Genomic DNA, 72,089 nt, shown 5'->3' with positions numbered 1-72,089 from the left:
AGTGCTGCACCAAGACAGAATGTGGCAGTGGTGGAGGAGATGCCCCCCATAGAAACCAGGGACCCAGAATCCAGGACAAAGGGACACCAGAGACACAGGAGGGACATGATGTCACTCCCCACAGTGGGCACAGGTACGACAGGACACAACTGAGTGTGTTTAAACTGACAGCATATGACACACTTCAATCTACCGACTTCCAGGGGCGTAGGTTTCACTTGAGAAATGCTTTCAATATCCAGGTGAATGCATTCCCTATGCATATGGTGCCGGGCATACTTTATTGGAGGGGGGGGCAATTTAATGTTATCTCAACACTGGGGAGGACACGTATTCAAAGACTTATAATAGTAATAATAATAAAAGAAAATAACAGCAACAACAAGAATAACAATAGAAATGATAGGATCAGTAAAATAAAATAATCATGATATGATATATTTCACATCTCATTCTTCCAAACAGGTAACAAGAAACTTGTTCTACATGCAGCTCCCACTACAAAAGTCTCCACATTCGTCTTAGAAGGCTCAGGTATGCCACCAGACAAACTTGTTCTTCAAAGGTCAACTGAACAATTATAATTCCAATTATTTTTAAACACCATAATTGGTTTTGTCCAATTCTTTGAAGTGTCAAGAGGGAGGGACTGGCGTGTAAGCAGAGATTTCTGCAGCCAGACAGATTGCTGGGTACAGATAATTTGTTTATATTTGTCGAGGTGCAAAGTCTGTCCTCGATGTTGTCATGACCTTGGGTACAGGTATGGTGGATCCAAGTGCAGGCTCACTATAGATTAGAGTCAAGTGAGCAATGTGTAAAGGGGAAATCCAAAAGGCCAATTACAAAGACAGTCCAGATATCAGTCGATTGGGCAAACATGCTAGACAAGGAGATCCAAGAGAGGTAGTAGGGAACAAGAAGGTCAAACACAGAAGGTCACAATGGTTGGGGAAATGCTCAGAAATCACTCAGAGGATAAAACAAGACGTTTGAGGTGAGTGAGGAACAGAGGGGTATACAGTGAGGGAAAAAAGTATTTGATCCCCTGCTGATTTTGTACGTTTGCCCACTGACAAAGACATTATCAGTCTATAATTTTAATGGTAGATGTATTTTAGCAGTGAGAGACAGAATAACAACAACAAAAATCCAGAAAAATGCATTTCAAAAAAGTTATAAATTGATTTGCATGTTAATGAGGGAAATAAGTATTTGACCCCTTCGACTTAGTACTTAGTGGCAAAACCCTTGTTGGCAATCACAGAGGTCAGACATTTCTTGTAGTTGGCCACCAGGTTTGCACACATCTCAGGAGGGATTTTGTCCCACTCCTCTTTGCAGATCCTCTCCAAGTCATTAAGGTTTCGAGGCTGACGTTTGGCAACTCGAACCTTCAGCTCCCTCCACAGATTTTCTATTGGATTAAGGTCTGGAGACTGGCTAGGCCACTCCAGGACCTTAATGTGCTTCTTCTTGAGCCACTCCTTTGTTGCCTTGGCTGTGTGTTTTGGGTCAATGTCATGCTGGAATACCCATCCACGACCCATTTTCAATGCCCTGGCTGAGGGAAGGAGGTTCTCACCCAAGATTTGATGGTACATGGCCCTGTCCATCGTCCCTTTGATACGGTGCAGTTGTCTTGTCCCCTTAGCAGATGTTCATTGGCAAACTTCAGACGGGCCTGTACATGTGCTTTCTTGAGCAGGGGGGCCTTGCGGGCACTGCAGGATTTCAGTCCTTCACGGCATAGTGTGTTACCAATTGTTTTCTTGGTGACTATGGTGCCAGCTGCCTTGAGATCATTAACAAGATCCTCCCGTGTAGTTCTGGGCTGATTCCTCACCGTTCTCATGATCATTGAAACTCCACGAGGTGAGATCTTGCATGGAGCCCCAGACCGAGGGAGACTGACAGTTATTTTGTGTTTCTTCCATTTGCGAATAATCGCACCAACTGTTGTCACCTTCTCACCAAGCTGCTTGGCGATGGTCTTGTAGCCCATTCCAGCCTTGTGTAGGTCTACAATCTTGTCCCTGACATCCTTGGACAGCTCTTTGGTCTTGGCCATGGTGGAGAGTTTGGAATCTGATTGATTGATTGCTTCTGTGGACAGGTGTCTTTTATACAGGTAACGAGCTGAGATTAGGAGCACTCCCTTTAAGAGAGTGCTCCTAATCTCAGCTCGTTACCTGTATAAAAGACACCTGGGAGCCAGAAATCTTGCTGATTGATAGGGGATCAAATACTTATTTCCGTCATTAACATGCAAATCAATTTATAACTTTTTTGAAATGCGTTTTTCTGGATTTTTTTGCTGTTATTCTGTCTCTCACAGTTAAAATACACCTACCATTACAATTATAGACTGATCATTTCTTTGTCAGTGGACAAACGTACAAAATCAGCAGGGGATGAAATACTTTTTTCCCTCACTGTATATGCTGGGCAGAGGGAGCAGGTAATAGAGGCTGGGGGTGCTGGACCAATGCGAGAAGGAGGTAGATAGAACAAGTGCACATGGTGTTTAAGGAATGGACCATGTCAGTGACCGGGCTAAAATATGGGGGACGACAACCTCTGGTGTTGAACTGAGGAAGGGTGGAGTGAAGATGTGAGAGATGTGACTTTAGGTATTGATTCTCTCTCACAACTGTCCAGCTCTTAAAAGGGAAAATCATTTTTGTCCATTTTTGTATTCAGGATATCTTGAGGCTGACATCACTACAGATCCCACTACAACCATTCTGTTATTTGAAGGCTCAGGTAGGATGCTTTGTGAATTGTTTAACATGCAGATACTGAGCCAGCCATAACCATACCTTTGTTTAGTCTCTTTAAGACTTTTTTTCAATTGAAATAACCACTTTCTTTCTCTTTTCACTTGCCATGTTCCTCAAACAATACATTATATTAAAGGGGAAAATGCAATTGGAAAAATAAAACAATCACAGTACAGTACAAACATAAATCACTAGCACAGACCAACAACTGAAGCTACGTCCACAGCGGTATGTGATGCACTGACAGACAAAGTAGCCAAAGGTTGGATAATTGGGACGCTAATGTAAATGGAAAACCATAATTTACACATTACTAATCAAGTGTCATTTTAAGAAGATGCCAAAATTAAAATGTATTTAATATTTTTGGGGCACAAAAGAATAACAGATATGAACTAAGCAGTTTCACCCAATTCAAATAAGGGATTTCAAGCAGTCCTGCGTCTTCTGACCTGAGAGTCTACAGAACAAACACGCATCTTCAGTCTATGATAGAATTGTGCGATCCTCAGATTTCTCACATGCCTATTCACTGTATTTAAACCAATAGGATGTACCTGAATTACATTTTAGTCTGTGATATACAGTGCATCCGGAAAGCATTCACAGCGCTTCACTTTTCCCACATTTTGTTATGTTACAGCCTTATTCCAAAATTGATTAAATTAATTATTTTCTTCAAAATTCTACAAACAATACCCCATAATGACAACGTGAAAGAAGTTTGTTTGAAATCTTTGCAAATTTATTAAAAATAAAAAATTAAAAAAGCACATGTACATAAGTATTCACAGCCTTTACCATGACACTCAAAATTGAGCTCAGGTGCATCCTGTTTCCACTGATCATCCATGAGATGTTTCTACAACTTGATTGGAGTCCACCTGTGGTAAATTCAGTTGATTGGACATGATTTGGAAAGGCACACACCTGTATATTTAAGGTCCCACAGTTAACAGTGCATGTCAGAGCACAAACCAAGCCATGAAGTCCAAGGAATTGTCTGCAGACCGCCGAGACAGGATTATATCGAGGCAAAGATCTGGGGAAGGGTACAGAAAAATTTCTGCAGCATTGAAGGTCCAAATGAGCACAGTGGCCTCCATCATCCGTAAATGGAAGAAGTTTGGAACCATTTGGACTCTTCCTAGAGCTGGCCACCCGGCCAAACTGAGCGATCGGGGGAGAAGGGCCTTAGTCAGGGAGATGACCAAGAACCCAATGGTCACTCTGACAGAGCTCCAGTGTGTCTCTGTGGAGAGAGGAAAACCTTCCAGAAGAACAACCATCTCTGCAGCACTCCACCAATCAGGCCTGTATGATAGAGTGGCCAGACGGAAGCCACTCCTCAGTAAAAGGCACATGACAGCCCGTCTGGAGTTTGCCAAAAGGCACCTGAAGGACTCTCAGACCATGAGAAACAAAATTCTCTGGTCTGATGAAACAAAGATTGAACTCTTTGGCCTGAAAGGCAAGCGTCATGTCTGGAGGAAACCAGGCACCGCTCATCACCTGGCCAATGCCATCCCTACAGTGAAGCATGGTGGTGGCAGCATCATGCTGTGGGGATGTTTTTCAGCGGCAGGAACTGGGACACTAGTCAGGATCGAGGGAAAGATGAATGCAGCAATGTACAGAGACATCCTTGATGAAAACCTGCTCCAGAGCGCTCTGGACCTCAGACTGGGGCGAAGGTTAATCTTCCAACAGGACAATGACCCTAAGCACACAGCCAAGATAACAAAGGAGTGGCTACAGGACAACTCTGCGAATGTCCTTGAGTGGCCCAGCCAGAGCCCAGACTTGAACCTGATTGAACATCTCTGGGGAGATCTGAAAATGGCTGTGCACCAACGCTCCCCATCCAACCTGATGGAGCTTGAGAGGTCTTGCAAAGAAGAATGGGAGAAACTGCCCAAAAATAGGTGTGCCAAGCGTGTAGCATCATACTCAAAAAGACTTGAGGCTGTAATTGGTGCCAAAGGTGCTTCAACAAAGTATTGAGCAAAGGCTGTGAATACGTATGTACATGTGCTTTTTTTGTTTTCAAGATTTCAAACAAACTTCTTTCACGTTGTCATTATGGGGTATTGTTTGTAGAATTCTGAGGAAAATAATAAATTTAATCCATTTTGGAATAAGGCTGTAACATAACAAAATGTGGAAAAAGTGAAGCACTGTGAATACTTTACGGATGCACTGTATATATATTGTGGAAATGAACCTTGTGTATCTATCACTTATAAAATAAGGTAAAAAATAGACCAAAATATTGTCAGGTGAAAAATCAATGCATTGCATAGATTAAACATATTTGCTATTTTTCTGTATGGTTGGAACTCTCGGGTAGGAAAATCTAAGAACTCAGATTAAATGTCTGACACATTCACGTGGTATTCATATATTAATTATTGAGGAATCACACCATCTTATTTTAAAGTGTGACCCTTATGGGTGCTCAGAACTTTCCACAAGATCCGTGGAGATCCGTACAGATCTGTGCTGCAGAGCACGGGGGAGGTGGGGCGGTTATGCAGAGCTTGAACCCCCCATCCAGGCTCAGTTTGGCTGATGCACATTCCTGGGGAGGGAGAGGGAGCCTGGGATGCTGGCCTCAGACACACATGGGACAAACGCTTCATTACAGGGTGACACAGGCCAACTCACAGAGACTATTCACAACAATGTTTCCACTTCATTGTACTTGTCATTCTTGCCCCTGGGTGTCACAGAAGTAGGCCTCCCTCCACCTCTCTCTCTCCCATTGTCTCTATCTTGCTGGGGTGTGTTGCTCTAGAGCAGGGGTTCCCAATGTCTGATGATGGAGGGCCCATTTACGGAGGTTCCATGGGATTGGGGGGCAGCAGTAGAAAATTAACCACCAGTGAAAACTGAATATGTCCCAAACCAAATCTTTTTATTTCATATACATTTCTGTTAGGGAACATTTAAGAACTTTAGTTGTTGTTTTATTATTTTCCCACAAATTACATGTGCAATTTGTATCAGAACATGCTCAGAAAGTATACAAATAAAGTTTCAGAAAAGGGGTGGTTGAAGGTTGGCTTTGGGGGGCCGCACCAAAATTCCTCGAGGGCTGCATTTGGTCCCTGGGCCACACTTTGGGAACCCCTGCTCTAGAGAAACACTGCAAAACACAATTGTGATCAGATTATTGTCAGTGACTTTGATTACTGAACCATTCATTAATCATCTCAGTTGGTTCTGTGTAGTAGGTAATAGGAACTCAGCTCCCACTTCCACCAGATCTAGAAATCCCACTACCACTATAAACTACAGCTCCCACTACCCCATAAACTACAGCTCCCACTACCACTTGCATTAGAGCTCCTATTATTACCAAATTATTTTTTAGAAAGCTCAGGTATATGCATTTAACACTAAAACTATTTCTAGATTAGTAATATCCTGTCCACACAGCTCTTAAAAGCTTCATTTTGGATTTCATTAATTTAAATTATATTCATTTTATTCAGGCTATCCTGAGGTTGACACTACTACAGCTCCTACTACAACAACTTCATCTCCCAATACCACTACAGAATTGCAAGGGTCAGGTAGGTCAAAATATTAACTCTCTCTGTGTCTTTGTGTCTCTCTCTCTCTCTGTGTCTGTCTCTTTCTTCAAAAGCAAACATACACAACATCATCTAAATACAGATAAAGAAATGTGGTTCCAATTTGGTTATGTTTGAAATCTGCAGACACTAAGCCAACCACAACTGCAGATACTACTACAGCAACTACAGTATTGAAAGGGTCAGGTAGGCTACTCTCTCTCTGTCTGCCTGTCTCCATCTGTCTTTATATTTATCTATCTCACTCTGCATCCCAGGAACTCCATACATTTAAAAAATAAAACAAAAAACAAAATAAATACACAAAATGTGTAGCACTCATTACAAAGGCACAGAGCCGAACACAGGTGTAGATCCCAGGACAATAAGAGCAGCTTTCACAAACACAACACTGTTCAATGGGGCATGCCCCCAAATAAACATTTAAATTAATAAGTTAGGTAACCCAAACATTAAAAATGTCTTCACAGGTACTGAGTTAAAACCTCCAACAGATCACAATTCAACCATAGCTACAGCCACCACTACCATCTCAACTACATTGCCTATTACAAACACTACAGCTCCCACTACGACCTCAACTGCAACTCCTACCACCAACATAACTGCAGCTCCCACTACCACCATACCTACAGCTCCCACTACCACAATGTTATCTCATACTAAAACAACTGCATCTCCAACTACAACTACCATAGCTCCCACTACCATCACAACTACTGCTCGCAGTATGACAACAACCGAAGCTCCAACTACCACAAGTTCAGCCCCCACTATAAACACAACTATACCTCTCACAACCACCACAGCTGCTGCTCTGACTACCATAAATACATCTTCCACAACCACATCTACTGCTTCCAGTACAATAACTATAGCTCCCGCTAACACAACTTCATCTCCCACTGAAACCACAGCAGGTTCTACCCCTACCTCAAGAACCACATCTCTCACTGCCAAAACTGCATCTCCCACTATCACCACAACTACAGCTCACACTATATCCACAGTTACAGATATCTCGGAAACTACAGCACGGTCTCCCGCTGTCACGACAACTAGAGCTCCAATGGTCACATTAGCTCCCATTACCACCACAACCACAGCTCCCACTACCACCACTTCAACTCCCAGTACCACTACTGCACCTGTCAGTACAACAACTACATCTACACAGGGAAAGGCAAGGACATGCAATACAACAACCACTTTAGCTGTTACCACAACAGGCCCTGAATCAACACCACGGTACGTATATGTTCCCACATTAACTTGCTACCTACCTACCCACCCACTACTAACATAGCTAACCCAGTGAATGTATGTACTGTTTCTGTCCACTTTATTTGGAGTCAGAGATATCGGGATCCAGGCTCTGGATGTGGTGCAACATGAATCAAATCAAATGAAATTAAGAAATAAACAAGTAATGCTCCTACTAATAATACTTATTTCCTGTCCTTGCACATTCCTTTTACTTGATTAATATGTGGATATGTTTAAAATATGTATTTATTCCCACTGCTTCTCCCTGTAAACTCCCCTAGGTATTGAAATAATTAACTAATTACCTAGCACATTCACTTACTAAGTACCTACAGTACCTGCCTGCCCCTGCCAGTCTGTGCACTTTCCAGACTACACCTTCTCTATTTTCTCTCTTCTGTCTTTCACTGAACTGTAACTCCTGTTTCTCTGCTCATGTGGCTGTGGCAGGTTCATGTCTGTGGTGCTGGATCTCATGCTGGCATTCAGTAGCAAGACACCTGTCCCCGAGCACACCGACCTCAACAGCATCTTCAGTGGGCTCAGAATGCACATCAGCAGCCTCAGGAGCTACACTGCCACCATCATCAATGCCACCTACTTGAGTGAGTCTGTGAGAGAGTGTACTTGTGTGTGTGTGTGTGTGTGTGAGATAGAGAGAGATACAAAGAGTGTGTGTGTGTGTGTGTGAGAGAGAGATACAGAGTGTGGGAGCAAAGAGTGCCTGTGTGTGAAAGTGTGTGTGAGAGAGAGAGAGAGAGTGTGTGTCCGTGTAGGAGAGTGTGGGTGTATGTTTGCCAGGGAGACAGAGAGAGGGGACAGAGGGGAGAGGGAAATAGAAAGAGAGAATGGTACTGGTACTGGTACAGGCAACTCCACTGTAGAGCACAACACCAGCTGCCTGCCCGTCAGCACCTCAGGGACCTTTAACCTGGCAGTGAATGCACTGAAGGAGAAGCACATTATGCCATAAAGAGGAGGCTCGAGAATATTAATCCTCCAATATAATTCAACCAATTGCCTTATATGGCAGTGCTGCATGAGGACCTATCACCAACTAGGAGAGCACAAAATGGGACAAACCATGCATGTAAAAATATAATGAAATGATTGCATGCAGTGCTGAATTAGGCTTTATCCGCTAATTATTAACATTTTAAAAAGAACACAAATATCAGATTCACCTAAAAACAATAGTAACCCAAACTCACTCCATTATGAAGCCCTGAAATAGCAAGAGCTCAGCCCAGAGAAGAGTACCCTCAAACAGCAGCTCCTGCAGCTCACCGAGCAGAGCAACACTGTCATCAGTCAGTCAAGATGTTAGACCTAGAAGCCACAGTGCTGGTGAGTGACTATGATGTTGTAGGAGTGACAGAAACATGGCTTACAGAAAATTATGGGGATGAATACAAGTTGAAAGGATACACACAGTTTAGGAGAGACAGGCAAAATTGAAGAGGTGGTGGGGTAGCATTGTATGTCACAAATTACATTGAGGCAGAAGAACTCAAATTAGATCTTAGTAATGAAACAGAATCTTTGTGGATTAAACTTTTGATTAAAAGATCTGGAGGATTAGTGGTAGGAGTGTGTTACAGACCACCCAATTCAAATATTCAGATATTACTGTGCATTGTACAGTGTAATCAGGACTGCGTGTAGCAAGGATGTGGCTGTTATCATGGGGGATTTAAATTTCCCAAATATAGACTGGGAAAACCCAGACTACAGAAGCAGAAATAGAAATGGTTGAGATGGTAAATGACTGCTTTCAGGGATCCAACCACAGAGAGAGCATGCATTGACTTGATCTTTTCAAATGACCAAGATAGAGTCAGAGAGACACTAGTTAAAGAACCAATGGCAAACTGTGATCACAATATGGTTAGTTTTGTTACTTTAAAAAAACAAGGACCAAGTCTAAAACAATGGACTAGAATTTTAGAAAAGCAAACCTTGAAGGTACAGTGAGGGAAAAAAGTATTTGATCCCCTGCTGATTTTGTACAGTTGCCCACTGTCAAAGAAATGAACAGTCTATAATTTTAATGGTAGGTGTATTTTAACAGTGAGAGACAGAATAACAACAAAAAAATCCAGAAAAATGCATTTCAAAAAAGTTATAAATTGATTTGCATGTTAATGAGGGAAATAAGTATTTGATCCCCTATCAATCAGCAAGATTTCTGGCTCCCAGGTGTCTTTTATACAGGTAACGAGCTGAGAATCGGAGCACTCTCTTAAAGGGAGTGCTCCTAATCTCAGCTCGTTACCTGTATAAAAGACACCTGTCCACAGAAGCAATCAATCAATCAGATTCCAAACTCTCCACCATGGCCAAGACCAAAGAGCTGTCCAAGGATGTCAGGGACAAGATTGTAGACCTACACAAGGCTGGAATGGGCTACAAGACCATCGCCAAGCAGTGAGAAGGTGATAACAGTTGGTGCGATTATTCACAAATGGAAGAAACACAAAATAACTGTCAGTCTCACTCGGTCTGGGGCTCCATGCAAGATCTCACCTCGTGGAGTTTCAATGATCATGAGAATGGTGAGGAATCAGCCCAGAACTACACGGGAGGATCTTGTTAATGATCTCAAGGCAGCTGGCACCATAGTCACCAAGAAAACAATTGGTAACACACTATGCCGTGAAGGACTGAAATCCTGCAGCGCCCGCAAGGTCCCCCTGCTCAAGAAAGCACATGTACAGGCCTGTCTGAAGTTTGCCAATGAACATCTGAATGATTCAGAGGAGAACTGGGTGAAAGTGTTGTGGTCAGATGAGACCAAAATCTAGCTCTTTGGCATCAACTCAACTCGCCGTGTTAGGAGGAGGAGGAATGACCCCAAGAACACCTTCCCCACCGTCAAACATGGAGGTGGAAACATTATACTTTGGGGGTGTTTTTCTGCTAAGGGGACAGGACAACTGCACCGCATCAAAGGGACGATGGACGGGGCCATGTACCATCAAATCTTGGGTGAGAACCTCCTTCCCTCAGCCAGGGCATTGAAAATGGGTCGTGGATGGGTATTCCAGCATGACAATGACCCAAAACACACAGCCAAGGCAACAAAGGAGTGGCTTAAGAAGCCTAGCCAGTCTCCAGACCTTAATCCCATAGAAAATCTGTGGAGGGAGCTGAAGGTTCGAGTTGCCAAACGTCAGCCTCAAAACCTTAATGACTTGGAGAGGATCTGCAAAGAGGAGTGGGACAAAATCCCTCCTGAGATATTTTTGTTGTTTTTCTGTCTCTCACTGTTAAAATACACCTACCATTAAAATTATAGACTGATCATTTCTTTGTCAGTGGGAAAATGTACAAAATCAGCAGGGGATCAAATACTTTTTTCCCTCACTGTATGATGTGGCACTTAGAAGAGATAGACTGGAGCACACTGGATACAGATTCAGTTGAAAATGGATGGTTATATTTTAAGAATATACTTGTCAGGGTTCCCTAGCCATTACCCTCTATCCCCACTAGAGGCCGCCAATGTTACCCTGCCTTTTCTTTCTCCTTTCACTGCTTTCATCAGTCATTCTTCCAATTAACATTCCTCCACACCCATGTGCACTCTTGTTCCTTTCCTCTTCTTCCATTGGCCCTGAACCTGCCTTCCCAGTTTCTGCTTCACTTCTCTCTCTCTCTCGCTCTCCCTGTCCTGTCTCGCTCAGCCTTCGTGTTCTAGACCATCGCCCGTGACCTCGACCAGGTCCTCGTCCATCCCCTTTGTCCAGTCAGCTGCCTGTACGAGCGCCGCACCTGGGTCCTTAACTCCTGTTCCATGCGGTCCTCCCTGAGAGACCGTGACAATACTACTTGAGGCTCAGGAGAAATTTGTACCAAAACTTAGCAAATTGAGGACCGAAAAACATTGGCCAAAATTGTTTAATAGAGGTATGCAAAAAAAATAAAGCGAAAGAAAATGTTGTATAGCGCATATAAAAGTGATAGAGATTAAACAAAAGACAAAGAATATGTTGAACTGCAAAGAGATGTTAAGCAAGGGATCAGGAAAGCAAAGAGGGAAATAGAAAGAAACATAGCTATTGGAACTAAAACTAATGCAAAGAGCTTTTTTCAATATTACAACAGCAAAAGGTCAATAAAGGAGTAAGTGAAACAGATAAAGGGCGAAAATGGAAGTATCTTGGAAAATTAACAAGATGTGGCAAATGTTCTAAATTAGTATTTCACAGAGGTTTCGACAAAAAAAAACAGATAACATGCCACAGGTTAACAATCAGTCCGGTCAAACCCTAAGAGAGATCAGGATAAATGAGGAGGAGGTACTAAAGAGACTAGCAGAATTAAAAACAAACAAATCACCCGGGCCAGATGGGATATTTCCAATAGTACTTAAAGAAGTGAGGTAAATTATTTTAGGCTGCTAACTAAAATATTCCAAAAGACACTTAGAACAGGGGATGTGAGAACTGACTGGAAGACAGCAAATGTCATACCAATCCACAAGAAAGGGGACAAAACTGATCCAGGAAATTACAGACCAATCAGTCTAACCTGCATCACATAAAATGTTGGAAATAATTATTAAACAGAAAATAGAGGAGCATCTTAATGAAAACCATATTCTTGGAGATAGTTAACATGGGTTTCGATGAGGTAGATCATGTCTTACTAATTTACTGGAGTTTTTTGAACATGCAACTGCAGCTGTAGATCAGGTGAAAGCATATGATATGATATACTTAGATTTTCAGAAAGCTTTTGATAAGTTTCCACACCAAAGACTGATCCTCAAATTGGAAGCTGTAGGCATTCAGGGTAATGTAAGTAGATGGATTATGAACTGGTTGATGTCTAGGAAACAGAGGGTGTCGATTAGATGAGTTGCTTCTAACTGGAGTGAGGTTGTTAGTGGAGTTCCACAGGGATCAGTACTAGGGCCTTTGCTTTTTCTAATCTATATTAATGATCTGGACTCTGGGATAGTTAGCAAACTTGTCAAATATGCAGATGATACTAAAATAGGTGGCTCGGCATATACAATCTCAGCAGCACAGGTTATTCAAAGGGACTTACATAACACTCAGTTGTGGGCCGACACCTGGCAGATGAAATTCAATGTGGACAAGTGCAAGGTAATACACGCAGGTAACAAAAATGTCCACTATAATTACACTATGGGAGGAATAGAACTAGATGAAGTATCGCATGAGAAAGACCTAGGAGTCTATGTGGACTCCTCACTTTCTCTATCCAAACAATGTGGGGAAGGAATAAAAAAGGCAAACAGAATGCTAGGGTATATTGTCAGAAGTGTAGAATTGAGAACAAGGGCAGTGATGTTCAGACTGTACAATGCACTAGTTAGACCTCATCTGGATACTGTGTGCAGTTCTGGGCTCCACACTTCAAGAAAGATATCACTGCTCTAGAGGTAGTTCAGAGGAGAGCAACCAGACTTATTCCAGGTCTGAAGGGAATGTCCTACTCGGAGAGACTGAGGGAACTGAACCTTTTCACCCTGGAACAGAGAAGACTACATGGGGACTTGATTCAAGTCTTCATTATTATGAAAGGCATAGACCACATCAAACCAGAGGAACTTTTCCAGATCAACAGGGACACACGCACCTGGGGACACAAATGGAAATTGGGCTTCAAGGCATTCAAAACGGAAAACAGGAGACACTTCTTCACACAGAGAGTTGTCACAATCTGGAACAAACTCCCCAGCGATGTGGTAGTAGCTGAAAGTTTAGGAACATTTAAAAATAGACTGGATAGGATCCTTGGATCACTCAGGTATTAATGGACACCAAACGAGCACGATGGGTCGAATGGCCTCCTCTCGTTTGTAAACTTATGTTTCGTATGCCAATGTGACCAAACCAAATAATACAACACCTCAAAAACGATCTGGCCCATTGGGAAAACAACACAGAACAAACTGGGGTGCTATTGAACCCTCAGTAGAGACTACACCCTGGTGTATACCTGGTGATGGTCAGAAACACAAAGCAGATCCTGACCAAATACTGTCTCAGTGAGAGGAGTGGTCGAGACTTTCTTCTTAACTCTAAAAAATATTCAAAATCAAGTGACAATTTTATATTAAAAAAAAATGATTTCACTCCCAAAAACTATCCTAAATGAACTAAATTAATTGTCTGTTCTGCTAGAAGAGGGACACACAGCTTCACTTGCTTCCCAATAAATGTGCCCTTATTACAGCCTGAGGAACAGTGTGTGGACACCATGCCAGAGGGGGAGAGGGGTGGAGGACTGTCCTGTTTATGTTCATGCTGGGGGAGGGAGGAGGGTGCTATGGCTAAACTTTGATGTATTGCTTATTTAAGGGAAATAAGCCTCCCACCCCATCTCCTGCTGAAAAGCACCAAGACTTTTCTGTCATTTTCTCCTCTGTCCTCGTCTCTCTCAGAGCTGGACACGTACACCTTTGGGGTCATGCTACAGTTCCAAGTGGGGGACCTGACCATTCCAGAGGGATCCCAGCTGACCACAGAGATCAAGGCTGGGATACAGGAGACAGTGGACCAGCTGGTGAGAACTTTGGGGTTTAATGGAGAGTGGGGAGGGACTTGAAGTGATAAGCGGTCACTTGCAATGCCCAGCGCTCTGTGTAACAAGGTAAAGCCAGGTTATCTTTCAAGTCAGAAGCGCTGCCCAAGGGGGAATGGTTTCAGTGCACTTCCGTTGGAACCCTGATTGAAACATCTCTATCAAAGCTGCTATGGACCCCTGTGTCAGCCATTCAAACAGGTGCCTTCCTATTTCCTATTTGTAAAAAAGGTGATGTACACACAGGAACTTCCTCTTTTGCCTCTTCGCCTTGGACTCGAGACGTGAGAGCTCTCGTTTGTCACAAACTTGTGCTTTTTGGTTGGCTGGCTGGACAAATAGTACTGTTGACCTATTGATTCACCACATTTATCTGTCTATGTGTGAATTTTAAATTAGTTTATTATTAACTAACACCATTCTGTTCTGTCTGTGACCTGGAGGTCCGGCTGTGCCTCGTTTTCAGTTTTGGTTTTCAAAATATATCACACAAGGCTTATCTAGTTGTTTTAATATAATATACAGTGCATCCGAAAAGTATTCACAGCGCTTCACTTTTTCCACATTTTGTTATGTTACAGCCTTATTCCAAAATGGATTAAATTCATTATTTTCCTCAAAATTCTACAAACAATACCCCATAATGACAATGTGAAAGAAGTTTGTTTGAAATCTTTGCAAATGTATTAAAAACAAAAAACAAAAAAAGCACATGTACATAAGTATTCATAGCCTTTACCATGACACTCAAAATTGAGCTCAGGTGCATCCTGTTTCCACTGATCATCCATGAGATGTTTCTACAACTTGATTGGAGTCCACCTGTGGTAAATTCAGTTGATTGGATATGATTTGGAAAGGCACACACCTGTCTATATAAGTTCCCACAGTTAACAGTGCATGTCAGAGCACAAACCAAGCCATGAAGTCCAAGGAATTGTCTGTAGACCTCCAAGACAGGATTGTATCGAGGCACAGATCTGGGGAAGGGTACAGAAAAATTTCTGCAGCATTGAAGGTCTCAATGAGCACAGTGGCCTCCATCATCCGTAAATGGAAGAAGTTTGGAACCACCAGGACTCTTCCTAGAGCTAGCCTCCTGGCCAAACTGAGCGATCGGAGGAGAAGGGCCTTAGTCAGGGAGGTGACCAAGAACCTGATGGTCACTCTGACAGAGCTCCAGCCTGTCTCTATGGAGACAGGAGAACCTTCCAGAAGAACAACAATCTCTGCAGCACTCCACCAATCAGGCCTGTATGGTAGAGTGGCCAGACGGAAGCCACTCCTCAGTAAAAGGCACATGACAGCCCGTCTGGAGTTTGCCAAAAGGCACCTGAAGGACTCTCAGACCATGAGAAACAAAGATTTAACTCTTTGGGCTGAATGGCAAGCGTCATGTCTGGAGGAAACCAGGCACCGCTCATCACCTGGCCAATACCATCCCTACAGTGAAACATGGTGGTGGCAGCATCATGCTGTGGGGATGTTTGTCAGCAGCAGGAACTGGGACACTAGTCGGGATCGAGGGAAAGATGAATGCAGCAATGTACAGAGACATCCTTGATGAAAACCTGCTCCAGAGCGCTCTGGACCTCAGACTGGGGTGAAGGTTCATCTTTCAACAGGACAACGACCCTAAGCACACAGCCAAGATAACAAAGGAGTGGCTACAGGACAACTCTGTGAATGTCCTTGAGTGGCCCAGCCAGAGCCCAGACTTGAACCCGATTGAACATCTCTGGAGAGATCTGAAAATGGCTGTGCACTGACGCTCCCCTTGCAACCTGATGGAGCTTGAGAGGTCCTGCAAAGAAGAATGGCAGAAACTGCCCAAAAATAGCATCATACTCAAAAAGGCTGTAATTGGTGCCAAAGGTGCTTCAACAAAGTATTAAGCAAAGGCTGTGAATACTTATGTACATGTGCTTTTTTTGTTTTTTATTTTTAATACATTTGCAAAGATTTCAAACAAACTTCTTTCACGTTGTCATTGTGGGGTATTGTTTGTAGAATTTTGAGGAAAATAATTAATTTAATCAATTTTGGAATAAGGCTGTAACATAACAAAATGTGGAAAAAGTGAAGCGCTGTGAATACTTTCCGGATACACTGTATACAGACTAGTCTTGCCCTCGGGCCCTTCGGACTCCGAACAACACATCACCCGGTGTCCCCGGAAACATTGACACACATGAGGTTAAACAATGATGTACCATGGGCATGGTAACAGGGGAATCCAGTTGTGGTGCTGGTGGGATAGTATAGACAGGTCGGGGTCAGATATCGGCAGGACAGGGCAATCAGTAGTGATGCACTGACAAATCTTTGAGAAGCCTGGGTGTCAGTGAGGGGTTTATATAAAGAGGTGCAGGGCGAATGGGAGCAGTGATTGATAGCAAGTGTGCACAAGGGTTTTGGGAATGTTGAGTGAATTAAGGGAGCTGGGAGAAGTGTCCGGCAAGGAAGGGCAATGGTGACATACAGTGGTGATAAAGTGTAAGTGCTTAGACCATGGTCATGACAGTAACCCCCCCTCCACAATCGGCCGCAGCTGAACCAGACCGGACATGATGGGGACAGCCACAGGGCCGAGGAGCAGGTGCAGTGGGATGGGCCAGGTGAAAGTCTGGGATGAGTGAAAGGTCAAGCACACCTGAGGCAGGAACGCTCCTCCGGACCGTATCCCTCCCAGTCCACCAGGTACTGCAGACGCCCCATGATGGGAGCAGAGCAAGGAGTGGACCGCATAGGCAGGACTGTCTTTCAGATCCAGGGGAGGAGGAGGAGCAGCAGTGACAGACAGAGCAGGAGATAGAGATGGGGAAGGTGAGGGATATGAAACCACAGGCTTCAACAGGCACACATGGAAAGTGGGGGCAATTAGGTAGTGATGGGGATACTGCATGTGGTGGCCACCGGATTGACCTGGTGCAGAATCCAGAACGGGCCGATGTATCGTGGACTGAGCTTCTTAGTGGGAAGTTCCATCTTTATGTCCTGGGTAGATAGCCAAACCTCCTATCCCGGCAGAAATACTGTCTGCTGTGGTCCGCTGGTCACGCATTGCAGTGACCAGCCCCCACCCCAGATATCCCCCCCAGATCCAGGCCCCGACTCCTGCCTAGGTGAGCTGACAAGGCCTTCGCTAGGACACAGAGCGTGTGAGGTTTGTCAGACTTTCCCACCTTTGTGGTGTTAGTCCCGCCTCCACCGTCTGTGGAGACACAGGACCAGTCCTGTACCAACAGGCAGTGCTGGGTTAATGAGACGTTGTTCTGGAGGGCCTTAAGATGCTAGAGCTGAAGCAGGCCGCCTCCGTAACATGGTACTTGTTTATACATCTATTCAGGGCTTGCCTCACTAGGCCACCCTTGTGTAAACTTCAGTGTCATCTCAGCGGAGACCACCCAGGCTGTCCCTGAGTAGCCCGCTGAATGTACATATGTTGGAGGGTGTGTGTTATGCTACCCTGTTGTATACAGTTCACTGAGCCCCTGTATTAAGTGGAGGGCAAGGAGCTGGTCTCCCCTAGTCCCGCTTTGTGTATACTTTTTGGCTACACAGTAGAGTAGAACACAGTAAAGCTTGCTGTTGCCCACTCCTTGCTGTGCTGGCCAAGCCAGAGGGGGCTGCTACTGTCCTAAGCGAGGGCATATGAGCTGGTTTCCTGTTGCCCTGCTTACTTATTTAGCCTTGCTGACACAGCAGAGTTTGCTGTTGTGCCGCTCCTAGCTGTGCTAGTGACTGCTCCTGTGGTGGGTGACGTCACAAGAAGAGGAAGTTCCTTTGATCGGTTTCCAATGCAAGTGTGTGGAAACCCCTCCCACTTGGGTAGTGCTTCCTTTCTCAGATAATCGGGTGGCATTCACAATGCATTTGGTTGGATTTCTTGTTATCTTTTCTTTTTCACAGATATACAGTATCCTCTCCCAGAAGGATGGCAAGCAGTTTGATTTGCCTGCAGTAAACTTTAAGTAAGTTACATTCCATCGGTCCTGCCTGACCTCTGTCTCTTGAATGCCTTTTCTTTTTTCTTTTTTTGTGTGTAAATAAAGCCCCTTCCAAAAGTAATGTAACAGTAGCAGGACTATTAAGTGGAAAAAGTGGTCAATAAAAACAACGTGTGAAACATAATTTCTCTCCCTCCACCTTCCTGTTTCTCTCTCCCTCTATCTCCCCCTCCCTGTACCAATCCCCCCCTTCACCCCTCTCTCCCTCAGTATGATGGGCAATCAGATCATGGCTGAATTGGTGTACCAGTTTAAAGAAGGAGACATTGCACAGCCCAGCACCATCCTCAATGAGCTTCTAAATTTCAGGGGTAGGACGGTATTACTGTTATTAGTGGCTTGTAGTATTAAGGTAGTGTATCGGTGCTCATTGTGTAATGAGCTTGTTGCAATGATGTTAAATAGAGTGGATACATTCCCACCTCAGGAGACTGGTCTTTTGGTGTAGTGGGCTTGTCGCTCTGTTGGTAGGAGCTGTGTTGTGTGGAGTGCTTGGAGGCGCGTCTGCGGCGGCGTGGTTCGAACCTGAGTGGGGACTCTGACCCACACACGCTATAGTGGCAGTGGTCTGCAGTGCAGAGTTCTGCATTTTGCTCTTTACAGTCTGACCTTCTAACTGCCTGTAATCTGTATGAATTAATTTCCTTCTTCTAAATTTATAGAAAACCTGGCTTCCCCTACCACCACTGCGCTCCACACCCCTGTGCTACTGCCCATTGCCACTCCGGCCTCAAGCACAAGGGAACCCGGGCTCTGGGGCATCGCCATTGGGGTGCCTGTCGGGGTCATCCTGATCCTTATTCTGTGCTTGATCACTCTCTGTGTAAGTGTGTGCGTCTCTGCGTCCTTGTCGGTGTGTGTGCATCTCTGTGTCCCTGTCTGTCTCTGGGTAAATGTGTGCTTCTCTGCGACCCTCTCTGTCACTGTGTCCCTGTCTATCTCTGTGTAAGCATGTGCATCTGGATCTCTGAGTCTGTGTCCCTGTCAGTGAGCAGTGTCTCTCTCTCGCTCTGTGTTACAGTATATCAGAAGACGGAAAAGACGGTCTTATCATGTGCAAAATGCCATCAGAAACAGGCTATTCTAACCACAGCTGCAACTACCGCCACTAACACAGCTCCTAGTAAGAAGTATTTATGAAGAGAAAATAGCTGGTGTCTCTCTCTATACAGGGACTATGATGTCCCCAAACATGGGACATTTATCACTTCATTACAGGAGAGGCAGGACACAGGTTAAGATCCAAAATGATCACAGCTCTTAACACACACACTGGGGCATCATGGGAAGATATTCAACGTGGATCAAACATCTGTTACAATCAGAACGTTTTCATGGCAGAAGCATTGGGAATATTATACATATACAGCTCTAGAAAAAATTAAGAAACCACTCCAGGTTCAGAAATCAATGTTAAGTGGTCTCTTAATTTTTTTCCAGGGCTGTATATATACATATAGGTGAAGTATATATTCCAAACACTGAATTTACATGATTCAATTTCAAAAGTTGATGCAAACCAGATATAGCCCCCCCAATCTCTCAGTAAACCAGCCAACAGGGGCTGCTGTTCTCTGACCCTGTCGCCCTGCTGCTCTCTACGGGGGCACTCTTGTGGGTTCAGCATCATCTTCAGGAGGAATGTTATGATTTCAATGTTACTTGAGGGTTTGCTTTGCTGCAGCAGTCAATCAGGAATTCAAATGACTGGGAAATTGGATAGTAAAAATAACAACACTTATTAAAAAAAAAAAAAAAAAAAATCTTCCCAATAGTGAAGGACTAGCATCTGTAAAACCATAACCCAGCTCTTAACCTTAACACGTTCTGCCATTTCTCCCCCTTGGACATAGATTCATTAAACCCCATAATACATACCACAATATACCTACTGAAGTGTAACATCCTTCCCTGTTTATTTATTAATTCATTTTTACTTAAATGTTACTTAAATTTGTACTTAATCTGCTCACTAACTAATGCAGGAGATATAAACAAACGACATATGAGGCAAAACTACGGGTCATCAATAAATAAGAGCTGTCACTCTCTGCATGAGGGAGAGAACAGATACCAGCTGGGTTGCAAACAGAAAGGGGCTGGTTGGTTGAGCAATGGGGTTATTTAATATAAACAGAGTTCAGTATACACTCACCTAAAGGATTATTAGGAACACCTGTTCAATTTTTCATTAATGCAATTATCTAACCAACCAACCAATCACATGGCAGTTGCTTCAATGCATTTAGGGGTGTGGTCCTGGTCAAGACAATCTCCTGAACTCCAAACTGAATGTCTGAATGGGAAAGAAAGGTGATTTAAGCAATTTTGAGCGTGGCATGGTTGTTGGTGCCAGACGGGCCGGTCAGAGTATTTCACAATCTGCTCAGTTACTGGGATTTTCACGCACAACCATTTCTAGGGTTTACAAACTGAAATAACCACTCGTTACAACCGAGGTATGCAGCAAAGCATTTGTGAAGCCACAACACGTACAACCTTGAGGCGGATGGGCTACAACAGCAGAAGACCCCACCGGGTACCACTCATCTCCACTACAAATAGGAAAAAGAGGCTACAATTTGCACAAGCTCACCAAAATTGGACAGTTGAAGACTGGAAAAATGTTGCCTGGTCTGATGAGTCTCGATTTCTGTTGAGACATTCAGATGGTAGAGTCAGAATTTGGCGTAAACGGAATGAGAACATGGATTCATCATGCCTTGTTACCACTGTGCAGGCTGGTGGTGGTGGTGTAATGGTGTGGGGGATGTTTTCTTGGCACACTTTAGGCCCCTTAGTGCCAATTGGGCATCGTTTAAATGCCACGGCCTACCTGAGCATTGTTTCTGACCATGTCCATCCCTTTATGACCACCATGTACCCATCCTCTGACGGCTACTTCCAGCAGGATAATGCACCATGTCACAAAGGTCGAATCATTTCAAATTGGTTTCTTGAACATGACAATGAGTTCACTGTACTAAATTGGCCCCCACAGTCACCAGATCTCAACCCAATAGAGCATCTTTGGGATGTGGTGGAACGGGAGCTTCGTGCCCTGGATGTGCATCCCACAAATCTCCATCAACTGCAAGATGCTATCCTATCAATATGGGCCAACATTTCTAAAGAATGCTTTCAGCACCTTGTTGAATCAATGCCACGTAGAATTAAGGCAGTTCTGAAGGCGAAAGGGGGTCAAACACAGTATTAGTATGGTGTTCCTAATAATCCTTTAGGTGAGTGTATACATATGTGTGTGTCTTGTGTGGAGTTTCTGCTGACAGTTGACCCGTGAGTTTGAAGATACATTGAAGATGTGTGGCAATGTACACGAGTTACAATCTGTACATTTTACAATGCTTCTTGAGTGCCTATAAGAACTGTATATTTGGATGCATCATGTAAACTGAAGTGGATTGTAGCCAATCAGTCTGGTGGTCTATCTGTCTCTCTACCTATTGCACTACCTCACTTCAAAGCACACAGGACCCCAGACAGACCAGCCTGGATAAAAAAAAACAATATTGTTTAGCTACTTTTATGAATTAATTATTATTATTGTCATTATTATTATCATTATTGTCATCACCATCATCATTATTATTATTATGCTTTAGCCCATGACTCTGCGATGTTGTGCATTGCCATTATTTATAGACTTGTGGATTGTAATTCCCTCCCCACTATTTAGTGGGCCTGTGTTGCACTGTTGTATATCCATGCCCTACTGATGTCTCTGTGTTTATGTGTCATTGCATGGTATTGTGCTGCTTTACCTGCTGTGTGTGTAGAAATGTATATATGTTTGTGTGTGTGTGTGTGTTGACTGGCCCTGGACAAGCACTAAAGACAATACATCTATATTAATACAGACAGAGTGCATTGTTTCCGTGTGATTTCAATGAATAAATGATGTTGAAATGTCTATATCTCTGATACAGTGCATAGCATAACTAATAATACACAGTCTGCACACAACACAGCATACAGCTATGATACAATACACACAGCTCTGATACAGTACAGTGCATTAGTGATAAAACACAATATACACACAACACACAGCTCTGATATAGTATAGAGCATTACTGACAATACAGTCTGCACACAACACAACACACATCACTGATACAGTACACACAGCTCCAATACAGTACAGAATATTACCGATAAAAAGTCTGCTCAAAGCTAAACACACAGCTCTGATACAGTACACACAACACAACACACCGCACTGATACAGTGCACAATAAAAAGGTGTACTACTGTTATCTAAATCAACTGAAAGGGAAAAAGTCTAAACACAATTCAATTTAAAAACATAAGGCCTAGCAATGAGAAGCTACTTGGGTGTGTGTAATACCGCAAACAACACTTCACGCATGACGTCTGCACTGTTATTGCACTATGACATGATCAGTTCTGCTCTCAATTACTGATGTCTCTTTGGTCCTGTCTACTCTACACAATTCAACCCATATTATTTGTCTTTTTACTGAACTAAAACTGTTAAAAATGCTTGCATAAACACTTCAGAGAATTTAATGCTGCACTTCAGAAACTACTTCAGAAATAGAAATAAACACTTTGCAAATCAATGTAAGCCTAACCTCATGTCCTCAGCACATAGCAATGATGGTTTGTTATGTAGCTGGTGTGGGAACTAACTATACGCACCTGTAGGTAATGTAGCATGTGGGATTGAACACATGCACCTGTGACTAACTGGTTTTAAGTATCTATTTAGTTCAAACTAGATACTATTTTTTGTATCTCCCCCTTCAAGGAACTAGTGTGGTATCCTGTCCCACACCCTGGAGGGATGATGAGTCTTTGCCATCCAAGGGGCTGATGATGTTCCACTTCCCCTGAGGGCCAGTAAGGGGCCCCCACCCACCAGAGAGAAGACCATAGCCAGAAGCACCGCTTAAGAATTTTTTGATCTTCTTGCTGTCGTATCATAAAATTATAGTGCCTGGAGGGGATGCAACCATTAGGCCTATTGTCACTGGGACCACAGGTGGAGATGGCACTGGTGCACTATTGGGCCAACTACGCCACCCCCAGTAATTATAATGGGGGGGGGGACCTCAAATACCCTCGAAATGCACACCCTCCCCAGGCAGGTTAAACACTTTGCACACCCAGGACACAGACACAATAGGTTCTAAATGTATAATTCTATGTTAAAAAGCCAAAAGCCTTTAACTCACTGGACTGAACAAATATAAAAAAGATTGCTAAAAACTATAATAGTTAAAGCCACACAAACTAATTCTAAAAACTAAAAAAAGCTTCCCCCTAATGTAAATATAAATTCCCCCTCCCAATGTCTCGCAACAAGAATTTGCTTATCTCTGAATAGCTGAGTTTCGTGGTCTTCCTCCTCTTCACCACCAGGCACCAAGGATGCTGGGGTCGCTTGTTGCAGTCAGGAGCAGGTAAGGAATTGTCACTCTTCTTTCACACACCTTGTCTTGACCGACAATACTCTCCTCAGAGAAGCTGCAGAACCACTGGACCTACAGAGGTGAGCTACACCACCAGGTAGGAGAAGGCTGGAAGACAAACCACACCAGGTAGGTTTATGTTTGAATTATAAATACTAACATATTGTACTTTCTTTATAGTAAGAGAGATGGGGTTTCTAAGCTGGGGAGAAGACAGAGACCACAGCAACAGACCTCAGCAACAGACTGGCAATGTATAATAAAGAAAGTTTCACTACACTTCACATTATTGTCTCAGTTCTCTATTTCAACAGATCTGTGTAAACAAGAGTGATTGCCAAATAAGCTAGTATACTTAACTTTCCACAGTCTTCAGTTTACTTACCCAGTTTAAAGCTGTGCCAGGAATCCTTGTAATCCAATTATGCTGTTTCAGTCCTTCAAATAAATTTCTTACTCAGTTCCAATGCCGATTAGCAGAGCATGCCATGTCTTCAGTATCCTGGTCTTCTGCTGCAGTATCTCTCTGCATTCAGCTTCCCACTCACTCGCCCCACTCCATTGCTTGTGCTTGTGCTTGTGCTTAGAGGTCTAATATCCTTTGTTCTGCCTCAGCCCCGTAGAGTGTGGGGAGCGGGTGATACCCTGTTTGGTGCAGGTGTGTTCGCTTTGCAATTTGGCTCTACTAGTGGCTTTTTTATCTGTTTATTTGACTATTTGCCATCTATAAAGCCCTATGTGGCTACCCCACGAATGCCGCTATACTAAATAAAATCTGATTGATCACAGGGAACATATGCATGTGTTGCAATGAATTCAGTACTTCTCAGATTCAGGTATCCCCGATGCATCTGCGCATGCGCCTTGCAATCTGCAGGGATATCAGCAAATGGCAGTCGCTGTAGCTGCACAGTAGACCTGTGTATTTGCTTGTCATCTCATCAAATCTACATCCAGAGTATATTAAATAATTAATCGATACAAAAAGCTCAACGCAGTGGATTCAGAATCGGAGCAATTATGTGTACTGATAAATTGTAGGCCTACGTGTATTATCCACAGATTACAATAAATAAATCAGGATCCTCGTTTGTATTTCTTGTTATCACATTTTCAGAAAAGGCCCTCAGAGACTCAAGTACTGTTCTGGAACAGATGGTGTGTTGTAATTATACAAAACACACTGCTGTAGCAGGCTATGGCTTGCATATGCATTCTTACTTGCATCATGTAGGCTACAGCTTCTTCTGAAATAATAACACTTACAATTACAAAGAAAAGGGAAATGCCAAATCATAGCTGATCTAATCTCTAATTTAATTCCAGGGCCTTCTTATTGTTATATAAGCCAAACACAATTGGGCTATGAAAATATACAATACCCAATCAACAATCAATGCTTTGAATAACTTTAAATTGCCCACCAAATATTAATTCAATGAAATGCAGCATGTGGTTATTAATGAATGAAAAGTCCATAAATAAATAAATAAAAATATTTAGCATACAATACAGAAAATATCACTTTTGATTTAAAAAATAAAAGTTGTGTGAAAAACTTAGGAGTAACAGCTTCAGCGTATTCGTTTCCAACATGTCCAAAACCTACCCAAAGCTTCGGCAGTCTGAGTCCTATTCGGTCAACTGGGACCTTGCTCAGTTTTTCTCATTTGCTAAGTCAATGTGAATAAAACTATGGTCCACATGATCAACACCATAACCTAAACGAGCAGAACTGTACACATTTTTGTCAAACATTAATTCATTTAAAGTTGCTTTCACACAAAATGCAAATGCCAAGCACATTTGAGGAAAACAGTAAACACAGCTCCTTACACATTGGATAAGTCTTGTCGAACAACGTTAGAATATTTGTTCACAATCAATAACACATACTCCCACACATGTGCAAATCCTCATTACTCAATTGTTCAATCACCAACCAGTGTATAATCACATATAAAAGTGAGTTGGTATTGACTTGAAATGGAGCAAGTCAGAAGACAAAGACAAAAGAGAGAAAGCAGGGCACCACAGCCAGAAGCCCATAGGTTTGCATGTGCGCGGGGGTACAGCAGCTCAAAGGGGAAGACACAGAAAACATTTTTCCATATGAGATATGACCATGTGATCAACCATGGTCTTTGAATGCGAGAGGCTGGGCAGAGGATGCAGCCCAATCTAAACAGGTAAAATGTGGAATCCATAATTAGAGAATTCAGAAATGAGAATAGGTAAGTCACCATCTATGACTTCACTGTATTACAGTACTATATGATATACATGTAAGGAGTTTTTCCGTCATCTTCCTTGACTATTTAATTATATCCATTTATAGAAGTGAAAGACAACCCCACTCTTGTGGCCAAGGAGGAGCCTTCAACACTGACCATGAGGCTGCCATTGTAGATACAGTGGATTCAAACAACTCAGTATGTTTGAGGGAAATTAAGACTACAAACACGAACATCAAATATTTTAGAATGTACAGAGTCTCAGTCTGGCAGCTACTGACTAGTGGCCGGATTAAATCAAAATTTTGACCCACCCGCTAGTAGAAAACTACAGAACTGTACAGGCTTCATTTTAGTAAGATGCCACTTTCGTCTTAATCATAAATGTAACAGTTATGATATACAGGTTTGTATTTTGCTATTAGTGGGTGGGTCAAGTTTTGATTTAATCGCTACAGGTACAGGTCTGTACAGATTAGGGCTCATCATTAAGTTGCACTCAGTTACAATGGCTACCAATGTTCATTTTATGTTGCTCTTGAGGCAAACGTCTTGCCACATGTATTCACATACGTGATTGAAGCGTTTCAATTTGCCCAGAGTGAGCAGCCGTGGGAGGAGCCAGAGCCACAATCAGTGTTCAGGCCAGAGAGGTGGGAATATTGCCATGTGTGCAGCATCTCAAGAGAAGGTGTTCTTTACTGTTGGCCCATACAATACAGCACACCTAATCACACTCCTCGATCTCTCGTACAATATCATTGTACACCCTGAAGAGAGAGCTGGTGAGGTCTGATATGCCAAACTTAGTAACAATTACACAGAGTTTTTTGCTTTTGTTATGTAATCTTTTTGGTGTTGTTGTATCTACCAGCTTGGTCCTGAGTATCTTCAGAGGACTTGATTTATCTTTACTGTAAAGTATTTCCAGCTTCAATCAATGTATCAAGAACATTACTGTAACTGAATATAGTAAAATCTTTTGTCAAAGTATTTTTTGCTGTTGAGTGAAATTGTTTTGAAATCTGATTTGGTCTTCAGAGAACATGAGTACAGCTCATGCTGGGGTGAAATGTTTAATGATGATTTACGCTTTATTTTACAAACAAACAGAAGACAGAGAGCATGTACAGGGTTGACCATGTTATATTTATCTTCAAAGTTAGTGTGTATTGTGCCATTGTGAAGTGGCTGATGGAAATAACTTTTCATTAGATGACAGATTATATAGTTTTGATGGACTGATTTGATTTTGTGAATTGTATTTGCTGTTTTTACAATGCATTTTGCAAAGGCTTTGTGTAATTTTGGCCAAACGTGTTTCAGTTTTGGGTGTGTGTTAATGGTCTTGAAAAAGTTAATTCTGTTTTTTATAAATGTGCTCAAGCAATCGACAAAAACTGCAAATTAAAGTGAAAATACTGAGAGATAAAGAGTGAGAGGATTATTTTAAACTCTCTCCCCACAGTGACCCACGTACTTTGGAATACTCTGTCACAATCTCAAAACACTCAGGTGACGCAAGCATTACATGTCCACTACATGATTATTAAATGCAATGGTTTTAAAATGGCCCACAATATAGGAGTGCTGTATGTGTGGACTCTGCATTTATTGAATTTAAACTAATACAATAAATCAAACATTAACTAAACCAACAACAAAATAACCTGCCTTTTCCTACTATTGTTGTTATGTACTATATATTATTTGCATTTACTAACAGGTTTAATATTACAGTGTTCTCAGAGTCAATGTTGAGGTTAACTCTTAAACTCTAACGCAAGAAGACTGTCGAAACACAGCAAAATATGTTAATCTCACTTTAATCTTACATTTTGCACAACGCGGTGACGCAAATGTATGTACTCAGTAACAGTTTAAATTACATTATCATAGTGCTTCCATGTGTATTAGTGTTGTCACCTTATGCGGCCACATAGAACATTCATAAAACACAGATGAACACACACACACACAGATCCAAATAATTGATCCTGCACGGACCTTTGCCACTGATGTGGGACAGTGCCCTGTCTGAATGCCAAATATATTAGAACATAAGAACATAAGAAAGTTTACAAACGAGAGGAGGCCATTCGACCCATCGTGCTCGTTTGGTGTCCATTAATATCTAAGTGTAAGGATTTTTATATAACATATTCATATACTAACTGTTGGGGATAATTAAGTTTGGTGGGCATACTGATTATTTAACTTACTGTAACCATGTAACTCATTGTATTGTATTCTTATTGTAGGATTAGCCTTTAACAGAAGTTGCAGAGTTAACATTGTTAAAATATCTCACTGGAAATGTTGCCGTGGCAAGGGGGGCTGAAATTTGTCATTATTGCAGAAATATCATAAATAACATACTCGCACATAACTATTTCTGTGAAAGTCTAGACACTTGAACTCATGGCCTTCTTGACTCTATCTTGGAAATGTCAAAACGCAAACTCCCTATATTTATATTATATTTTGAGGAACAGCTCAGAGCTAATAACATATACAATATACATCTGTCTTTGGTGTGGAACCTTATCAAAAGCTTTTTGGAAATCTAAGTATATCATATCATATGCTTTCATATGATCTACAGCTGCAGTTGCATGTTCAAAAAATTCTAATAAATTAGTAAGACATGATCTGCCTCGTCTAAACCCATGTTGATTATCTCCAAGAATATGGTTTTCATTAAGATGCTCCTCTATTTTCTGTCTAATCATTTTTTCCAGCATTTTACAAGTGATGCAGGTGAGACTGATTGGTCTGTAATTTCCTGGCTCAGTTTTGTCCCCTTTCTTGTGGATTGGTATGACATTTGCTGTCTTCCAGTCAGTTGACACATCCCCTGTTCTAAGTGTCATTTGGAACAATTGAGTTAGTGGCTTATAAATAATTTCCCTCATTTCTTTAAGTACTGTTGGAAATATCCCATCTGGCCCAGGTGATTTGTTTGTTTTTAATTCAGCTAGTCCCTTTAGTACCTCCTCCTCATTCATTTATCCTGATCTCCCTTAGGGTTTGACTGCACTGATTGTCAAACCGTGGCATGTTATCTGTTTTTTTATTTGTCGAAACCTCTGTGAAATACTCATTTAGAACATTTGTCACATCTTGTTCGTTTTCCAATAGACCTCCATTTTTGCCCTTTATCTGTTTCACTTCCTCCTTTATTGTCCTCTTGCTGTTGTAATATTGAAAAAAGCTCTTTGCATTAGTTTTAGCTCCAAGAGCTATGTTTCTTTCTATTTCCCTCTTTGCTTTCCTTATCCCTTTCTTAAGATCTCTTTGCAGCTCAACATATTCTACGTATTTTGTTTCATCTCCATCCCTTTTGTATGTGCTATACAACATTTTCTTCCTCTTGATATTTTTTTTGCATACCTCTATTAAACCATTTTGGCCAGTGTTTTTTGGTCCTCAATTTGCTAAGTTGTGGTACAAATTGCTCCTGAGCCTGAAGTAGTATATTCTTAAAATATACCCATCCATTTTCGACGGACTCTGTATCCAGTGTGCTCCAGTCTACCTCTTCTAAGTGCCGTCTCATGCCTTCAAGGTTTGCTTTTCTAAAATTGTAGACCATTGTTTTAGACTTGGACCTTGTTTTTTGAAAGAATGCCTCAAAGCTAATCATATTGTGATCACAATTTGCCATTGGTTCTCTAACTACTGTCCCCTAGACTCTATCTTGGTCATTTGAAAAGATCAAGTCAATACATGCACTCTCTCTGGTTGGTTCCCTGACAAATTTAGTTAGAAAGCAATCATTTACCATCTCAACCATTTATATTTCTGCTTCTGTAGTCCCCACTGGGCTTTCCCAGTCTAAGTTTGGGAAATTGAAATCACCCATTAAAACAAGTCCTGATTACACTGTACAATACAATCTTTCTGAATATCTGAGTTTGGTGGCCTGTAACACACTCCTACCGCTAATCCTCCAGATCTCTTGTTCAAAAGTTTCACCCACAAAGATTTTGCCTGTCTCTCCTAAACTGTGTGTATCCTTCCAACTTGTATTCATCCCCATCATTTTCTGTAAGCCATGTTTCTGTCACTCCTACAACATCATTGTCACATGCTAGCACTGTGGCTTCCAAGTCTAACATTTTGTTCCTTATACTCCTGGCATTGAGGTACAAACATTTCAGGACTTTCCTACTAGCAGTTACCTTGGTTTTCTTTCCTTAGTGGAACATCTCTCATTGTCAGAGCTGCCTGCCCCCCTGGTTCCTAGATTAAATGATTCTCAATTTCACTGCACATACGCTCTCCCAATGCATTAGCCCCCCTTCTGTTTAGATTTAGACCGTCCGGTTTGTACAGGTCCCATCTATCCCAGAAGAAAGACCAATGCTCCATAGACCTAAACCCCTCTTCCCTACACCAAGCTTTCAACCACGTGTTAAACTTTCTAATCTCTGCCTGTCTCCCTGGCCTGGCACATGGTACTGGAAGTATTTCAGAGAAAACTACCGTGGAGGTTCTGCTCTTTAGTTTTGTTCCTAACTCTTTAAATTTGTCTTGCAGGACCTCTGTCCTACCTTTTCCTATGTCATTGGTTCCAATGTGGACCATGACCAGTGGATTCCCCCCGGCTTTGGCCAGTAGCCCGTCTACTAGTTTAGGGAGATCTGCAACCTGAGCACCAGGCAGGCAAGATACTATGCAGGTCTCCTTGTCACTAGAACACACTGTGTGATCTACACCTCTAAGAATTGAGTCTCCTACTATAACTACCTCCTTCTTCTGGGGGGGAGTGGGCACCATGGTGCTCTGGTGCTCACCTTCCCCCCCATCACCCTCTGAGCTGTCACTATCCAACTCGGTGTCCAGCAGTTGGAACCTTCTGGGCAATTCAAGCTCTTGGGGTGTCTCTAGGGGTTGTGCACGCCCTTTTCTGCGGTTACGACCTACTGTAACCCAGCAGTTCTCTACACTGTCCTGCTCTAAGGTCTCAACTCTCCTAGGTTTTAGCGTGCACACCATCTCTCTCATGGGCTGATTGACCAATTATTCTATATCCCTAATACAGCGCAGATCGACAAGCTGAGCCTCAAGATCACGAGCCTTGATCTCTAGGATTTCAACCTGCCGACAACGTTCACAAATGAAGCAACTGCCTAACTTTTGTCAGCGAGAAACAGCGCAGCTCTTTCTCAACAGCTGCTTTAAGTAGCTTTTGTCTACCTACCCCCAGTTCACACCTAACTGACCCCACCTGGCTCCTCCTGCAACAGAATTCCTGCTAGTCCTCGACAAAATCTCCTTTCTACAGCCTGTTTACTTTCACCAACTCAGCAGCTGAACTGAATTGACTTCAATTTAGGCAAACTACAGACAATGCTAATGTCAATTAAGGCAAACTTAAAACAAAATGAGCAATGCTAAGACTGGTCTGAAACTAGTCAAACAACAAGATGGCTACCTCTCACAAGTACTCTCCTGTCTCTCTCAGTGGCAACTTGTAAATACTTCTGTTTTTCGTAAATTCGTAAATATCATATTCACTCCATTGTTGCAGCAAGATGGTGTAACCCATGTATGAATTTAAGCTTTGTGTATTGCTCCGGAGAGGACAGGTGCAGTAGTTCTGTGTAGCTGATTTTTAGAAAAACATTTTCAACCAAGGCAATAGAAAAAACACTGCTCAAACAAAATTAAGGGATCCAAATCTTTACTGTACATTGTGTAATTTGTTGAGAACAAAATGACGTAACAACGGTCAATGGAAACCAAAATCACCAACCGACTGAGGGCTGGATTCAAACTCACACCGAAAATCAAAGTAAACATTTGAAATCACAGGCTGTTCCAACTTGTGCGAGATGCTTGAGACCACCGATACGGTACACAATTCCAGCCTGGGACTTGGAATTAGTGCTGAATGGACTGAGCTGTGCTCCCTTTGAGCTCCACTTCCTCTCACTCAAGGTAGCTTCCTTGTAGCGCTAGTCATGCCTAGTCTGTGGATAAAGCCTGTCTGATCTTCTGAGGAAGCAACGACAGAGTCACTCTCATGACGAACCCGGCCTTCCTGCCCAAGGTCGTGTCGGCATTCCACATAAACCAGCCTGTTGTCCTGGAGTCTTTCCATCCCCCTCCACACGAATCGGATGAGGACCACAGACTACATACACTCTACCCTGTCCGGGCTTTGACTATGGAGTGAATTCACTGTCAAAATTAGCGAGCACAGAAATACAACTTGTACGTTCAAAACTACACTTACGGTTTTTATTTTACGCTTACAATTAAATTCTGCGCTCGTTCAATATCGTTGACATATTTGCAGTTTCGTTTACACGTGCAGTTCTGTGCGCGCTCACGCGTCTCCACGCGCTCGCAGTTCTGTTTGACTGTTTTCACACCGATCAAAAACAACGCGGAGAGCAGGCATCCTAGATGATCATCGCACTATCGATCTCCATCACACATGCCTGACCATCGCAGACGCTAAAAAAGCTTAACATGGCTTAATGACAAGACTGACACTTTCCAAACTGTTACACAAAGGATTGGATGTTTAAAGTGTCGTGTTAAGCCCTAGCTAGACGTAGCTGCACTTAATGTTGAACTCGTGTTTTACTGTACTTTAAAATATAACCATTTATATTCAAACTTTATAATTAACAAGACTGGCACCACCCAGGCTGATAGACAAAATATGTAATGTTCAAATTGATATTAAAAGCAGAAGTATCTCGTTAAGCCTTGCTGTAGCCAAGTGTGAATTGTGCTTCATATTGAAAGCTTATATGTGGTTATTATACTTAAGTAAAGCACTTAGATCCAACTTTACTAACGACAAGACTCCCACCTACCAGGCCCATACAAATGAAGAGGCGTTTATCTTAAAACAGTCAATATCAACGTCATGTCAGTCTTGTCATTCATTAAATTTGGATATCAATGGTTAAGTTTTAAGTAAAGTAAACCACATTAAGCACAATGCAGCTTGGCTACAATACAACAGGGCTTAGAAAAGACAAGACAGTTATGCTTTTAATGTCATTTTAAACATCCAATCTATTGTGTAACAGTTTGGAAAGTGTCAGTCTTGTAATTTATAGATGGGATGTAAACGGCTATGTTTTAGTACAGTAAGTTACATTGAGCGTTTATATTCACCTAAGTGAATTATTATACACAGAGTAAGGTCATAATCATATTGTCTATGTTAGTAAAAACATATCCATCCTTTATTCATAATAGAAACGTACAAACTCTGCAAAGTAATGGTTATGCTTAAAGCACATTAAACCACGTTAAGCTTTTTCAGACTGTCCCTCTGCTGCCGTGTGGTCAGCCATGTGTGATCAGAATGGAGATCGATAGTGCGATGATCATCTAGGATGCCTGCTCTCCGCGTTGTTTTTGATCGGTGTGAAAACAGTCAAACAGAACTGCGAGCGCGTGGAGACGCGTGAGCGCGCACAGAACTGCACGTGTAAACGAAACTGCAAATATGTCAACGATATTGAACGAGCGCAGAATTTAATTGTAAGCGTAAAATAAAAACCGTAAGTTGTATTTCTGTGCTCGCTAATTTTGACAGTGAATTCACTCCATATTTGAGGTGCTGTATGTGGAGGACTGCGCAGAGCCGCAAATCCAACCAGCTGTTTGTCTGCTACGGTTCCACCACCGGAGGGCGGGTGGTTTCAAAACAGCGACTGGTGCACTGGGTGACGGACGCGATCCGGCTCACCTTTGAGACTGCTCATGTTCCCATGCCTGAACACATCTCAACGCACTCAACGAGGGGACAAGCCACGTCGTGGGCTCTCTTTCACGGTGCCACACTGCAAGAGCTGTGCAATGCTGCGACCTGGTCCGGTCCACAGACCTTCAGAAGGTCTGGGCACCCAGGTACTTCAAACATCTGGCCCTCAGGCGCCATGAGGCTCTGCTATCCTTGTCATTGTGGGTTTAGGCTTAGTCAGGTGTCAGGACTCGCAACAGCTCTGGTATAGTCTTCCCATTCGGTACTGGCTGTCTTTCGATTTGAAAGGGAACGATAGGTTATTATCATAACCCCAGTTCCCTGAAAAAGAAAGACAGACATTACTCTTCAGGTGTCGCTCGACCAGACGACCTTCCTGATGATGAAATGGCAGGGAGCTGCAGGCAGGAGGAGACTTTTACAGACACCGGGGCCGGATCCTCCTGCTGCCAGCAGGGCCCCTATTTGGCAGCTTTGCTACATGTTTTCACTGATTGACAGGTCAGAAGGCTCTTCCCATTAGGTAATGGCTGTCTTTCATTTTCAAGGAACCGTAGTTATGATAATAATCTATCATTTTACACCATGTGTCATAATTATTTAATAAATCGCTAATACTTTAACCAAAACGGTTGTTGCCCGGCAAATGGTCCAATAATAAACTGCCAATTAAGCCAATCAGAACTCGAGGTTTCAAGTGAACGTAGCCATGGCTACTGTAAGCTCGTGACAGTCGAACTAGTCACAGAAGCAAAGAAGAAAAAGGTCAGTAAACACGTGATCAATTACGTACAAAATATAACACTGGAATATTAAAATTAGTGACAGGAATTTTATTCTTGACATTTAGGTTGTATCGTTTGTTATTAACATTAAAAGTGTGTCGTTAGGGGGGGATTATCACAAAAAATAACTAGTAAGACGGGCAACATATACATAGTAAATATAGAAGCAATGTAGACTTCACAAAGGTGACATTTAATAATGTTGAATATTCAAAGTCAGTGATTTTAGATTGTACTGCCTTTTTGTGTTACATACTGTGTGAACTTGACTTAGTATGGTTGTGTGAGTGAGGGTTACTGGTTTATCTGGTGCTCCTCCCCCACGTCTCGCACACAGCGCAGGCGCAGAGTTCAGTTCAATAATACAGGCAGCTCTGCAGCCTCAACTCTCAAGCCAACCCCAAATACAAATACAAGTCAGAAAATGTCCCCATATACCTTCTGAGCATTACTTTTACCCCATCTTTTCACAATAACAACAGCATCCCGCTATTGGTCACAATGCTCAGTCCAAAATTAAAGATGGTCTGGCTCATCACAATACCAATACTCAAGGCATGTATAGGCTAATTATTTGTAATCCTGACCGAGATACAATTGTAGCATATTGGATTTATTGTCGTGTTGAAAACCTCCAGTTTCACATTGTCCGGTGCACACTTTTTCCCTCCAAAACTGAAGAATATAATACAATTGTCCGTTTAAGAAAATAATCATAATAACAATAAAGATTTTTTTTTCAATGCATTTTTGTATCCCTTTTATAAACAGGATAACCAACTAGGAGCCGGTTGCATACTTAACTCCAAAGCAGGATTTGAACTCACTTCAAAAATACATTCTTGTTAAAGCAGGATAGGAAATGTAATTTTGAAGTAAGTGGATTTTAAGTCCTGCTTGGGAGTTAATTCTAGATTATGGCTTTAATGCAGCTGGCTCCTGGTCTGTAGGTTATGTTGTGTTATATTAAAAAAATGCGATTTTGTTTATCGGGATGCAATCAAAAATTAACATGACCAGATTTTCCAGTGACAAAAAAAACAGCCTTATATTTGCAGTGTCCCCCATCTGAAACTGAAAAATGGCAAATATTAAACGAGGAAGAAGGTCATGCTGAAGTCAGAGCGCTTGCTGAAGTCAGTAGCAGTAATGTGGAACAAGAAGACACAGTTGTCCTCAGAACAGAAGTGATGTTCATGAACTAGCAGACACAGTGATGTGGAGAAAGTATCAGGACATGACAGTAATAATGATAATGATTTTGGGTATATTGTTTCTTCAGAATCATTTAACTGAACACTTTCATTGGAGTAATAATTTACATAAATTTGACTTTTAAAATTGCATAGGCATATACACTCTCCTAAAGGATTATTAGGAACACCTGTTAAATTTCTCATTAATGCAATTATCTAACCAACCAATCACATGGCAGTTGCTTCAATGCATTTAGGGGTGTGGTCCTGGTCAAGACAATCTCCTGAACTCCAAACTGAATGTCTGAATGGGAAAGAAAGGTGATTTAAGCAATTTTGAGCGTGGCATGGTTGTTGGTGCCAGACGGGCCGGTCTGAGTATTTCACAATCTGCTCAGTTACTGGGATTTTCACGCACAACCATTTCTAGGGTTTACAAAGAATGGTGTGAAAAGGGAAAAACATCCAGTATGCGGCAGTCCTGTGGGCGAAAATGCCTTGTTGATGCTAGAGGTCAGAGGAGAATGGGCCGACTGATTCAAGCTGATAGAAGAGCAACTTTGACTGAAATAACCACTCGTTACAACCGAGGTATGCAGCAAAGCATTTGTGAAGCCACAACACGTACAACCTTGAGGCAGATGGGCTACAACAGCAGAAGACCCCACCGGGTACCACTCATCTCCACTACAAATAGGAAAAAGAGGCTACAATTTGCACAAGCTCACCAAAATTGGACAGTTGAAGACTGGAAAAATGTTGCCTGGTCTGATGAGTCTCGATTTTTGTTGGGACATTCAGATGGTAGAGTCAGAATTTGGCGTAAACAGAATGAGAACATGGATCCATCATGCCTTGTTACCACTGTGCAGGCTGGTGGTGGTGGTGTAATGGTGTGGGGGATGTTTTCTTGGCACACTTTAGGCCCCTTAGTGCCAATTGGGCATCGTTTAAATGCCACGGCCTACCTGAGCATTGTTTCTGACCATGTCCATCCCTTTATGACCACCATGTACCCATCCTCTGATGGCTACTTCCAGCAGGATAATGCACCATGTCACAAAGGTCGAATCATTTCAAATTGTTTTCTTGAACATGACAATGAGTTCACTGTACTAAACTGGCCCCCACAGTCACCAGATCTCAACCCAATAGAGCATCTTTGGGATGTGGTGGAACGGGAGCTTCGTGCCCTGGATGTGCATCCCACAAATCTCCATCAACTGCAAGATGCTATCCTATCAATATGGGCCAACATTTCTAAAGAATGCTTTCAGCACCTTGTTGAATCAATGCCACGTAGAATTAAGGCAGTTCTGAAGGCGAAAGGGGGTCAAACACAGTATTAGTATGGTGTTCCTAATAATCCTTTAGGTGAGTGTATAACAATATAGAAGCGATAGATATTAATTATTGTTTGTAAGCATATATATATACATATATATATACAGCTCTGGAAAAAAATAAGATACCACTTAACATTGATTTCTGAACTTGGAGTTGTCTCTTAATTTTTTCCAGAGCTGTATATATTATCAGACATCATAATATATTGCAATCTGATAATTACATTTTTTCTTTTTTCATGTTGCCACCTCTACATTTTTCCACCACTGAGTTTTGCTGCCCTAGGCATTTGCCTACTTCGCCTACCCGCTAAGGCCGGGCCTGGTTGGTTGATGGCACTGTGGATCTGCTGCAAAGAGAAAAATGGAGACACTGTCAATTGTGGTCTACTGTTTTAAGATCAGGATATTTGGTTTTATAAATGTATCTGAGCGCTTTCTTTATTTTCTTGTGTATATTTGGGTAGGGTTTGCATGGTTTTATTGCCCCATTTATTAAAGGCAGTTTTATTATAGGTTTTATCCTCCTTCCCAATTTCCCAGTGTGCTATATTCCCCCGCTAAAGTACAGTCTTTGTGACCTGTCTTAGCATTTGTATTAATAAATATAATTGTTGAAACTTACCCATCTGTGTGGTGCTGTCTTGGGGCCTGTCTAACCTGGCCGGAGACAGTGCGTGGTTACAACGAGGTCCTCACGAGGTCCTCTCTCCTCTCATTTTAAAAAGAGGTGGGTGGTGTGGTCGAATAGCATAACGCCCTTGTTACCCCCTAGTGGTGACAGACACCTCTCACAAAAGCCCTTGTAGAGTGGGTTCTGTTTGTCCCACAATTTGGTACAGTTGTTGTCGACACCCTGTATTGTAAATTGAATGTCTATAAGCTTATGTTGCTAAAGGGTTTAGTATTTATAATGTAAATGGAAATGTAACAGTATTTTTTCTCCATTTTGTTTATTCCAAGTAGTTGGACTTCAAATGTTTATAACTTCTGAATTACTTAACAATTAATACCTCTTGTGAGACTGCAATTCTCATCTGTCAAATAGAGGATATATACATAGTTGATTTAATAGACCACTGTTCGTTTATGATTTTGTATTTTTATTTTAAATTGTGTGTGTGGTAACACTAAATTGTTAATGACAGGCAGAGGAGAATGGGTTTTGATTGGGGCCACAATCAAAAGGGGCTTTTGATTTTGAAAACTTGAGTTTTGATTGGGGCCACAAAAGTGACAAACCCTCCCCTGGATAGACAGTCAAACAAAACAGACATATAGACAGACAGACACACAGACGGACAAGATAAACAAATAGTAAGTAAGCAAAGACTATTAGAAATTAAAAACTATTACATATCTTTAATTTAATTTTCAATCGATTTGGCACATTTTCTGAAACAAACGTAACATTCTCAAAACTAAGTACAATCATCTTATCATCAGTGGCAATTCCAGATAATGTGAAACAGGGTGGCCAAGGGGGTCCAGTCCTTATGCTTAGTGTGGCACATCGTTGGAGGGGTGGGGGGGGATTGATAACGAAGTGCAACCCGGGATGGGAATGGGGGTGGGGCTGGGGGTGGTGACGAAGTGCCGGCTGAGCGCATCTGCTATCCATTTTTAATGGCAAAGGGGGTCGTCCCCTCAGTTGGAATATTGTACTCGCTCACTTTTTTCTATCCTGTTATTAATTTTCCATGTTGAAATGTGTTACAGTAGCCCCCATTTCTGATTCCAACTGCAGAGTTCATCCTGCTGCCAGGACTGGTCTTAATAATCTGATTGACTGTGAAGCGAGTCCGGTGTGTATTTTTTTTTTTTTTAAGTTTCATCCACATCCATTGTTTATAAGATTAAAAAAAAGTAAATTTGTTAGACTGTTTAAAACAAAAACGTGTATTCCTCACATCAGTACATTCACTATTGTAAGCCACTGGCGTTCAATTACATATTAATAATTGTGCATAATTATCATGCACGATAAACAATGGTATAATTAGATTAATAATAATGAATACAATATATTACTTTTCATGTATTTCATTATTATTAATCATAATAATACTGACTTTGTTAATATGCAGACATTAAATTATTTTGTTTGTTAATACTATATTAAATTGCCATAACGTGCAATTTCTCTCCCAATCAGTATTGCTCAGCGGTTCGGGGAAGATGTTGAACTGATCATCAGAAATGCTTGTTTGTTGCACAGTCAGTCATTCAGCAAACAAATTAATTTTAGCAAAGGTGTAGGGATAATTAACATGTTAATCCGTTTCAATTTAGCAGCTATTTTTAAATTCCGTTCTATCTCACAATGTCCCGGGATTGCGGGTCAGGTCACATCACAGAGAGAGGTGCGTCTCCAAACTCGGAAATCCTGTACAAAATAGCGAGTCTCTTGCTTTTTCAGTGTAAGTGTAAGTTTTTTAAGGCCTGGTTTCATACCTGGATGCAAACATATCTGATGCACCAGTTTACCAGGGTATCTCTCCTCTGGGTGCGTTATTATTCTTGTTTGGTGATGGTTTTCATTAGCGCTAATGCAGCAAAACAGCCGGAAAGAGCAAGCTTGTCCTGGTGTGACGTCACGCATAAATTAGCCGCATCTTCGAGTGACGTGGACTTGTCAGAGAGGTGTCACTTTTTATACACTTAGCGTTAAAACCTACACATACAAACTACACACATTACACATTTAAAGTGTGGTAATTCCGCTGTAAAACTTGTAAAACTTTCCCCCCTGCCCGCCGCAGACTCGGCCCTGTGCATCATGTGGTAAATTGAGCACACAATACTATTTCACCTACAAAAAGCGATCACTCAATCAGATAAATTTGGTCATGTTTAAAATGTAAATAAATTCATCAATGAATAAATCTGTCACCAAAACAAAATTTCCTTCATCATTGCCTAAACCAAGACAGTCAAAATGCTAAGATATATCATTAAATGACAGTGTACTCTGAAAGTGTGATAGCTGTCAAATTAATAACATTGTCTTTGTAACCAACTGAATAGTATTGCTGTGAAAAAATCATGGCGCACACTGTAATTTCAACAAAACATAACATGTATTAAATGACTGTATGTAGCTACCTTTACAGCAAACAGAACATAAAAAGCTTGTACATAACAGAAATATACCACACACATATGTAAATTAGGAACTGCAGTATGTAAAAGAAAAAAGAAAAGATGCTGCAAGTTCATCAACCTCATGTGTCATCCAATCTCTCCTCTCTCTATGACCACAACCTTTAATCTACATCACACCTGATATCCTCCCTTGCAATCCAATGATAGAAAAATGTTTTGGCATGATGCAGCCACCCCTTGCAACAATCTGCTGTGATATCCTCACAACCAGCATCCAGTAAGGACAACTGGTCATTAGGATGGTGATGATATACTTTCAATTTCCATGCAGAGAAAAACACCTCAATGGGATTGAGAAATGGGGAGTATGGTGGGAGGAACTCCATCAAAAAACATTGGTGGGCAACAAACCATTCCCTAATTGTATTGGTACAATGAAAACTTACATTGTCCCAAACTATAACATAAGTTGGCAAGTGATTTCTTACCAGCCCCCTCTCATTCAGAGGAATGAGATACCTGTAAAGAGTGTACAGGAAATTAAGGAGACATTTTGTGTTACAGGGTTCAACGATGGGAATGTAAGTGATTACACCATTCTCACATATGGCAGCACACATTGTAACGTGCCCTCCAAGTTGGCCTGGCACAGCAACAGTGGCTCGGTGACCAATAATATTACGGCCACATCTCCTGACTTTGGTCAAGTTGAATCCTGCCTCATACACATACATGTGGGGATTCATTAGCCTCCAGCTCCATCACTCTCTATAAGAGATACAAAATCTATTTAGGAAATAATTTACAGTAGACATTGTAAATCATACAATTACAGAAACACATATCCCACATTGTGTAATATATTCTGCATATACAGGTTGTACTTGTCAGTACTGAAAGGAAGAGATCACAGCACTGTGTAGTGTACAGTGATGAATTCTTACCTGTACATACTGGTACCTCAGCTCCTTCACACTCTCACCATTCCTCTCCAAAGGCACCTTGTAGAGTTGCTTCATTCTCATGTGATTTCTCTTTAGCACCCTATCAATTGTGGAGAGGCTGACGGTGTTGACATTTTGAAAAATGCCATCATCTTTTATGACTGCACTTTGAATGATAGCATTGCTTGCTATGACCATATTTCAGATTTCAATTTCTTCTAGCAGTGAAAACTACTCTTCTGCCACCACCATGGGGTAGACGCTCAATCCCAGACCGTAAATACAGTAAAGTCACTGTATTCTTCATGAATTCTGAAACATGCATTGGCTAAGTTTACTGGAATACCAATGTGAATACATTTTGCAGTACAATATATGATTACACACCTGTTGTCTCTCCTGAATGTCTGGATTATTGATGACACTGTGGACATGCACACATTAGGCTGCACTCTCCGATCAGCCTCTCTCATACTTAGGCCATGGTTGATTACATGGTCTATAATTGTTGCCTGTATATATGATGTGAGATTGCTCTGTGCCATTGCCTTCCGCTGGCTCTTCCTCTCCCCCTCACCACACCACCACGCACTCTATTGCCCCTTCCTCTAACACAAGCAGGCTCTTGCCCCCCTCTGTCTCCTGCCTGTTCCATATTCCACAATTGTACAAATAAGTCTTGCCCTTGCAGTATAAATTTGTTTGAGAACTGATAAGTTATGAGTTGCACCTGTAAGCTAAATTTTACAGCATATGCAATTGGTTGCTCTAGTCCAGGGGTTTTCAAACCAGTCTTGGACTACCCCCTGCCCTGCTGGTTTTTGTTCCAACCTAGGTCTTAATTACTTAATTGAATGGTATATTGCTTTGTTATGTCAATTAATTAGTGAATTAAGCAATTAAGACCTTGGTTGGAACAAAAAACAGCAGGGCAGGGGGTACTCCAGGACCGGTTTGAAAACCACTGCTCTAGTCAATCCATATGAAAACTATTACAACAATACCACATAACTGCTATTTATATAATATATGTTTGACAGGTTTTTGTGACTGTTGGTTGTTCTATTTTGCATGTAAGGATTTATACAATGAACATATGTATAATTGCATTATATTATTCAACAGAAAATGAATGCAAACTATTTTGATCAGCAAGGCTTACTCACTGCATTTTGTGTGAAAGCAATGAGAAATGACTACAGTCATGTGAGCAAATGACCTACTGGTGTTGAGTATTTCATACACTGTTTGACAAAGTTTGATAGTCATTCGACGATTGTGCCAAAGCGATTGAGAGAAAATGTAAATGCATCAATTGATAAAAGCAAAAGTCATGTCCTTCTTGGTGAAAATGAGGAAATTTCAAAACTACACAGTTTGACACCCTCAGAGCTGCAGATATGTGGGGGAGGGGGGACAGTAGGGGAGGGTTAGAGGGTCAGATCTGTCTAAAATTTGTCCCTAAAAGGCAGCTGTGAGAAGAGGAGCATCGTCACCCTGTCTATATAAACCAGAGCCTCCGTCCCACCCAACACTGAGGCATTAACTTTGACTGAGAAACCAAGAGACACAGAAAGACACCAGACACCAGAAAGGTAGGACAACGAGCCAGAAGTATGTGCGTTCACTGCTGTGAAGAGCAGGAGTCACCAGCTCTACAGTACACTAGAGAAACTGATACAATACTGACCTGACATAATGGTACACTGATTGATACACTGACTAACTGACTGACTGATAAACTGACTGACTGATACACTGACAGGCTGATAGACTGACAAACACACAGGTACACAGTACAGTATAGTATTGTATATTATATATAGTCTATTATAGTATACTATGGTAAAGTATGTTAGAGCACAGTAGTATAATACAGTATAGTATCCACTGTATCTACTTTTTTCTAGTTTTCTCCTACAGGATGAAGTCACTGTATCTGCTGTGTCTGGTGGGTGCTGTTGCCATAGCATCGACTGCAGGTAAAGAGATACACACTCTGACTGACTGACATAAAGATATACCGACACACAGATACATTGACTTAATGACACACTGACTGACTGAGCGAGACATTGAACAACATATTTACTGACAGACTCACTCTCTCCCTTTCAACTTCTCTCTCTCTGTTATCAGATCTCTCTGACTGTGCAGCTGGAAGCTGTCCTAGGCGCTGTCCAAGGAGGTGGACAAGAATTGGAAGTAGCTGCTTCCGCTTCTTTGGAGCTTCAAAGAGCTTCATACAGGCTGAGGTACTGACATCACTCTCATTGTCATTAGCATCACACCTAATTACTACCCAGCCACAAAGCTCATGGACTGAAGAACAGCAAACAGAGTATAACATAGTACATAATACAATATAATACAGTAAAGAATACACTAGAATATAGTATTGTAAGAATCATCAACTATATTAAAATTATCAAAATTGTGGCTCTTAGAGGGCCTGTGTGTATCTGCCTTTCGTTCTGTGTCTTGAGAAGTCTGTAGCAGACAGAGACACTCAGTTCTCAAAACATCTGATTTCCCTGACATGATACTTTCAGAGGATGAGGTAAACATGGCTATATTGATAAAAACCTTCCTGTTGTCTCTGAGAGTCATCCACAAGGTTACAGAAGTGGTGCAGTGGAAATGTATCGGAGGGTTTGACATATCTACTCATTAGCTATATTGTTGATTATTCAGTAGACAAGAAAATGTTAGACGTGCATATCAATCCATATACACATTTTTATTACCGCTATCAAGGTCTCAACCTATAAATAACCACACCTAGTTTTGCACGGGGCTCAAAGCCTTTGCTGAGTCCGGAAATCTTCTGTATCTCCGTCACCTGTTTCTCCATATGATTGTATTACCATTGTACAATAAACATCTGATTGATTCACTGTGGTCCTTACGCATCATATTTCTTACAGTATAGTGCAGTATTGTATAGTACAGCACAATACACTACAGAAAATAATATAGTACGGTGTGAGTGTGTGTACATATAGATAAATAGATACATTTGATACTATTGCAAATACCTTGTCTCAGACAAACTCTCTCCTCATTCAGTGTTAATGTACTGCAGTGTGCAGTTAGTCAATGTGTCTGAACAGTACTTTATTAACTCCCCCCATCTCTCCCTCTGTCTCAGAACAGTGTCCAGTCAATCAGTACTCGGTCCCTCTCAAATTCAAATTCAAAGCCAACTTTATTGGCATGGCGAGTTCACACAGGTTTTGGCAAAAAATGAACAATGTATATAACTTTAAAAATATTAAAATAAAATAATAGAATTATTGCAGAATTAGATATGCAGACTTTACAGTTTTTGCAGAGATTTTTTTTCAATGTACAGATACTGACCTCATAATCTCTGTCTGTCTCTCTCAGCTGACCTGCAGGGCTCAGAGGAGGTCAGCTCACCTGGCTTCGGTCCACTCACGCTATGAGAACAGGCAGATCTTCCGACTTATCAAACGGAACAACTGTGCGAACCCTCGCACCTGGCTGGGAGGCTTCCGCTTTCCTCAGGTAGCAACCCAGTGTAGAACTGGACTGTGTCTCTTCAGGACCAGGGCTGGAGACCCTACTGGATTTAACTGTCTCTTCTCTGTTGCTGTACATTCACTCTCCTATTTTCCTATTCCTCCAGTCTAATACATTTTTGTGGATTGATGGGAGCAACTGGAGATATGAGAATTGGACTCCTGGGAACCCCAGTAATTACAGGGGACAAGAGCATTGCACCGAGATGAACTGGTGGTGTAAGTGTGTGTTAGTGACTGTGTGTGTGTATGTATGAGTCACTGTGAGTGTGTGTATCTGCTGTGTGTGTGAGAGTTAGTGTATGTGTGTTTGTGTCTTCATGAATACCTGTATCTGAAAAGATGTGATCTTCTTTGTTTCAGTGACTGCGAAGTGGAATGACCATGGCTGCAATGAACTCAAACCCTTTGTCTGCAGGTTCCCCCTTCGTTGAGCTGAGGAGAGCAAAGACTGAGCCAGCACTGATACTGCAAATATAGACACACTGCACATTGATACTGCTCACACAGACCCACAGAAACTGTACACACAGACACACTGGACACAGATAATGTCCTCTAACACAGCGATTCCCATACCAGTCCTGGAGAACCCCCTGTCATGATGTTCTTTGTTCCAACTTAATTGAATCCTTAATTGACTTAATTGAAATTACAATGCAATTGAAAGCTGATTTATGTAACTAAGAGCTTGGTTGGAACAGGGGGTCCTCCAGGACCAGTTTGCTCTAACACACTGCACACACTCAATGAGGTTGAATTGTGTGAAATATCATCCCTTGGTATTTGTGTTGTATCACCACAGCTTATGCTAATAAAGCGCTTTGAAGCATTCAGACTTGGTCCTGGCTGTCACTCTCTCTCTGTCTCTCTGTGTGTCTGTGTGTCTGTGTGTGTGTGTGTGTGTGTGTGTGCATGTGTGTGTTTCTGTCTGTCCAAGTATCTGTCTGTGTGCCTGTCTCATATATATGAACTGGATTTGTTTTTGTCTTTAACTGGACAACAACAATCACACACTCATGAACAGTAAAAAGTTAAGACCAATATAATTCCAATAATAATAACACCAATAATAATAATACATTATATTTTCTAGTACAATGATAATTTAAAATATTTGCATATTAGGCCTGAAGCATATATTTAGCCTACTTAAAAATATCTACTGCTTTTACATTTTGTAAAAATAACTAAGACTGGTTTTAGATAAAATAGTGGCATTGATTTTTTTTTTTAAGAAGAAAACTAATGTTGTGGTATCAAACGACTGTAAAATGCATCATACACAGGTCTGAAGCCATTGCTGTAGGATGAAGTTGCCCGTAGCCATATGGAGGAGCTGGGCATGAATGGTACCTACTGTCTGATGTAGCTAGAATTCTAGAACGTGGTTAAGCACAGATAATCAACAAAAATGTGACTTACATTACTTTCACTTTCAAATAAAGAGTTTAATGTTGAAGCATGCACTCTGCTTTTTTGTCTTTATGGCGAGGTGCAACCTGCTTGTTATTATGCTTACTTTGTTTTGTTTGTACTGTACTGTTGCCTATACTTTTACTGTTTTAACTTGTTTGACTTGTAGTGTGTGGGTATAATAACAGTGCGTTATAAACCAAATGTACTATATTATTATTATTATTATTATTATTATTATTATTATTATTAATAATAATAATATAGTTGAGGAAGTAAAGATGTAGCTGTAGGTGTAGCTTGCGAGACACACACCAGTGCATGAAATGGAATAGTTGTGTACTCAGTGTGTTTTTTTATTGCAAGCCGTTTAATCCTTAACCGGATATTAATTAGTATGTTTTGTTGAAATAAAAAATACAATTGCTGATATTAACAAATACTAACTTTGCATACTAATTAACTTTTGATATAAAAAATGAATAGTTAGCTAAATATTGAATCAAATGATAAATACGTATTTTTCAAAACACAGATTTAGCATTTATTAAGTATTTATTTTAAAACATAAAATATTTATTAATGTGGGAAAAATAGCTTGTTTACGACATCTGGGGGAAAAAACACAAGATTTAAGTTAAAAGACACTCGGAAAAAAATGCTCTTTTACATTTTTCCACCATATCTACACATGTATTGTTACAGTCATGCCAGTAAAGCACAATTTGAATTAGAATCTGAATTAGAATTTGATAGAGAGGGAAGCATAGGGGAAATCCACAAGTACAAGGAGAATCACAGCCAAGACAGACAAAAGACAGGTATTTTAAAATGGAATGAAAATAAAGATAAAATCATGGCAGAATGTGGTCTGACGGGACCTCCTACGTCATCAAATCAAAGGAATTTCATCCGAAACCACAAGGTAGTTTTTACAATAAGAGAATACACAAATAAATACAGACATTACAGAATTACTTCCTGTTTTGTTTTTGTTTTTGTAATAGCTCAGTCATAAAAATAGGCTATTGTTAGGAGATATGTGAATGTACCAAGGTGGTGTGTGTGTGCTTTAACACAAGCCAAAACACCTCATTAACACAATATACAGTGAGGGAAAAAAGTATTTGATCCCCTGCTGATTTTGTACGTTTGCCCACTGACAAATAAATGATCAGTCTATAATTTTAATGGTAGGTGTATTTTAACAGTGAGAGACAGAATAACAACAAAAAAATCCAGAAAAATGCATTTAAAAGAAATTATAAATTGATTTGCATGTTAATGAGGAATAATTGGCAGGAAAACACCCCCAAAGCATAATGTTTCCACCTCCATGTTTGACGGTGGGGATGATGTGGCTTGTGGATGTGGCTTGTGCTAATAATGTTAATACTATTAATTCGAAAAAAAACTAAAGCCCCCACAACAACATAACTACATATCTTATTAGGCCATATTTTCTGTGGGCGAGTTCAGTTATCTGAAGCAGTGAGTGACACTGAACGTGAAACATGATCAATTAGCATCAGTAGCCACTTCAAACCAAGTCAAAAAGATCAAAGTCCTCTGGTGTGCAGGGAAGAAATAGAAGAAGAGAAGAGGAGGACAAACAGGATAAGGACAGAGGTGATGTGATGTGATGAATGAGTAGTGTATCTAATTGCTTAGTTAGCGTTGGAGCAGCGTCACTACTAGCCAGCTTACTTTGGACGATACTGGTAACGTTCGCTCATTTAAATAGCTAGCTAGAGTCAATGTCAGTTACTTGACAATGTTGGAAAGACTATTCAGCTGTTTGGGGAATAACCTAACCTAACCTATGACATAATTTTGAGAAATACGCTTGCACATAAGTGTGCTGCACAAACCATCCACTTATTTATAATTCGTTTTATGTCACTTGTTTACTGCAAGAAAGGCAAGGCGAGTGTACAGCAGGTGTAGTCAATAGGCAGTCCGCGGGCCATATCTGGACCGCCAGGTGCTTTTGACTGGACAGCAAGAATAATTTTAATGATGAATGACAAATTAAAGGAAAAAACAACATAAAGCCGCCAGAACAGCTTCAATGCTCTCGGCACAGATTCTATGAGTCTCTGGACTCTACTGGAGGGATGGAACACTATTCTTCCTAAAGATATTCCCTCATTTGGTGTTTTGATGATGGATGATGGTGGTGGAGAACGCTATAATTCCAAAATGTCCCAAAAGAATTGCGTTGAGATCTGGGACTTCGAAGGCCATAGCATATGATTCACATAATTTTCATACTCATCAAACCATTCAGTGATCCCTCGTGCCCTGTGAATGGGGGCATTGTCATCCTGGAACAGACCACTCCCACCAGGATCCAGATCACCTGGATTACAGTACTGTTCCTTACATTATATTATTTGTCATTTAGCAGACACTTATATGTGTTATATGGCTATACAATAAGTGAATACACTCATGGTTACAAATGGAGATCATATAATGATGGGGGTGAATTGACATGGGGATGAATTGTTATAGGGGCGAATTGACGCAGGGACCAATTATCACAGGGACGAATTGTCGATAGGGTGGGACAGGGACGAATCGACAAGCTCCCATCAGTCAGTAAGTGAGTACTGTATAAACCAAAATTATCATTTGACACTGAGAGAGAGGGAGGGGGTGAGAGAGAGACATTTAATACCAACCTGTTTTGTAGTTGAAACACACAACTGCATAGGAAGAGATTGAGACTGGGTGAACACTAGCGTCCAGGTGCTAGCTGGCCAGTCAGAGATGAGTAGAGTAAATCTTTTTTTTAACATTGCCAAACACTTGCAGAAGACACTGGACCCTACTGGGCTGCTGTTTGCACGGCCTGTGCAGACAGGAGGGTGCAGAGATGGTCCATCCTGCTATTCAGGGCAAGGATGGCCATGTTTTGCTGCCTGTCTGCGGAGCTGGACCTCCGGGGCCACTCCATCGGTCTCCCTTGTCGCTGGTGCAGCTGCTGCAGCATGTGCAGTTGTAGCAGCAGGTGCAGCCATAGCAGCGGGTGCAGCTGGAGCTGCAGGTGCGGGGTGCACAGCTGTTTCCAAAACTGCAGGCCGTGAGGAGGAGCCAGAGGGGCTCCGGGGCTCCCAACTGTCACTTGCTGGGGTGGGGGATCGCTGGACGCGGTGGTGATTGCGGCGGAGATTGCAGCGGCGTTCTGCACGGGACTGGGCCTGGGGTCCACAGTCAGATTGTACCCATTGTCGGTGCCCAGGCACATGGGGGAAGGGACTTCCCCAATCCAGGAGGGCAAAGTTTGGTGAACGCAAGCAGCACAGCGGTGGGGGTGAGTGGAGGAGGAGCGGGGTCTCTCCATGCTCTGAGTGAGTGCCATACACATGCGTTGCCAGTAAGCGTGCAGCGGGGGTGCCGGTCAGTGCAAGCACCCAGGGGTACACAGCAACTGGGACACCACCACGGCATGTGAAGCGCCTAGCGGGACTAGCAGCTGTAAGCCCGTCTCCAATCGGCAAAACTGTGCTTGGTTAAACAATGGGGCACCTCATGCGGGCAAAATCTCTAATGACAGACCGAGGCTTAGGCCGGGCAGCTGGGCCTTGGATTTACTGCTGCTGCTGATGCTCTTGCTGTGGAGGAGAAAGCCCTGTGGACAAAAACCCAACACAGCAAGCACTCGGATAATATATAGCAAGATATTAACATTACTATTTATTTTTAAACTGTCTTTTGTGAAATCGAAACGCAGACGGACCTCCGGTGCGCAGACATTACAGAAATCGGGATTAGCTATAATACGACAAATGCACATACACAAGACAGACAGGTTGTAACAAAATGGTGGTGAACAACACTATAAGTGAAGCTATCCAGCCAAAACCGCAAGGTTTGTGATAGCAATTGCTACACAGACCACAGAGAGCTCACGTTCTTGTGTCCGCGAAGAGGCAAAAGAGGAAGAACCTGTGCAGACGTTACCTTTTATACAAACAGGAAGTGGGAAGGGACCTGTTTGAGTGACGGGCACAGGGGCCAATGGCAGCTTTAATAGAGTGATGTTTTGATCAGGTTCCTACAGAAGTGCGCAGAAAATCCCTCCCCCTTGGGCAGTGCTTCTGACTTGAAAGATAGCTTGTGTGGCAGTAAGATAATATCGTCCAGCTGGATTTATTCACTAATTTTATACATAATACTGATTTGACAGTTTATTTGTTTGGCCCACACATTACCAGACTATGGAGATTAATCACATTGTTTTGCAGGGCAAAAGGAAGGAATGTAGCGGGTAATATAATAAGTAATATAACATGCTACATTTTAAATGAACTAATATATAATTCTAAAATTACCTTTTTCTCAAGAAACGAATAACGACTAAAATATTAAGTTTTGTCAGTAACAACCCCAATACTGCTTCCCAGCCCCTGGGAGTCATCCACCCACTTGGGACTGGACAATGGTAATGTCTGACCTAAAATTTGATCTTGTTTCCTACTAGGGGGGCATCTCTTGGTGTATGCCAAGATAGATTGTTCTGTTTGACCAACCCTGGGGGAGAAGGCATAAGGCTGCCTCTACCCTGTGGGAGTGCTTAAGTCTTAATCTCTTACACTACATCCTTTAAACTTGTAAGAATTTCCATCACTTGTTGCAGGGCTTGGGATGTATCCTGACTATCTTTGACTGTCCTAATCTGAGCACCTGAGATTTGGGAACTTGTGTTCCAATTCCCTAATCAGCTCCAATTCAAATACCAAATGAATATCTTCATCTAAATGAGTAATAAAAAGGTCCCTTGCAAAGCTATCTTGCATTCCTGCTCCCAGACTGGGATCATCCTTTCCTGCCAATCTACCAGTCTGACAGAAATACAGAAATCCATCACCAACTCTTTCTCTTGTCGTTTTCGGTTTTGAAAATGTGTCCTTTCCCAGACTTCACTGAAAGAAGTGCCCAAATTATTAAATAGGAATGTTTTAAATTCACTATAATTATCATTGGCCCAAAAACATTTCTCTAGCCCATCCTGACAACAATAACTTAATGAACTGCATGTGTGAAATTGTGAGCTTAATTGAGCTTAAAGGTGAGCTTCAGGTCTGACTTAATTGACTGATTGGCCAGCATGAGAATGCATCTCATTGCTGCCAAATGTATAACCCAACCACTCGATTATATAGTGGGTGGCACCACACACTTTTAAGGAGCCTCTGCTTACAACATAGTGTAGAGAACCGAGACTGGAAGAGCCATCTGAATTTAAATTGAGGTATTAATATTTGGTATTAACTAAAATACAAATATTTGTATTTACATCAATACTGTTTCTGCCTGCTGGTTGCTCACTATCAATATCTATATTTGGATGCACCCTATTGTTATATCTATCTAGACAGGGTGCATATACACATATCTCCCTCTGTCTCTATCCACCTCTCCACTTTGTCACCTTGCCCCTCCCTCTCCTTGTATCTCCCTTCCCTGATATATTTAAGACTAAGGTTGCTAAAACTATTCACGCTTTCTTTCTCTGACACACACACATATTCCAAACTCCTCAAGCTGCAATCACTGTCTGAACACAGTTGTCTCTTAAAGCATCCCCACCCCCCCCTTCATGTTTTGTTATGGACTGTGTGTTTGTGCGTCTCAGTGTGACAGTAAAAACAGACCACACACAACCTGTTACATTCTTGCATGGGAATGTAGATAGACAGAGAGAGGGTGTGGTGGAGGGTAATATGAAATCTGATATACACACATTCACACACTATCACTTCACACACACTCTGTCACCTAGACAGGCATGCAGACATCTTTTTCACTCCAAATGAAAAGGTTAAGTCTTCATTAGGCAGACTGCAATGGAATTTCTCTATGTACCTGCCTCTTGCTCTTTTGCTCTCTGTCTTACACACACACACACATATTGTCATGTCTCAACCCTGACCTCACCACTAGATGTCGCCCTTGCCGTAGCTTTCTGCCTCATTCCCTCACTGATAATTCAATAATCATCCCGGTCTCTTACCTTGATTATGGCACCTGTCTCTCATTCCCTTGCGCTACACCTCCAAGTCTATATATACCCCTTTGTTCTGGACAGCCAGTGCTCGTCTTATCTTGGTTTACAATACATTTCCAAGCCCTGATCTCTTGCTAGCCGCCTTCTTGTACCTAACCCGGGACAACTTCGGGACAAAGTTATTGAAAGACACAGATCAGGGGATGGTATAAAAAGGCCGTAAAAATGTTCCTTGGCGCACGTTCAAGATGATTATTAAGAAATGGAAGGTGTATGACACCACCAAGACCCTGCCTAGCTCAGGTCATCCTTCCAAACTGGAAAGCAAGAAGGAGACTCATCACAGAGGCTAATGGCAACTTTGCAGGAACTACAGGATTTTATGGCCAAGACTGATCAAAGTGTGCATGTGACAACATTGTACCAAGCACTCTACATTGGAACTATGAAAAAAAAAAAAATACTCAGGAGATTCTGTACCCATGGCATTGGCTGGGACTGGGGTGTTTATCAGGATGAAAGGGAAAATGAATGAAGCAAAGTATAGAAAAAGACCTTGAGGCAAACCTGCTGTCTTCTGCAAGAAAGTGGAAACCGGGATGGAAATTCAACTTTCAGCATGACAATTACCTGAATCACACAGCCAAAGCTACACTGGACTGGCTAAAGAGCAAAAGGTTAAATGTCTTTGAGTAGCCAATACCTAAATTGAATCGAAAATGTATGGCATGGCTTGAATGTTGCTTCCAATGCTCCCCAAAGAACTTGACAGCTTGAACATTTTTGAAAAGAAGAATGGTCTGGTAAATTGGTAGAAACCTATCAAATAGACTAATTACAGACTAATAGCTTTTTTGATTTGACTTTGTGTTTTTATCCTCAATGTTTTTTTTTATAGAAGTTAAAATATAATTTTTCTGTGAGGATATATATTTTATATTGTTTTGTAAAAACAATTTCAAATACATTAATTAATTAATTTAATATACTGCATTCTCCTGCTGGCCAATCAGTCAATTAAGTCTCCCAGACCAGCACAGCAAGTGGCAGGGGGAAGCTCACCTGTCGCATATATATTTATATATTAAACAAACATATAAACACAACATGTAAAGTGTTGGTTCCATGTTTCATGGGCTGAAATGAAAAATACCAGAAATTGTCCATATGCAAAAAAGCTTCTCCAATTTTGTGCACAGATGTGTTTACATCCCTGTTAGTGAGTATTAACTCCTTTGCCAAGATCATAAATCCACCTGACAGGTGTGGTAGATCATAACACAAGTGCACCTTGTGCAGTTGACAATAAAAGGCCTATCTAATGTGTGTAGTTTAGTCACACAACACAATGCCACAGATTTTTTAAGTTTTGAGGGAGTGTGCAATTGGTATGCTGATTGTAAGAATGTAGCCCTGAGCTGTTGGCAGATAATTGAGTGTTCATGTCATTTTAGAGAATTTGGTCCAATTTTAGTCCAACTGGCCTTACAACCGCAGACCAATGTAAACATGCCAGCCCAGGATTTCCACATCCGGGTTCTTCACCTATGGGAACATCTTAGACCAGCCACCCAGACAGCTGATGAAACTGTGGGGGTGCACAACTGAAGAATTTCTGCACAAACTGTCAGAAAGTGTCTCAGGGAAGCTCATCTGTGGCTCATCATCCTCACCAGGATCTTGACCTGACTGCAGCTCTGGTGGACATTCCTGCAGTCAGCATGCCAATTGCAAGCTCCCTCAAAACTTGAGACTTGAAATCCATAGATTATGGCCTAATTAATTGATTTCAGTATTTGACAGATTTCCTTACATGAACTGTAACTTGGTGTTGCATTTTGAATTGATATTTTTGTTCAGTATAGATTTGTGTGTGTGTACGTCTGCCTGTGCTACTTTGTAAGTTGTGTAGTTCTTGTATTTGTGTCCCGGAGAGCTAACATGCAGTACAAATCACCCAGACTCAAAAACCCAGAAGAAGGTTTATGAAGCAGGAATGACAGAACATAATTAAAGACAGAACAATGACATGGAACTTAAGGATGAGTGAAGTGGAGGATGACACACCCATGATAAAAATAATATTGTACATAACAGTTCCTACTATACAATATGTATTATATAATAAATAAATAAATACATACATACATGCGTACATATAATAATAAAACGGCATTTCCTCATAATTACATCTTTGCTCTCCCTCAGTCAAAATGCGTGTGCCTGCGGATGGTAGTTGGGGGAGTAGGAATTTGGTTTTCCACTTCAGAGCATTTTACATAATTCTCGTTAACTTGAAGAATGGGGCGGGGTGTAGGTATTGTTGTAGGTATAAATAAAAAGAACCTGAGCCCCAGACCTCACTTCAATATCCCTAACTTCCATCAGCCTCCGAGACAGAGAGAGAAATTAAAATCGACTTCCCTCATTGGATTTCTTATCTTGGGTTTCTTTCATAGTCCGTCATTCTCCGAGTTCGTTTGATTCAGAAGGTGAGTACAAATACATGTTGTTATTCGTTGGCACATAGTATTGTTGTTATTCGTGTCGTTTATTTTCTTTCTTTCTATATATAATATAATTCTGCTGTAATATGATTGTACTGTTTAATAATTATGATCATTCTCAGTGTTAATAATACATAATAATGAATATTATTATCATGTATTATTATTAATTATTTTGTACTAGTATGACTATTATTATTTCTGTTGATATTATGGTTGGTCGATAAGGGAAACTGTATATCGCGCTTTTCTTATCTCTATTTCCTTATCGAAGGCGCCGTTGCTTTGTGCTGCCGAGGCCGTTACGGGGCCGCACCGACGTCACGGGCTGCAGGGGAGATGTCGGTAGAGCGCGCAGCACAATTGCCACCGTCCTCGGAATATGAACGGGCTCGGGTCAAATACGGACATTGCAAGGACGTTACCACAGTAGAGAGAGAGAGAGAAGGGGAGCACACAGCCTAGATGAGTAGGTAGACCGAGATAGATATATAATATGTACCACTATTACTACTACTGCTACTGCTACTACTACTACTAGAAGGAAAAGAGGAAGAAGAAATGTAATTGGAAAAACTGCGGTCATGTATAGCCATAGCTAGAGTTGCTAGTAGGTAGCTGTATTCATTACAGACAGTAACACGGGAGACCCTGTTCATTTGACAGTACAAACATATTTACTATAATTATTCCAGTACTACTGTAATATCTGGAAGAGTAACTGAGTTAGACACCCACTGGACCACTCTACCACAACGAGGACCACCCTGGGGACCACCCTGCCTCTCACGGGCTCCCTGGCGGGATGTTTTGTCCCTCCTCTGAGTTTTCCTTCGTGTTGACGGTGCTGCTGTGTTTGATATTTTAATGGCGATACAGCTGGTAGGTATCCAAAGAAATAACAGATAATAACAGATAATCTGTCAGACAGTATAAATGTAGTACCTGTAGGCGACGTATACTTGTATTATTATTATTATTAGTAGTAGTATTATTATTATTACTACTACGAGTCACTGAGTGCCGAGAGAGAGAGACAGAGACACATTCCTCCGTCTCGGTGCAGTAGAACAGGTCTGACACGGAGCGCAGTCTGGAATCGGGATCGCGTCTCTATTCCGCGTAGAAAGAAAAAAATGTCCACAACGCGGACGAAACGAAGACCTCGGACAACCAGTACAGTAGAGTCAGGACAGAGAGACGGAGTTTTCATCGCCCTGTCTGTTAATGATTTGATGTCAATTACTTCTTGTTTTTTTTTACATTCAAATACATTGAATTCAATTGAGAGAGAGAGAGAGTGGGGAGGGAGGGTTCAATTCTGGAGAACTAATTAGTCCCTCTCTGTCCATCTGTCTCTCTGATGACAGCTGTGCCCTCTGTAGTGAATGTCTTTCTCTGTCCTCACATTGCAGGATCCCTGATCGAAGACTAATCCACAGACACAAACAGACACAGCATGAAGGGAAGAATGCAGTGCGTCTTATTCCTAGTTTCTGGTAAGAAAATCTCCCAATCTTCCTATTCTTCTTGTTCTTCTTCTTGTTCTTCTAAATAATACAAATATTTACTAAATTCACAAAAATAAAGTAGACTAAAATAATCATAGATAGTAATAGGAAATATTGCTATCATCACAATCTGCACAGAATACATCACTCAGAGAGAGGCAATTGACCCCCATTTTTACCTGATTTTACTGTTGTCATATTTTTACTTAACTCTGTAACTACAAGGGCTAGAGGCAAGTGTCATATATGGAAACACTCAACAAAAACTGGAGATTCAGAAAATAAAATCAATAGTTGTGTTTGCCCCACCAAAGTTAATACAGAAATCAAGAAAGAAGAAAAACAAAAGTGCTTATAAGAAAAAAATGAGTTTTTAAAGCAGTTAAAAGAATTAAAAGCACAACATAGCTGCAGTTTGGCATGACTGAAACACCAAGTCACTCATCCTGTAGATTCCCTGACAGCTTTAACATTGTTATCAGAGTGGAAGGAAACACAAAGTGAGACAAACTGTCACCTGCCCTTGAAGTGTCTCTCATTAACCTGCTCTCCTTTCTCCCCACAGCACTGACAGCAGTTCAGGTGAAGACTGAAGCAACAACTATAGCCCCAGTTGCAACTTTAATGAACTTTGAAGGCTCAGGTAGGTCACCAAATCAACATCCTCTCTCTCTCTCTCTCTCCCCACTCAAATTCAACGTGTTTTATTGGCATGACGAATACTCTCTCTGTGATGTTGCAGAAACCCTAATCAACACAATTCTGCTCTCTGTGTCTCAGACATTTAATAGAAGCATATTCTCTTTGACACATATATCTGAAAGGATCATTCTTGCTTCTGTTTTTATGTAGGTTCTGAGCAGCCCACAGTTACAGCTACAACTCCCAGACCCACCAACACTGCAGCTCCCACTACTGTAGCTCTCACATACACCACGATTGCAACTCCCACCACCTTCTCAACTACAACTGCCTCCACTCTCTCATTACCTGGTTCCTCAAGTGACACCACTTTCCCCCCCCTTACCCCCACGCAAACCAGCGTCCCCGAGGGAATAGTGAGCATGAAGATTACAATTAAGCGTACTTTCACCTCAAGTCTCAAAGACCCCACATCTCCCAGCTACAAGGCACTGGAAGCCAATGTGTCTGGCGAGGTAATTGTCTGGCGTGATAACTGCAGTTCACCTGTGTCTCTCTTCAGCAGGTGTCTGGCTGTAGGTCTGTGTCAGTGTGTCTCTACAGCAGGTGTTCTCATATTTATTTTGTTAGGTATTTATGTATTTGTCTTTTATCAGTTTGTTTTGTATTTGTTCTAATCTGTGTATCTATCTATAATTATAACTCTCTCTCTCACCTTAAATATATCTGTTTTCTTCCACTCCATCTTTATTTTACTGCAGGACACTTCCTCAGTCAAAGTACCTTTTCACCCCCACCCTTTTCTCTCCTCTTATCAATTCAGTTCAAATCAATTTGCTTTATTGGCATGACAAAAGTGAGCTGGAATAGCTGTCTGGCACGTTGTCCCTTAGTCTATGACAGGTGGACACATATTGGGCAGTCAAAGGGGCTGTGTGTCCCTCTCACAGCAGGACTGACTGGTTCTGTCTTTGGAAGACTTGTGGAAGGGAAATTATATTATTTTTGATAAAGTTGTCCCTTGTTTGGCAATAATTTTCACAGTTGAGGAGAAAGTACATCTCTCATTCTCTCTTTCTCTCATTCTGTCTCTCTAAGTGCAGTGTTATTGTACCAAAGTGTCCAGTCAAAACAATATGTATTAAGCCTCTCTCTCCCTCTCTCTCTGTGCAGCTCAATCCGTTCTATGCCAAGATATACCCTGCCTTCAGGCACATACAAATTCTGAATTTCACGTAAGATACATTTTATTTTTCAGATTTGTATTGATTGATGCATGTAAATTAATTTGAATGTGTTTATGTATTAATCCATTTGAATTTGCTGTGTATTCTGAGAGGGCACTAGCATTCTGAAAGGCTGACAAAGACTCTCAAGGGTCATTGAATTCTGATTGGTTTCTTTCTGACTCCACCTCTCTCTCTATCTATCTCACTCTGCATTCCTGCAGCAATGGCTCAATCGACGTGGACTTCAACCTTGTCTTTGACAACGTGTCATCTGTCCCCATCATCAACAGCACTTCCAATAACCTCCAATCCGGTCTGAGGGACTCCCAAGTCTTCCTGGATGTGGATCCAGCCACCGTCATTGACACAAGTGAGTAGCACAAGGTTTTGGCTTGCATTGTTCAGTCTATGTGTGTCGAGTGGTGATTGTCATCAGTCAAGCTTTCCCAGAAAGGGATGGAATTACATAAACTGAGCCCTGAGACTGAGAAACAGAAACAAGCTCAGCCTCAATTGTGTTCCAAAATACATCAGCCAATGAAACTCATTAATGGCCTCAAATGGGGGAAAAAATACATATAGACAATTTAAATAATGAATGAGTTTGACAGACAATGTAGACATATTTGTCAACAGTGGTAGACAAAACGCACTACTCGATCATTCATTTCGGCAAAGAATATAATTAATTACACTTTCACTCTGCAGCCTGGGGTAATATGTCCAGCCTGCTTTTTGCTCTGAACCCTTTACACTCAGAACTGCGTTGTTATGGGCAATGGCGTCAGCTGCACATACGCTTCAATAACTCCAAAGAGCATCCAACATTGACCAGTTCGGTCTGGCTTGATCAAGGAGGTTGATTTGGGATGCTATGCTGTGGGTTAATATAAAGGACTATATAGGATTGTTTTACAGTAGGATTGTTCTACCAATAATTAAAGTGTCAGTAATGAAGTAGATTCAGGGCAGGGCTCACACAGTGAATACACACACTGTACCATCACCTTGTGTGATGACCTTCATTGTATTCTTTCTCTCTGTTTCTATCTGTGTCCACAACAGGGGCAGAACCCACCACTGCAGCTCCCACTACCACCACCACTGCAGCTCCCACTACCACCACCACTGCTGCTCCCACTACCACTAAAACAACATCGGGAGGAGGCTCCACACACTCAGCTCCCGTCTCCTTCACCCTGACTGCTCTGCTTCTGTGCCTGAGTGCACTGTACAGCACAGGGGCCCAGTGCCTGCTATAGACCCAGCTACGTGTGTGCTGGAAACTCTGCTAAAGATGTACAGACTATTCTGGCACGGGTTACAGATACAGCCTGCTAGGCCATCACAATACTATAATAGTTTTACTGTTGCTTTACATTGTAATAGATTTTATATATTGATGTATGTAAAATATATACTGAAAGAGAGAGAGCACACAGTTGATATAAGCACAGAAGATATCAATCTAGCACAAATGCTTGCCCAGACATCGCTGGACCGATTCCGGGTGCTGTTAATGCACAGTGATGGGCTCCTGCACGCACACAGCACTCACCAGATGCCTGTCAAAGAGTCCATTGCTATGATGATGTTGAGCAACAGGAGGAATGACTCTGTCGACTGTTTCTGGTTGAATCCCTCAGGTTTATTTCTAAGCTGTAGTTTCGTCCTGCAGTATTTTTAAATAGTTTATTTTGTTTGTGGCTGTTCTGTGGTGTACAGGTATTTATTTTAAACTGTATTATTATTATTATTATTATTATTATTATTATTATTATTATTATTATTATTATTGTTATACCAAAATTGACACTGGACTGGCACTTTAAGATGTTTGCTAATGAGGAGTGGTTAGTAGGTGAGACTTATTTAATAAAATATAATAATTGTTATCATTCAAACTCTTTTTGTTATTAATGATGCATTTACTGGTGGATATATAATACTGTACTGTACGGTGTGTATCTCCAGGACCAGGGCTGGAGACCCTGCTCTACTGTACTGTACTATATCTCTCCAGGATCCAAGGTTGCAGAAATGTTTCCCTAAGTTAACACATAACACAAGCCTCAATTGTGGTGCTAACTCCCTGTCTCTGTGAGCCATGTCTGTGTATCTGAGTCTCACTGTATCTCTGTGTCCACAGTGTCCCTGTGTGTCTCTGTCTGTATGTGTTTTGGTGCATCTCTGAAGAGTTGCAGAAAACAGCATGAGACTCTCACTCTGTCTCACTTTGTGCTGATTCTCTCTATCTCTCTCTCATTTTGTTTCAGTGTCCCTGTGTCTCAGTGTCTCTTTCTGTCCATGTTGTCCTATCTCTCTCTTCAATGTGGACTGGCCTTCCTCCTGCCTGTGTCCACAATGCTGGTAAGACTGGCTGCCACTGTTTTGCTATGTTGTGGACTGCTGAGACTCTCCTCAGGAGCAGCAGTAACAGTAATGCAGATGATTTGCACTCTTACGGCGCACACCCCAGAAGCCCTACCTGCCTATGGCAAGCCAAATTGTCATTTAGAGATAAATAGAACTGCAGATATTTCAAACTAACTCCATTTCAAGATATCTCAACTTCAATTCGAAATTCAATTTATCTCAAATAGACTTCCTGTCCTATTTCAGATAGAAGTATGCTATAGTAAGCGACGCACACTATGTAACAAATATTTTTTTTGCCTTTCAATAATTGAAGGAATACACATCAGTGTACGCCACCTTAGACATCAACTTGCCAGACTTAGACTTTACAGACACAAACATAGAAGTGATCCTGAAACTGTTTACAATACAACTTATTGGTTAATGTATGGTTAATACACTCTTAGAACAAATGTGTTAATACATTACTGAGGAATATTAGCACAAAATGTGTTATTTCATGAACACTGTAATATGTTAGTTTTACTCATCACGTTGGCTTAGATATATTATTAATTTAACAAAGGAATCTATGTGGAAGTTGTTTAATGTAAACAGATAAACCTTAATATAAATTATTACTATTGCAAACATGTAGCAGATGTCTTTTTCTTATTAAGTAAATTATTCAGTACAAAACAAAATTACAATCAAACAATTTATGCAATACATAGTACAGTATATACAATGCAATCATTTGACTTAATTTTACTTATTTACCCTAAAGATGCTGTTCTGAAAATTAGTTGTATCATGTCAAATAATGCATAATACAATAATTGTTATATACAGCGTATTATGCATTAAACATCTGTGGGATAATCCACATTTTTAAATGAAGTTAACATCTGTTAAACGTCTAAATATGGATATTTTAAATATGTAAATAACATGAATAAATATGTTATACATTCAATGTTGGCAAGTGTAACAGCCGCACATAGAGACTCCGAGCACTGATATCTTGGCGCTGCTCAGATGAGGCTCAATGCGCTTCCGTGTGGAGGAGACACGTCTAGTACACAGCAGGCCTATGGACAGGTCGAAAGTGAATTAATGACAATGCATCACTTTCTTTTTGATTAAACGATTATTTAAACCTCACTATATAAATTGCAGTCCCCCCGAAACACAACCCAGAAACACATTGTAACGCACTGGGGGTGACGGCCGCGGCGGGGCGGGACTCGAACCCGGGTCTCCCGCGTCACTGAGGACTGGCTTATCAATGGACACAATATTAATTCTCGTTTTAATAGCGGATATAAAACTATTACTAAACTACCACTAAGCTGTCCTTATATCGCCCCCGTAACACTAAACCCTTCAAAACAATCTGTAACACGTTATATCTGTACGGAAGGGCCCTGGGGCCATGGCAAGAAAACACAACAAGAATGTCTCCTGTTAAACCCGTTTAAATGTCGAGTTTTACAAAATGTCGAAATGCGGAGTGTTTTTGTTTCACATGGTACCGGGCTCTTCCGCGACGTAAGAAAGTTTACAAACGACCCATCCTGCTCGTTTGGTGTCCATTAATGACTACGTGAAAAAATAATTGTGTTACCATTGTAAAATTAACTCCGAGGATTAACACAAATTGAGGATTAAAATAAATGAATGTTACTCACCTCTGTAATCCCGTGGCCACAGAACAGGTTTTCGTAATTTCAAACACTCAGCGCTGTCCTCGGTGAAGGGTAGGGGGGAGGTTGATATACATTTCGCCGAGGATTATGGTTAAAAATAAATAACACACTTCGATTGTACTCTGCACGTATGGTGTAGAAAACAACACAAAATGTGTCATACAACTGTTAACATTTTTTTGTGTAGAATTTCAACACATTGTGTGTAGGCTTCCTACTGGACTGAAATGTGTGTAATGCATTTAAACTTCTGTGAAGTTTATTTATTCTCTCTGCATCTCGCTTGTCTTTTCTAAGTGTATTCTGCTTTCATTCCATTTCCACAAAGTCCAAAAGTTCAGGTTAATTGGTCACTCAAAACTGTCCGTTGTCTGAGGTCTGGACCGCCGCGCACTGGTCTTACAGCAAACTGAATGCGCTGGCATTTGTTTTAGTTTTCTTGACACAACGCATAAAAACTATCCAAACTACAATAAGAATAATCATACAAATGTTCATATTAGCATATACTACGTGAGCCTATTTGTAAATAGGCTCATTCTGCAAAATTAGTGGGGAGTTCTGAATGTATCAGTCGCACATGTATTTATTGTTATTACTATAATAATCATGTTTTTACTGTTATTATTATTCCGGACAATACAGGGGGTGGAATAAGTCTGTTAACCATTGAGTATAGTTATGCCTGCTTGAAATTATATATTTTAAGCCTTCATGTGTGTACAGGCTGGACCACATTGACCGAGTGGTCTGAATCACCGCACAGTGGTCCCTTTTGATAAGCATGCCATTGTGCAAGATTTAATACAGTTTTACAGTTACATATGTAGCGGTCTCAGTCCACTGCACATTTTTCACTTTGATTACTTTGATTAAATACACCTGTATCACATTTGCACATTTTAATTTGTGTTCTCCCCCTGCAGTCCCCGTGCAGTTTGATGTTTCATTGAATAACTGAATAGAGTATTTAAAGTCGCCAGTTAAGGGGTGGCCACTCCTTTGATTTGTAGTCCTTCAATTATTGAAAGGCATAACACAATTTCGGTCTGCATTAGCCTTGCTGAAATTAAAACCGAATGTGTTGACACAGCATTGTTTCTTGAAAATGACATCACCACCGTTTTCTCTGATAGCGAGGGATAACGTCATCTCGTGATCACTACATCATGGCGCGTTATGTCGTGATCACTATAGGCTAGGTTTTATTTTTTCATTTCCTCAACAAGCCACCTGGTAATGCTCTACTACTAATACTACTGTTATTTTATTTTATTATTATTTTATTAAGTTCATCCTGAAATATGTGGTGACTGAGACTTAGACTGTGGCACTGATTACTTTGGAAGATTAGGTCCACGTAAGAGTGAGAAACAAATACTATTTTGAGAAAAAAGTTAAAGGTTTTGACATTTAAGTCAAAATAAACTTTTGAGAAATAAGTCGATATGAATATGATGTTATCGGCTGCACAACCTGCCATGGGTTTGAAGAGAACAAGAACCCACTGTTTGAAGGAGCTGCTGTTTGTATGTGTGCTGTACAGCCCAGTGAGAATGAGTAATTAGTATCTTAATTATGGATATATTAATCTATGTGCATTATTAATCATCACTGAAAGAGACCGGCCAGAGGGGCCATTGTATGACATACCCTAGCATTCGTCTAAGTATAAAACATGGTTTCTTAATCTCAGAATTCATAATTTCACAAACTAGAATAGTTTTAGCTAATGTTAATTTATTGATATAGATTCTCTAACTGCTACACTATCTTAATAAGATCATCCACCTCAGTCATTGCCATGAAAGCAGATATTGCACACTATATACATTTCCACAATTCATCTTAAAACTCTAAACATTTTTACTTTTTTTCTCAAAAGTTTATTTTGGCTTTTTTTTCACAAAAAGGTTATTTTGACTTAGCTCTCAAAACATTTGACTTGTCTAAAAATAATGTTTTTCTCTCTGAGTGGCCCAGCGGCCAGTTGTATTAAACAACTTAAGTACTTAAGAACATAAGAACATAAGAAAGTTTACATCATGCTCGTTTGGTGTCCATTAGTAACTCCAAGGATCACATCCAGTCTATTTTTAAATGTTCCCAAATTTTCAGCTTCTACCAAATCACTGGGCAGTTTGTTCCACATGTTGACTTCTCTCTGTTTGAAGAAGTGTGTCCTGTTTTCCATTTTGAATGCCTTGAAGCCCAATTTCCAATTGTGTCCCTGGGTGCGTGTGTCCCTGCTGATCTGGAAAAGCTCCTCTGGTTTGATGTGGTCGATGCCTTTCATGATTTTGAAGACTTGGATCAAGTCCCCACGTAGTCTCCTCTGTTCCAGGGTGAAAAGGTTCAGTTCCTCAGTCTCTCAGTAGGACATTCCCTTCAGACCTGGAATAAGTCTGGTTGCTCTCCTCTGAACTGCCTCTAGAGCAGCGATATCTTTCTTGAAGTGTGGAGCCCAGAACTGTACACAGTATCCAGATGAGCTCTAACTAGCACATTGTACAGTCTGAACATCACTGCCCTTATTTTAAATTCTACACTTTTGACAATATACCCTAACATTCTGCTTGCCTTTTTTATTGCTTCCCCACATTGACTCCTAGGTCTTTCTCATATGATACTTCATCTAGTTCTATTCCTCCCATAGTGTAATTATAGTGGACATTTCTGTTACCTGCATGTATTACCTTGCACTTGTCCACATTGAATTTCATCTGCCAGTTGTCGGCCCACAACTGAATATTATCTAAGTCCCTTTGAATAGCCTGTGCTGCCGAGATTGTACAGTGAGGGAAAAAAGTATTTGATCCCCTGCTGATTTTGTACATTTGCCCACTGACAAAGAAATGATCAGTCTATAATTTTAATGGTAAACGCATTTCAAAAAAGTTATACATTGATTTGCATGTTAATGAGGGAAATAAGTATTTGACCCCTTCGACTTAGTACTTGGTGGCAAAACCCAATCACAGAGGTCAGACGTTTCTTGTAGTTGGCCACCAGGTTTACACACATCTCAGGAGGGATTTTGTCCCACTCCTCTTTGCAGATCCAAGTCATTAAGGTTTCGAGGCTAACGTTTGGCAACTCGAACCTTCAGCTCCCTCCACAGATTTTCTATGGGATTAAGGTCTGGAGACTCGCTAGGCCACTCCAGGACCTTAATGTGCTTCTTCTTGAGCCACTCCTTTGTTGCCTTGGCTGTGTGTTTTGGGTCATTGTCATGCTGGAATACCCATCCACGACCCATTTTCAATGCCCTGGCTGAGGGAAGGAGGTTCTCACCCAAGATTTGATGTTACATGGCCCCGTCCATCGTCCCTTTGATGCAGTGCAGTTGTCCTGTCCCCTTAGCATAAAAACACCCCCAAAGCATAATGTTTCCACCTCCATGTTTGACGGTGGGGATGGTGTTCTTGGGGTCATTCCTCCTCCTCCAAACACGGCGAGTTGAGTTGATGCCAAAGAGCTCGATTTTGGTCTCATCTGACCACAGCACTTTCACCCAGTTCTCCTCTGAATCATTCAGATGTTCATTGGCAAACTTCAGACGGGCCTGTACATGTGCTTTCTTGAGCAGGGGGACCTTGCGGGCGCTGCAGGATTTCAGTCCTTCACGGTGTAGTGTGTTACTAATTGTTTTCTTGGTGAATATGGTCCCAGCTGCCTTGAGATCATTAACAAGATCCTCCCGTGTAGTTCTGGGCTGATTCCTCACCGTTCTCATGATCATTGAAACTCCACGAGGTGAGATCTTGCATGGAGCCCCAGACCGAGGGAGACTGACAGTTATTTTGTGTTTCTTCCATTTGCGAATAATCGCACCAACTGTTGTCACCTTCTCACCAAGCTGCTTGGCGATGGTCTTGTAGCCCATTCCAGCCTTGTGTAGGTCTACAATCTTGTCCCTGACATCCTTGGACAGCTCTTTGGTCTTGGCCATGGTGGAGAGTTTGGAATCTGATTGATTAATTGCTTCTGTGGACAGGTGTCTTTTATACAGGTAATGAGCTGAGATTAGGAGCAGTCCCTTTAAGAGAGTGCTCCTAATCTCAGCTCGTTACCTGTATAAAAGACACCTGGGAGCCAGAAATCTTGCTGATTGATAGGGGATCAAATACTTATTTCCCTCATTAACATGCAAATCAATTTATAACTTTTTTGAAATGCGTTTTTCTGGATTTTTTTGTTGTTATTCTGTCTCTCACTGTTAAAATACACCTACCATTAAAATTATAGACTGATCATTTCTTTGTCAGCGGGCAAACGTACAAAATCAGCAGGGGATCAAATACTTTTTTCCCTCACTGTATCTGCTGAGCCAGCTATTTTAGTATCATCTGCAAATTTGTTTGCTAACTATCCCAGAGTCCAGATCATTAATATAGATTAGAAAAAGCACAGGCCCTAGTACTGATCCCTGTGGAACTCCACTAACAACCTCACTCCAGTTAGAAGTGACTCCTCTAATCGGCACCCTGTGTTTCCTATACATCAACCAGTTCATAATCGATCTACTTACATTACCCTGAATGCCTACAGCTTCCAATTTGAGGATCAGACTTTGGTGTGGAACCTTATCAAAGGCTTTTTGAAAATCTTAGTATATCATATCATATGCCTTCACACGATCTATAGCTCCAGTCCCTGGACTGGTTGGGATGAATGTCATCGGGGAGAGTCATGACATGTTAATAGAGCAGCATGGTCCTAGATACTTGGAAGTATCTGAGGTGCAACAGTGTGAGTATCAACTGAGTTTAAGGTAACAGGAGTGCAGGACTATGCAGTTTGAGTGTTGGCATTTGCCCCAGTAAAAGTCGCAGCAGGTACTATACAGATGGTTACAGCTACAGGTTGCAGTAGAGACCAGAACTCGGTAAATGCAGTGCTAATAGAACCATTAGAAAGTAATGAAGGGAAGCTTCTGGGGGATATTCTGGTGGCTAGTGTCTATGTGTTACAACAGAAGGGACAGTTGTTGATTCCTGTCATGAATATAGGCACTAGTGATGTTAGGTTTAAATCCTGAACTTGTTTGGCCACAATGCTGAAGTGATTTATAATACATGTCAGTCCCAGGTTGTTTTAACTGAATCACAGGAATGTGTGAGAGAGAGATCTGTTCAAGATACAGACAAAATGATTTGAAGGAACTTGAAGAACTCTGCTTTCCTGGTTTAATTTCAATATACTTTTGCTATGAGTATATTCCTATGAGTAATTCTAATATGTTTTATCATGGTCACAGATCTAAAAAGTAGATATCACTCTAGAACACAGCACACAGAGCTATTTATCCAATAAAAAGGAAGCTATTTGGAATAAACATACCATCAAAATCTGTAAGTAATTATACAATTATTTTTTCATACTGGTTGAAAGTCTCTTCACATCCTGATAGCAATCAATAATTTAAGTGGTCTAAATGTTAAAAAAAATACAAATATATCTTCTGTGGAAGGGACAGGACTAAAAAAGGATCGACCAATCATTGCATTCGGTCCAAATGTAATGATAGTATGTCCTTCCTGTCTGACAATCTATATTTGTATACCGCCGCGCAACTTGTTCGCGCAGAGAATCACACGTCATCAGCACGGGATCCTTGACGCTGTGCAGCTACTATTTTTAAAAACATAATAACCGTAAATAAGATGTTCACGTTGGTTATTATTGTAATGTCTAACCTGTGAATGAGACAGGCGCTAATCTGAAACTGTTGCGATCGATTCCACCAACACGTCTCTCCACTGCTGACTTCTCAGGATTCTGCTAGATTTAAGCAGAATAGTGCCTTTTTCTATATTTTATTTTTTATTGTGTATTATTATTACTATAACTTATTTCACAAACCATCCAAAGAGCGTTTCTCACGCACAGAACATAGAAACATGTTCGTAAAATACAACGTCATAAGCTGTCCACAAAACCAAACAAATAAAAAAATTAAGAAAACAAAACAAAACGTAGGGTGGGATAGAAATAGCATCAGAACAACATGAGCCAGAAAAAACAAGCACATGACATTTTTACAATAAAGAAAACGCCGTTGGAATGCGGTCTGGCCAGAGTTCCCACCCTGTCGAATTCTAAGGTATTTATTTTTAAAGGTAAAAGGTATGTTTGCACGAGTGTAACGGGTGAGGCGAGACGGGCAGCATTTAATTAATCACCTTTAAGTGATTTATGATTTATTTCAGTTATTAATTAGATGTGTGCACTTATTCGTTTTAATCACAGTTGTCTTTTTATTTATGAAGTGTGTTCCTTTACTTTCTTATATTGTTTACTTTTCTTGTGGTTTATTGGTTTATTGATTTCATTGGCAAATGCACGCTGCCGGTTGATTTTTCACCTGGACATACCTGCATGTTGTCTCATTGATTGTCTTCACCTGCACCTCTACCTCTTTGTTTAGTATTTAAACACAGAGGCACAGTCATTCAGGGGACAATGGATGGATGGATGGATGGATGGATGGATGGATGGATGGATGGATGGATGGATGGATGGATGGATGGATGGATGGATGGATGGATGGATGGATGGATGGATGGATGGATGGATGGATGTTTTCATTTATCTCCTGACCCCTACTGAAGAGAACTTGCTTTTTAAAGAAGAGTGCAGAGAGCAGTAAAACAGACCTGGGACTGAGAAGGAAGGAGGACAGCACTGTGGGGAGCAAGGCAGGAAGGCGTGAGGCAAGTGGGAACATTTAAAGGCTAGAAGACAGCCTTGAGGAATAGAGTAAGCTGCAGACTGGAATGGGGGAATTGTTCATGGCAGGATAAGTACTCTGATGTCCTATGGGAAAACCAAGTTTTTGGCTGATTGCTGTGCACCCTTCCTGGCTCCTGGCTGCCTCTGTGTAACATGTGTGGTATCCTGAGCAGAAAAATAAATGGATAATTTGGGAATAGATTCTGGACTGGTGTTGTGGTTTTTTTTTATTTTTTTTATTTAATATACATAAACTTTTCCTACTTATCTGACCGTTCTGGTAGAGACGGTGTGTTCCCTGGTGGTCAGCTGGGCCCGAGATGGAAAGCAGTGCACCTGTGGAGAGAGACTAACATTGGTAGTGTGTGGTTTCACTTACCCGGCCTCAAAGACCCATCCTTTCCTTGTTTCTCTCCCTTCCTAGGAGTGGTACAGGGCCTGTTCCAGTGGCTGACACAGTGGAAGGGGGACCCTGTACTGCCAAGCCACCTAGAGGTCCATTGAAGTTCATTGCAGGTGGATGTTTGTGACTAAGACTTCTTTCTGCACATTTGCACCGTGATTCTGGGACTTTGACTGGGGGGGCAAGACCAGCTTGGTTTTAGTTGGGATTTTTTTAGGATTAGTTTTTAGTGTTTTTAGTGCCTGTCTTTTAAATATTGTGTATATTTTTAGATTGCTAGCGCAATCAACTACTATTAAAGGCGGTTTTAATTTTTATTGTTTGTAGTAGGGCTCTAGCCCGGTGGACTTCGTGCCCCGCCTGGCATCCATCATAATAAACTTGTGTGTAACTGAGTTTTGACTCTGTGGTGTGTGCATTGGAATCTTGCTAAAGCCTGCGTGGGGAGAGGGGGGTGCTCGTGAGACCCCCCCCCCCCCCCCCCCCTCACTGGAATAAAATAAGGGTGGCATGGTCACATGATGGTGGCAATTGTTTTTTTTTTTCCCCACCCCCTTCTGTCATCGTTACTCTCCCCAGTAGAAGGATTACAAAAGGAAATCGTTGGATATGTCTGAGAAGTCTACGGAGCATGAAATATTCTGCTTTGTTTCTTGAGGATAGTTCGACGAGAAGGATCATGCATGGAAGGAAGATTAAAGGCTTTTTTTATTGAGACTGGTTAGACGGTGATTTCCTCGTGCTGTTTACCTGGACGGAGAAGGGTCCCTGTGCTGGATTGTGGAAACTGACGTCAGATTTTCTTGTTTATAGCCCCCTGTGGATCCGTGCCTGCAAGTAAACTGAGAGAGTGAACAATCATTTTGGGCTTGTACAATTTTTAAGACTTAATAATTATACTTGTTCTTCCCTGCAGCCTGGTGTAGGTCCCAGTTGGCAGACGGGACTCGGGTCATCGCTGAATGGGCCTGGGGCAGTCTCCTCCAAAAGGAAGGGGGACTCGGTCTTGCGCCATTGCACCTGTTTATAATTGGACCAAGAGATTGTAGATTATTGGTTGCTATAATTGTTTGCATAGGAAATTTGGTTTTTGTTTTCTTAGCTTAATTTCTTTTGTGTTATTTTGTTTAGGGTTTGTATTAGTTTTCGTGCCCCATTTATTAAATGCAAGTTTAGATTTAGGTTTTATACATTTATCTTCCCAATTCCTTATTTGTTTCCTGCTATGGTACAGTCTTCATGCCCTGTCCTCGCTGTAGAAGTAATAAATGATTATTGTTGGAAACTTGCCTTTTTGTGTTCTGGGGTCTAGTCGAGCCAGGAGGGAATTAACGTGGGTGAATGAGGTCCTCTCTCTCGTTAAACAAAATAGGTGGCGTGGTCGTGTGGCATGTCCCCCCTAAACACCCAGTAGGTGTTGACACCAACATATATTGTATTATTTGTAGTAGTACTATGTGTGATTAAGGGATTACGTGTGTGCGTGTTTACAAAAAACCAGAGTAACACACCGGACAATCACTTCCTTAACACAATCAAAATGTTTTGTTTCGGGCACTTGCATAACTGGTACTCTTTCCACATCAGTCTATGACATTGTAAACGGGAGATTTACCTGACTTCAGTTTCTGTGTGGAATTGCACATTTTCCCTCGGTGACTCTTACACACAGGTTACGCACGCCGCTGTGCGTAATCTGCCGAAGAGACATTCCAAAAATGCTTTACTCCGAAACATGTCTGTACTATATTAACCTCTCTCTCTTTCAACACAGTGCCACAGGATATCATGACCTTACATCCCTTGTTATAGCATAGAGCAGGGGTAGTAAATTATTTTTTGTCCATTATTGAAATAAGTGTCCTTCAAAGTTTACTTTTGTCAGAGAATCCTCCATTTACACTTGTAGACCTTTGGCATTCTAATTGTCAATTTGTTGAGGTAATCTGAAAATAATTCACCCAATGCTTCTTGAAGCACCTCCCACAAGTTGGATTGGCTTGATGGGCACTTCTTATGCACCATACGGTCAAAATACTCCCACAACAGCTCAATAGGGTTGAGATCCAGTGACTGTGCTGTCCACGCCATTATAGACAGAATTCCAGCTGACTGCTACTTCACTAAATAGTTAAATAAATGTGTAGAGAACGTACGTTCTAGTAAAACCACAAGAAGATAGGCAAAGGGTGGTTATGTGCCCACTTCCCCATCTAGACATGCGTTAGATACATGTGGAATATAAATAACAAAATGGCTATATATGTCTCCATATTTGGGCATAAAATAGAAAACATTGTGTTTAAGCTTAATCAGGACGATAGTGAGGATATCATAAGATAGGGAGTTGTCTAGCTTTTTGTCTTAAAGATCCATTTTACCCTGTACAAATCTCCCACTTAACCACCAATAAAGCACCCCAGACCATCACATTGCCTCCACCATGCTTGACAGATGGCGTCAAGCACTCCTCCAGCATCTTTTCATTTGATCTGTGTCTCACGAATGTTCTTCTTTGTGATCTGAACACCTCAAACTTAGATTAATCTGTCCATAACAATTTTTCCCAATCTTCCTCTGTCCAGTGTCTGTATTCTTTTGCCAATCTTAATCTTTTCTTTTTATTGGTCTGAGATATGTCTTTTTCTTTGCAACTCTGCCTAGAAGGCCAGCATCCTCTTCACTGTTGACATTGAGACTGGTGTTTTATAGGTACTATTTAACGAAACTGCCAGTTGAGGACCTGTGGGGCATCTGTTTCTCAAACTAGACACTCTAATGTATTTGCCCTCTTGCTCAGTTGTGCACCGGGGCCTCCCACTCCTCTTTCTATTCTGGTTAGAGCCAGTTTGCCCTGTTCTGTGAAGGGAGTAGTACACAGCGTTGTACGAGATCTTCAGTTTCTTGACAATTTCTCGCATGGGATAGCCTTAATTTCTCAGAACACGAATAGACTGATGAGTTTCAGAAGAAAGTTATTTGTTTCTGGACATTTTGA

General features: G+C 41.4%; 2 protein-coding genes and 2 long non-coding RNA genes across 6 annotated transcripts in view; all 4 read left to right on the top strand.

Annotated features, from left to right (window-relative positions):
• Window positions 1-6,355, top strand: part of LOC136764452 (uncharacterized) — a 10,920-nt gene extending 4,565 nt beyond the window's left edge. Inside the window, exons 4-7 of the long non-coding RNA XR_010821193.1 lie at window positions 3-133; window positions 466-534; window positions 2,704-2,766; window positions 6,281-6,355. This is a non-coding gene — a long non-coding RNA (uncharacterized LOC136764452). The remainder of the gene's footprint in view (window positions 1-2; window positions 134-465; window positions 535-2,703; window positions 2,767-6,280) is intronic.
• Window positions 6,356-6,518: 163 nt separating this feature from the next.
• Window positions 6,519-21,315, top strand: LOC136764444 (location of vulva defective 1-like). 2 transcript variants are annotated; one of them, XM_066718512.1, is made up of 8 exons: window positions 6,519-6,568; window positions 6,853-7,630; window positions 8,099-8,253; window positions 14,067-14,188; window positions 18,119-18,180; window positions 18,427-18,527; window positions 18,879-19,039; window positions 19,238-21,315. In XM_066718512.1, the coding sequence occupies exons 2-8, from the start codon at window positions 7,032-7,034 to the stop codon at window positions 19,301-19,303; spliced, it is 1,266 nt and encodes a 421-aa protein (XP_066574609.1). In that variant the 5' UTR covers window positions 6,519-6,568; window positions 6,853-7,031; the 3' UTR covers window positions 19,304-21,315. The 2 variants fall into 2 exon arrangements, with proteins under 2 accessions (XP_066574609.1, XP_066574607.1); XM_066718510.1 differs by having other exon boundaries at window positions 18,879-21,315.
• Window positions 21,316-42,507: 21,192 nt separating this feature from the next.
• Window positions 42,508-45,401, top strand: LOC136764451 (uncharacterized). The gene is made up of 6 exons (XR_010821192.1): window positions 42,508-42,615; window positions 42,931-43,002; window positions 43,160-43,275; window positions 44,411-44,551; window positions 44,673-44,784; window positions 44,929-45,401. It is a non-coding gene; the product is annotated as an uncharacterized LOC136764451 (long non-coding RNA).
• Window positions 45,402-54,363: 8,962 nt separating this feature from the next.
• Window positions 54,364-59,784, top strand: LOC136764448 (mucin-7). 2 transcript variants are annotated; one of them, XM_066718517.1, is made up of 7 exons: window positions 54,364-54,489; window positions 55,920-56,003; window positions 56,581-56,658; window positions 56,868-57,172; window positions 57,831-57,892; window positions 58,108-58,256; window positions 58,952-59,784. In XM_066718517.1, the coding sequence occupies exons 2-7, from the start codon at window positions 55,964-55,966 to the stop codon at window positions 59,146-59,148; spliced, it is 831 nt and encodes a 276-aa protein (XP_066574614.1). In that variant the 5' UTR covers window positions 54,364-54,489; window positions 55,920-55,963; the 3' UTR covers window positions 59,149-59,784. The 2 variants fall into 2 exon arrangements, with proteins under 2 accessions (XP_066574614.1, XP_066574615.1); XM_066718518.1 differs by lacking the exon at window positions 54,364-54,489 and adding an exon at window positions 54,780-54,973.
• Window positions 59,785-72,089: the final 12,305 nt, after the last annotated feature.

This window comes from Amia ocellicauda, chromosome 12, assembly GCF_036373705.1.
Source record: "Amia ocellicauda isolate fAmiCal2 chromosome 12, fAmiCal2.hap1, whole genome shotgun sequence".
In the NCBI taxonomy this organism is placed as follows: domain Eukaryota; kingdom Metazoa; phylum Chordata; class Actinopteri; order Amiiformes; family Amiidae; genus Amia; species Amia ocellicauda.
The sequence above is the reverse complement of the archived record's forward strand: the minus strand, read 5'-3'. Positions and strand labels throughout refer to the sequence as shown.

What these genes read in the sequence shown, in the direction of transcription:
- LOC136764444 (XM_066718510.1), top strand. Translation starts at nt 7,032, where the DNA reads ATGTTATCTCATACTAAAACAACTGCATCTCCAACTACAACTACCATA. An exon ending in CATCAATGCCACCTACTTGA is followed by an intron (nt 8,254 to 14,066) that starts GTGAGTCTGTGA and finishes CGTCTCTCTCAG; the next exon opens with AGCTGGACACGTACACCTTT. An exon ending in AGGAGACAGTGGACCAGCTG is followed by an intron (nt 14,189 to 18,118) that starts GTGAGAACTTTG and finishes TCTTTTTCACAG; the next exon opens with ATATACAGTATCCTCTCCCA.
- LOC136764448 (XM_066718517.1), top strand. Translation starts at nt 55,964, where the DNA reads ATGAAGGGAAGAATGCAGTGCGTCTTATTCCTAGTTTCTG. An exon ending in CGTCTTATTCCTAGTTTCTG is followed by an intron (nt 56,004 to 56,580) that starts GTAAGAAAATCT and finishes TTCTCCCCACAG; the next exon opens with CACTGACAGCAGTTCAGGTG. An exon ending in AAGCCAATGTGTCTGGCGAG is followed by an intron (nt 57,173 to 57,830) that starts GTAATTGTCTGG and finishes CTCTCTGTGCAG; the next exon opens with CTCAATCCGTTCTATGCCAA.